The 63,644-nt window shown below is 36.0% G+C and overlaps 2 protein-coding genes and 1 long non-coding RNA gene across 3 annotated transcripts; 1 reads left to right on the top strand and 2 right to left on the bottom strand.

Moving 5' to 3' along the window:
* Window positions 1–8,482: 8,482 nt before the first annotated feature.
* On the bottom strand, window positions 8,483–10,167 carry PGK2 (phosphoglycerate kinase 2). The gene has a single exon (XM_017881110.1). The coding sequence runs from the start codon at window positions 10,017–10,019 to the stop codon at window positions 8,766–8,768; it is 1,254 nt and encodes a 417-aa protein (XP_017736599.1). The 5' UTR covers window positions 10,020–10,167; the 3' UTR covers window positions 8,483–8,765.
* An 11,539-nt stretch (window positions 10,168–21,706) lies between these two features.
* LOC108535213 (uncharacterized) lies at window positions 21,707–32,053 on the top strand. Its single transcript, XR_001887163.1, has 3 exons — window positions 21,707–21,758; window positions 29,487–29,644; window positions 31,977–32,053. It is a non-coding gene; the product is annotated as an uncharacterized LOC108535213 (long non-coding RNA).
* An 18,540-nt stretch (window positions 32,054–50,593) lies between these two features.
* On the bottom strand, window positions 50,594–62,120 carry CRISP1 (cysteine rich secretory protein 1). Its single transcript, XM_017881098.1, has 4 exons — window positions 61,975–62,120; window positions 56,354–56,451; window positions 53,906–53,994; window positions 50,594–51,178 (listed from the first exon to the last, which is right to left on the bottom strand). The coding sequence occupies exons 1-4, from the start codon at window positions 62,101–62,103 to the stop codon at window positions 51,051–51,053; spliced, it is 444 nt and encodes a 147-aa protein (XP_017736587.1). The 5' UTR covers window positions 62,104–62,120; the 3' UTR covers window positions 50,594–51,050.
* Window positions 62,121–63,644: the final 1,524 nt, after the last annotated feature.

Consider the following 63,644-nt stretch of genomic DNA (forward strand, 5'->3'; position numbering starts at 1 on the left):
GTACCCTAGAACTTAAAGTATAATAAAAAAAAAAGAAGAAGAAGAAAAAAAAAAAAAGACAAAGAGTAGTTGAATCCATTTCACTGTTTTATATTTCTTTAAGTTCTTAGACACTGTAGTTTGGGGGAAGTAGCCTTCATATATAGAAAGTAAATGTCAGGTTGCAAAAGGAATGTATAGTTGGAGAGCCAAGGTTCTGATTTTTTTTTTCTTCATCTACAATTTAGACCTCCATGTACAATGTCCTTTAGCTTCTAGGTCATTCTTTTCTTTTGTAAAGAGTCTTAGTAGATAAAATTACAGCCAACAGTCTCAAGTATACCAACCAGGGTTTCAGAGCCGTATAATTTAAAAACTAGAAGGAACTTCAGATAATATATAAATAAATATATGCTTTTTCAGCTAAAGAAGCTCAGAGAAGTGAAATGATTTGCCTCAGTTAAAACAAGTAGGTAGTGGTATGATTGTCACTAGAACTAATTCCTGTTTCCTTTTAAACTGGTCTTTACCCTAATACAATAGCTGAAATAGAAACACTGGAGAGCTCATTACAGTACATATTACTGGATCTCATCACCAGAGGTTGTAATTCGTTAGGTAGAATGGAGGCCCAGTAATCTGCATTTCTAACAAGTTGCTGGCTGCTGCTGCTGCCTTAGTAAGAATACATTGAGAAACCTACTCTACAGCATGCATCTTGAGGCCTTATGTAAGTATTCTTAAACCCAAGCCTGTAAAAACTTAGTAGAAAGAAGTTCTGACTCTAAAGTGAATATTTTCTTTCCCCTCCTAAGAAGACACTTCATGTCTCTGTAGTACACTTAACGGTTTGATCTATAACCTGAAGATTTTCTCTTAGTAATTATTTATTTAATTTAAAGCCAGTTAATTAAAGCATACTTCTTAAAATATGAAATAACATTTTTATTGTATGACTTACACATTTTTCATTAATCGAAAGTACCTTCATCAACATTCATGATTATTGATTTACACGTCGTGAATTTACCTATCCAATATTTACCCATCTTGTCAAATTAGTCAACAATGACTGTAAATTATTCTGTCACAGACTTGCAATCCCCTGCTAACCCTTTACCTCTCTGCCTCCATCTTCCTTTCCCTCCCCATTCACTACCTGAGCTCATGTGGTCATGTCAGAAATATATCATTAAACTGCAATGATTATACTTTTGCTTTTCTTTGCTCCACAGACACAAACTGACAAAAATCATTCTTCTTTCAAAGAAATCACAGTGTCTAAATAATTCTAAGATTTTATAAATATATTAAGAAAACAAATGCATTGAGCAAATATAACTGCCATATTAAAAGATATTTTTAATATCACCAGACTATGTTTGCTTTTCTAAAAGTATAATTTTCTACTAAGTCAGCTATACACGTTTAATTTGTATGCTCATTGCCTTCTATTAAAGCAATTGTGAATATTTTCTGGAAAAAAAATCCTAACTTTTAATAGACAGAATTTAACTAGGGTTTTGGACAGAGATATTCTCAATCTTCTCACTTTGGATAGTCATGAAGGCAGTCATAGAAAATGAAGGTTTATAATGAGACACTATAGTACCCTACCATGGGGACAATGATTGACATCATGTTCTCATTAATCTCTCCTTTCTTCTTCTTTTTTCGGTAAAAAATAAAAAAGCCATATGAGCATATGAACATTTTTCAGGGCAAGCATGGAGCCATTATGAAAGCTAAAATTAATTTTTTTCTTGAACATTTAAACACACACATGTAGAGGGCATATTTGGGTAGTGATTGTTTCTCAATGACATTCTTTTGGAGAAGGATGGGAGGTTGTATCTTTTGAAGAACTTTATGAGCCTTAATTTTTCAGAGAGTCTTAGGGCTTCTTTATGATTCTAAAGAATTAGAGAAACCTGTGGTAATCCAAAGAGTGAAACTAAAGACCCGTGTTAGTCTCCTTGACTCTGGGCTTAGTTGAGAAGGCTTCAGCAGGATTAGCTACATAATTGTAGGGGGAGGATGTCCAGTACAAAGCATGGTTTGGCTTCATGTTAAAAATTCTTAACAATTTCAAGATGGCAACTGTAGAGCATTAAACCAAACGTAGGGCTCTTCTGAGAGCAGGGCCTTGTGTGCCTGCGCAGGCCACAAGCTCACGAAGCTGACTCTGCCTCCAATGTCTCCATAGATCTATTTGTGTATTGTGAAATTTTCATAGTATTTTTTTTTAATGTTGTCTTAAATTCACCCTTTGTTATTCTTCCTTTTAGCAGCAGTTTTAATGGGGCCCATGATGACACAGTCAAAGAATATTATTGCCCAGGTTCCCTGTCACCTAGATGTGATCATATTACTAAGTTCAGACTGAGGGAATGTAAACAAAATTGACGTGTGTGACTTCCAGTGCTCCTCCTTAAAGCTGACTCTACCTTCATGTTTCCTTCCAGGATGCAAAGCTCAATTCATTTGCAGAGAAAGAAGCTGGGGATTCAGAACAGAAACTATTAAAAAAAAAAAAAAAAAAAAAAAAAAAGAGTTGCATGTATTTGTACCTTTTGGTAAATGAAACATGTTAAATGATACGAATGAGAAGTACCCTACTAAAAAGGTCCCCAGGTGAAAGAGAAGGCAGGAGAACCTGAGATACAGTCTGTTGGGCTCTGAGGTGAAGAGATGCCAACTAAAACATTGCTTTTTTAATATGTAAGTTCATATGCCCTCTGATTTGTCATTTTCCAAATTTTCTCTCTTACTTTTATGAGATCTCCTCCTCTTTCTAGGTTTATTATTAATACACTTTGCTTTAGAGAATGATAACTGAGTCACAACATCTAGGAGACTTCTAATAAATAAATAAGATTTGAAATTAAGGTAAAGTTTAAAGCATAAGGACATAAAAATGGCACCTATCTTTTATTTCTAATTTAGTTTATCACGCTTTACTAACTAATGTTTCCTGAAATGAGTATATCAATTTCAGTATTATAAATGCACAGAAATAAATGGAATATAATATCAAGCATGTGATAAATAACTCAATTGCAACCTTGGCAATACCATCTTTATGGTAACATTTTAAGGTTTTTTAAAATTTGATATTAATACATAGAAAGTATTATGTATACAATTATAATATATAACTACAAAATTCTTATAACTATACCAAATATTATATTAAATATATACATATATCATATACACACATATATGATAGATGTATGTGTATGTATTTATATACAGTCATACACACATTGTTTAACAACTGGGATATGTGTATACACAAATCTAAATGATATAGCCTACTACACACCTGAGCTGTATGGAGTAGCCTATTGCTCCTAGGTTACAAACTCATATGGCATGTTACTGTACTGAATAATGTAGGCAGTTGCAATGCAATGGCAAGTATTTGTATATTTAAATATATATAAACATAGAAAAGGTACAGTAAAAACACTGTATAAAAGGCAAAAATGGTAAACCTATGTAGGGCACTTATCATGAATGGAGCTTGTAGGACTGAGAATTACTCTGGATGAGTGAGTAGAGGGTGAATATGAAGGCCTGGAACATTACTGTGTACTACTGCAGACTTTATGATTTATTTATTTATTTATTTATTTATTTATTTATTTATTTCTTGAGACAGAGTCTCGCTCTGTTGCCCAGGCTGGAGTGCCGTGGCGCAATCTCAGCTCACTGCATTCACCGCCTCCTGAGTTCAAGCAATTCTCCTGCCTCAGCCTCCTAAGTAGCTGGGATTACAGGCGTGCGCCACCATGCCCAGCTGATTTTTGTATTTTCAGTAGAGACGGGGTTTCACCATGTTGGACAGGCTGGTCTCAAACTCCTGACCTCATGATCCACCCGCCTTGGCCTCCCAAAGTGTTAGGATTACAGATGTGAGCCACCACGCCCGGCCTACTACTGCAGACTTTAGAAACACTGTACATGTAGGCCACACTAAATTTATTACGAATATTTTTAAAATAATTTTTAACTTTTTTAACTTTTTTGTTAAAAACTAAGACACATGCACACACCTTAGCCTAGGCCTACAAAGGGTCAGGATCATAGAGGCATCACTAGGTAACAGAAATTTTCCAACTCAAATATGATCATATGGGTCCACTGTTGCACACACAGCCTGTTGTTGAGTGAAACGTTGTTACTAGTCACATGACTGTATGTAGTTCCACAAACATCTCTTTCTAAAACTTCATTATATTGTTATTTTTCCAATATGCTAATTCACTGATTTTTTCCCCCTGCACTTTCAAGTCTTTTATTTCTACACCATTTAATATACTGGCAGTACTCGAATTTGCCATGTATTTTTATAATTCTTGTCAGTTTATTTTCTATCTCATGTGATTATCTTCTATATTCATTTTTCTTCTTTCATAATTTTTTTAAACGAAGTGTGCTTGTTCTCTGAATGGTCTCCTTTCTCTTAGGGTAAAACATGTATGCAAGCATTTTCTCCATGGGTCTTACTGGTGTCTTGTGAAATTTTCGTAGGTTCTTCTTTTTGATGTTGTCTTAAATTCACCCTTTGTTATTCTTCCTTTTAGTAACAGTTTTAATGGGGCCCATGATGACTCAGTTAAAGAACATTATTGTCCAGGTTCCCTATCACCTAGATGAGATCATATTATGAAGTGCAGGCTGAGGGGATGTAAACAAAATTGATGTGTGTGACTTCCAGTGCTTTTCCCTAAGAATAGGATGTTTTCTCTGAATTCCCTTTCCCTGCACAGTAGGTTGGAAAATGTCAACAACTGAATTAACCATCTTGCTCCTAGAGACGAAAATCAAGTACAGATAATGACAGAGACTTTATTAGGTTCTTGGATGAGCTCAAGAAGTGGCTACTTAGCTGTAATCCCTTGGAAAGTTACCTTCAGAAAGTAAAATTGCTATGTTGTTTGAGAAGTTATATTTTTAAGTATTGTTATTATGGTAGTTTCTAGATCAAGATTTCTCAACTTAATATGATTGACATTTGGGGCTGAATGTGTTTTTGTACTAAAAGCTGTCCTGTGTATTTTAGGGTGTTTAGTACCATCCTTAGCCACTACCACTAGACGCCTACGGCATTCTTCTGGTCGTGACTAGCAAAAATGTCTCTGAACTTTGGCAAATGTCCCCTGTGGAACAAATGTGTTTCTGCTTGAGAACCACTAGTCTATAGATTAACAAATGTAGACATTGTTCCCTATAGTAATGCTGCCTTAATGAAACTTATAAAATATTGCTTTCACTTAGGAGTCGGTGAGAAGTGATAAGACATTGAAGCCTGGAAGGTGGTGATAATTCCTCTGCTGCAGCATTGTATAAAACTGTTAACTGTGGAAAGTACTAGGCAGAACATATTCCTGTGGAGATTAAAGCTGCTAGAGAAGTGCTTAGAAAGGCAGAATGTCAGTATATTTTGATTGCTATATGCAGTTTTTAGTAAAATATTGTAACAAAAAATGAGCACAGCTAGGAAAAAATGAACAGTTGAAATTAGAAATAGAGGTGACAGAACTTTTTAAGGGAGATAACCTAAAATTGGCTAATAAACTAGAAAAGTGAGATTTCTCAGAGTTGAAAAAACTAACTGCCTCCGTACTTTAAACAATGGGAAAAAGAGTGTCACTCATGGCTTTTTTTAGAGTCCCCCCATTTGGACTTTCAGCCAAAAGTATGAAAAAGCCACACGCAAAGATTAGATTATAAATATTGCCTTCATACCACTATGAACTTTTTCATATGACCACGTTAGTCATCTTTAAAATAAAGAAAAGCGGTCCCAGTGCCGGGTTTACGCCTTTAATCCCAACACTTTGGGAGGCCGAGAGGGTGGATAACCTGAGGTCAGTAGTTGGAGATCAGCCTGGCCAACACAGTGAAACCCTGTCTCTACTAAAAGTACAAAATTTAGCCGAGTGTGGTGGAATGTGTCTATAGTTCCAGCTACTTGGGGGGCTGAGGCAGGGGAATTGCTTGAACCTGGGAGGCGGAGGTTGTAGTGAGCCAAGATCGCACCACTGCACTCCAGCCTGGGCGACAAAGTGAGACTCCGTCTCAAAAAAAATAAAATAAAGTAAAATAAAAATTAAAAAAGGCCCAGCAAAGAAGCCAATTAATTAAAAACAAGAATCAGAAGGTAAAGAAGTATAACTAGAAGAGATTTTTGGTGAAGTTCTTCCAAATCAAACTAAATAGACCAGAAACCTTAATTCTTGAGAAAGTTGAAAAACCACTAGCTCAGCATTGAAAAGCTTTTAATTGTGTGATACAAAAAGATATCCTTGGTTTATTAAACCTGAACCAGCTGCTTGTCATGGTGGCTCACACCTGTAATCCCAGTACTTTGGGAGGCTAAGGCGCGAAGATCATTTGAAGCCAGGAGTTCAAGACCAGCCTGGTCAACATGGTGAAACCCCATCTCCACTAAAACTACAAAAATTAACCAGATGTGGTGGTACACGCCTTAATCCCAGCTACTTGGGAGGCTGAGTCATGAGAATCTCTTGAACCCGGGAGGTAGAGGCTGCAGTGAGCCAAGATCGTGCCACCTTACCCCAGCCTGAGTGACAGAGAGAGATTCTGTCTCGGAAAAATCAAACAAACAAAACTGTACCAGCAGAAAGAGGCTAGGAAATCTGTGCAGTGGCCTGATATGGCCTGATGAAGCACACCAGCTGCTTCAGAATATGCCATGGAAGTTAAGGAAATAAAGAAAATTTCCCAGTTGGTCAAATGACCGGCCTGAAAAGGACAATGGATAAGTTCCTCCCAGAGAACAGAACCAGTCTAACCAAGGAAATTCTGCTGCTGCCAGGTCAGGGAGTTCTCGAAATTCTGATCCAGAGTGATTTATTTCATAATTGTAATGAGCCAGTGACTTTTTCTAGGTAAGCATTTTGTTGCAGTTGTCCTATTTCTTTTCACCATTGTATATTGGCTAGGTATGGAGTGGGGGGCTGGGAGGTATGAGAAAAATGACTGTGTTTCTGAGTTCATCACTGTTGGGCCCCCACTGGATCACACAGAAAGAATTGTGTGTAATTCAGAGATACCCAATTTTGAGTAGAATGCAGTAACTGGACAAGTCATTTGATTGTATAGTATCTCTTGGAGAACAGATGTTTTCTTTTTGGAAAGTGAAACAGAACAAAACAAAACACGAATACTTGTACAGGGATACTTGGGAGGCCAGTATGGCAGTCTGTCAGAAACCATTAATTTTCCTCAGTGATTTTCCCCTCCTTACTTCCTTTCAACAATAGAATCTATTGACTTTTAGCTGGGCACAAGGTATGCAGCTAGAGAGAATACATCCCCAATCCTCCCTTGCAAAATAGGCCTTATCTCACAACTAATGCCAACAGGATAAGTGAAAACAAATTTCTAAACTTTTTGAATCATGTATTGAAAAGAAAACTAATTGCCTTTCAAGAACTTCCCCTTCAGGTTGGCAATCAAGTAGCAAAAACTTGAACAGTGGCATCATACCATACACAGACTGAACCCCCTCACTGGGAGTAACAGATCTGTTTCACCAGTTTGATTCCCTAGATGACCTCATAAAGGAAAGCCCATGTTATTTGCCCTGGGTTCTCATGTGAGAGAGTGATATGTTTTAATCTTGTTTCCACTACAACTACTGAAGTTTTGATTCCATTAATCCTAACTCCTACATCTTTCCTGGGATTATTATGATATTAACATTCTGCTTAAAATATGTTGAAGTTTCAGCTGTATTAAGATTTATATTTGAAGCTCAATTACTCAGGATATTGAATATACACAATTGATCTGGGGTTACGGGACATAAGACATTATAGCTGGGAAAGGTTAATCTGCAATTTTACTTTTAATTACTATTGTTATTAATAGGATTGAACTACCTCTTTGTCTACAGAATAAAGCAAAATATTTTCCAATAAGTGTTTTTTTTTTTGTTTTTTCTACATTTCTTATTTTCTGTTTTCTAATAGAGGATTATCTCTATTTTCCCATTATTAAACTATGTATATATATTTTATTTATCTCAAAAACCAAGTTTTATAACTTACCAGTTATGTTATCTATTTATTAAAGAATGCCTGCCTTAAAAATAAAACGATTACTTATTTACAACTTGGGTTTAACTTGTAGCTCTTTTTCTAGCTGGCATTTGTGTGTACTCTTGTGCATTGATATGCACACAAACATAATTCTTACCTAGAGTTTAATTTCTTTTCTTTTTAAAAATTCCTTGGGTTTAATAAGGATCTTTCATTTCTCTTTCTTTTTCCTATTTAGTATAACGTTTCCTCTTAGCAGAACTTTAATGGTACCCATGAGTTCTTATAGGTAATTATTTTTCTCAGTTTGAGTATATTTATTGTTTGTTTGTCAACTTTCATTCCACCATTTCCCAACAACTTAAGTTTTGACTTTTGGGTTTCAAATTGTGAAACAATAGCAAAGTTGGACTAAAATAAAAAGATTCAGCTTCTTCAGCTCACCTTTTTTAATAGGCAACTTAAGAATATGTCCTCCCTACAATGCACAATGGTGAAGTTCAAATGAGAGCTTGAATAGGCAAATACACGACCAAACTAAAATGAATTGCTGTGCTGATATTAAGAGTTCCTGGTGGCCTGTTGCTTGTCCATTACATAGGTCTTGATCTAGGAGTAGATTTTAACAAAAGTCACATCGAAATGTAAAAGCACTAAGCTGACTTAAAGGCTGTGGACAGAAAACAGAAGGAAGTAACACTATGTTAACTACATGTTGCTGAGGGCCTCTACGCCAGGAAGGATTTTACCTTCCAGAAGCTCTAGACTGGCACCGCCTCCAGTGCTGACATGGCTGACTTTATCCTCAGTGTTCCATTTGGCACAGCAAGTAGCAGTGTCTCCACCCCCTATAATAGTGATGCAGCCCTTGGAAGTGGCTTTCACAATTTCATCCATGAGGGCTTTGGTTCCCTTAGCAAAGGCATCCCATTCAAATACTCCTAATGGCCCATTCCAAACAATTAGCCTTGCTTGAGCCACAACTTGAGCATGATTCTTGTTGCTCTCAGGACCACAGTCCAAACCCATCCAGCCGGGAGGTATGCCAGATGCTACAGTGGCTTTTCCAACCTGAGCATTCTCATCAAACTTGTCAGCAGTAACAAAGTCAACAGGAAAAGTAATCCTTACACCATTCTTTTGTGCTTTGGTCATGATATCTTTGACAATCTTGGCTCCCTCTTCATCAAACAGAGAAGCACCAATCTCCATGTTGTTGAGTACCTTAAGGAAGGTATAAGCCATTCCACCACCAATAATCATCTCATTGACTTTGTCCAGCATATTTTTGATAAGTTGGATCTTGTCTGCCACTTTGGCTCCACCAAGTATAGCCAGAAAGGGTCTCACTGGGTTTTCCAAGGCTTTAGCAAAGTAATCTAGTTCCTTCTTCATCAAGAATCCAGATGCTTTATGGGGCAGATTCACTCCCACCATGGAACTATGAGCCCGGTGTGCAGTGCCAAAAGCATCATTGACATAGACGTCCCCTAGCTTGGAAAGCGATGCTCGGAAGCCTTCTATTTTATCTGGCTCAGCTTTAATCTTCTTTCCAGAAGGATCTTGGCCCTTCCCTTCTTCCTCCACATGAAAGCGCAGGTTCTCCAGCAGGATGACTGAACCAGGAGCTGGGTTGGCACAGGCATTCTCCACTTCTGCGCCTACACAGTCCTTCAGGAACAGAACATCCTTGCCCAGCAAAGATTTGAGTTCAGCAGCTACAGGCTCTAAGGAATATTTGTCAGGCATGGGAACACCATCAGGCCGACCTAGATGACTCATAAGAACTACTGCCTTGGCTCCATTGTCTAGGCAGTACTTGATGCTTGGGATGGAAGCCTTGATCCTCTGGTTGTTTGTAATCTGGTTCTTCTTCATGGGAACATTGAAGTCTACTCTCATGATGACTCGCTTCCCTCTAACATCCAGTTTGTCTAAAGTCAACTTCTTAGAAAGAGACATCTTGACAATATAAAGACATAGGCTGACACTTGGATCTTAATGCTGAAGAACCAACTTGCTGTTGGGAGGCTGAGTCGGTGGTGATTTTTAACGTCCTTGCCCCTTGCCCCACCCCTTTCTTTTCCACACTGTCTCCAGCACAACAGCCACTGTTAGACTGGAAAGGAAATCTAGCTTTGTGATTGGCTCATGGTCCTGTCAATCTGGATCTGTAATGTGTTGCTAGGTGAAGATTCCAACTGCCTGGACAGAGGGCCAGGTAGGGGATTAGAGGTACCTGGCTTTGGGCGAGACTTGGGTAGGTGAAGAAATCCCAGAATAAGAATGGTTCTAAAAAACAACAAGAATGGTCCTGAGGTCTGCGACTCCTTCTGGCTCTTTTTGTCCCCACCCCACAGCTCGGTTAACAGTTGCTCTTATTATTAAAAACAAAACAAAAGAACTCCACCCCACACCCGCAAACCTACATACACCTCATTCACGTTAAATCTTAACATTTTGATATATAAAAACCTCTGTAGTGCCAAATAAAAGAAATATTTGAAATAATGATTTTCATATGAAACCTTGCTTATTCAAGTCAGCATAGTATAGTTCTGTTTTTTCCTTGTCTTGATAAATATTTCTGTTGAGGATGCGGCTTGTTGTTAGCCTTCATCTTTAGATATATTCTAGGATGGAATGGGAATGCTGTCATATTTTCACTACTTTGCTTCTTCCATTTTACTACCATGGAAGAATTTCAGACTACCATGAAAGAATGGTCACTTCTGCAGGAGAATCCCATAAGATCATAGCCAAAAGTATCAGTAACAAGTGCTGAAAGTAATGGTGACATTTCTTTCAGACTACAATGTTATGATGAGGTTCCTTATTTTTTCTCTCCTCTCTGTTTGCTTTACTACCTATACAACTTAGAAAATGAGCTGAGAAAAGTGCATGCTTTTCATAAGGATGAAAACATCTATTAGAATTCAAAGTGAGTGAGATATTCTATTTTTGGAGAAAGCAAATATATGTGGCTAGTTGGTTTAGTAATGAAAATTGACTTTACAATTTTTTTCATTCAACTCCATAAGCTGAGTGAACTAAGTATGTAAAATGAAGTATTTGACAGAAATATATTTGAGGCATCACCTACTGAGATAGCTAAAATAAAAAATAAAAACAAGTGTTGAGAAAGACGTGGACAAACTGGAATCCTCATTTATTGCTGATAGGAATGTGTAATGGTGCAGCCACTTCAGAAGACAGTTTATCAGTTCCTCAATGTTGAAAATTAAGTCAACAGTATTTAAAGGCAACCTTAAATGGTGTTAAAAATATACAGTAACAGAAGCTCTCATTTATTGCTTCCAGGAATGAAATATGCTACAGCCATTTTGGGAAACAGCTTGGCAGTTTCTTACAAATATGCATAGACTTACCATACAAGTCATCAATCCTATTTCTAGATACTCATCCAAGGACATCAAAAACGTGTATTCTCTCAAAATTCTGTAAGCAAATGTTTAGAGTAGTTTTATTAATAGTTACCAAAAATTGTATATTCTTCAAGTAATAAATAAATAAACTGTGATATATCCATGCAATGGAATATTATTTTTAAAAAAGAAAAGAAACAAGCTATTTACTTACACAAAAGCCCTGGATAAAACTTAAATGTGTCTTACTAGCTGAAAGAAGCCAGGCAAAATAATTATGTAGATATTGTACAATTCCATTTGTATGACATTTGAAAAAAGGCAAAACTATAGGGATGGAAAACATATCAGTGGTTGCTACATGTTAGGAGAAGACAGGGTGGTCAACTATAATGGGGATACACAGAAGGATTTTTAGTGCAGTAAACTTTTCTGTGAGGTACTGGAGTGGTGGATACAACATTCTATGCACTTGTCAAAATTCATAGAATTGTACATTGTAGAGAGTGAACTTTAATGAATGCAAATAAAAAAATATGATCTAGAGTGTTAGGGAATCTTATTATGGAATGTAGCCTCTGACAAATAAGCCTAACTGTATTGTAATATATAGGAAATTTTACTACAGGTCATGTGGAAAAAAAAGGAGATGACTTAAGTAACTTTGCAAAAGAGGTTTTCAGTTTGTAAAATTAAAGATGAAAACAACTGTCCGTAAATATAATACTCTAGTTGGTAAGTTTGAATATCACACGCTTATAGGTGAATAATTCTTAAACTGTGTGTTATTAGAGATAAGCAAATAATGGAAGATAATAAAAAGTTTCTCACTGTCAGGAAAATAAGTTACAAATAAGCAAGAGCAGAATGGACTCTGTGGTGCTAGATTAAGAGTCTGAGATATCAGTATGAACTCATATTAAGTTCAATATACACATAGGTTGATATGGAAATAGTTACAGATATGTGTATAATATGTGGTTCATTTTCTATTGCTACTGTAGCAACTTGTCACAAATTTAGCTACTTGAAATAACACAATTTTGTGTTCAAAAACAATCCTGTACGTCAGAAATTCAGGTTGGTTCTCCTGGTTTCTTGCTCTGGATTTTATAAAGTTTTTTTGACTGGGTTTTCATTACAAGGCTCTAGGAAGAATTTACTTCTAATCTCGTTTAGGCTTTTGGCAGGATTCAGTTCCTTGCAATTATAGGACTGAGCTACCTGCTTTTGGCTAGCTGTTAATAAACCCCTGAAGGTCCTCTCAGGTTTGTAGGTTCCTATATCTGAGAGCCAGCAATGGTGCATTGAATTCTTAGAATTGGAATCTCTCTGATTTTCATTTCTACTCCATCTGTTTTCCACTTTCAGCCAGAGAAAATTCTCTGCTGTTAAGGACTCATTTGATTAAGTTGGGCCAAACTAGATAATACAAATTAAATACTGTGATATAATTATATCTGCAAAGTCTCTTTTGTCATGTAGCACCAGTATTTACAAGTTCTGGGGAATAGGAGGACATGGACATCTTTGGTGGGCCATTATTCTGCCTACTCAAACAGGATTTGGATACACACAAATATTTTCAAGCTCTGTTCATAAGAGGGCAGAGAAGCAGTGACTTATAAATAAATAAGTGGGAGTTGGGGGAAGGACAAAATTTATAGAGGAATTCCAAATAATGTGTGTAGATACATTCCTCTACTAGAGGTGGAGCTTAATTGACTGCTTGAATGTAGTGATAAATAGATTCTGAGTATTCAAATTATTATTCACCATGATTTACAAATATTAGATTTGAAAGACCCAAAAGGAAAATATGCTCTTCTGTTTTGACACCTTTCTGTAAAGAAGATTTGCAGTGTGTTCTGCACTGACCTAAACCACAAGCGCATTTTGTCACCACTTCCCCAAGATCTGTCTTCATGTAACAGCATCAAGCTCTGAGGACCTTGTCTTTCAAAATTAAAATCCTGATACCACGTATCACCCCACATAGAGGCTGAAATGTCTTCTTGACTAAATCAAGTTTTCATCTATGTTCACAGTATCAGTGTCTCTACGTCCTGCTGTTCTTGGACAGGTTTTCCAGGTTTTGTTTATGCAAATGTCCTCTGTTTCTCTCCAGGACTTTTAAGACCTGCTTACTTAGCTACTAGTGTTTGCTCATGGTGGTGACTGATTAAAATCTACGGTGGAAAGATTTCATTACAGGTTTTCAATTTTCTTTGAAAATTGGAACATGTTATGGTTATACTCTATTATTCCTTCTAGTAGGAAGCCTTTGAAATATTTGGAGCAGTTTAACTTCAATTCACCTTTCTGTTGACAATGATTGTAAAATATGCAAATACGTATTCCCTATATTATGCAGAGTTCTGGGTGCTGAAATGACCAATAATCTATAGTTACATATATTCTCATGTACATATCGTGTCATTTTAGTCACTAATTTTTAATATTTCAAAATACACCAATCCTTCTTTTAACAATTTAAAAATAATTTTTAAATTGCTTATGAATTTGTAAATGTCCCTACTAATAACAGCAGCAAATTACAATTTATGCATTTGAAAATACTTCCATGAGTTCTTGGGATCATTGTAAAAGGCAGGCTAAGGTCTGTATGGTGCTATTTCCCACTTTCAATGGTGAAAACTGCTACTCTTGTATCAACCTAACAGATAACTTTTTACATAGTGCAGAATTAGTTTGAAAACAACAGAGTAATTCACACGATAACATTATGTATGAATTAGCTGATGCACTTGTTTTAAAGCATACCTTTTTTGCATTTATTCCTCCATCCACTTATCTATTCTTCTAAAATAGTTCTGTTACATAAATTTTAAGTAAATTTTACTCTTTTTATATTTTGTTTCTATAATCTAATTTTTTAGAAGATAAAAGGACATACGGAGATATGGCCAAAATTAAATAGCTAAGTTACCCAATCACAAATAGGTAAATTTTAGGACTTTTGTGTATTAAATTCCTACAGATCTCTATTATTGATTATTAATTGATGTAGGCACTGAATAGGACAAACTCAATGTGAAGACTAAGATAAGAATTTTAATGTTATTGCAATAAAGTTAGTGCGACATAAGTTCTATAAATATTATAGTATATAATACAAATTATTACCAGCTGAAGCTAATCCTAGGAGGATTGATGTATTGCTTATTGCTGAGATTAGGTGTACTTTGCCTTAAGGAGGTCAAATTAGCACTCAGCTCGATGGTAAACACACAAACAACAAAACTCAACTTTAAAGTTAAAATCTTAAAAGGGTGTTTTTCAAGCAGGGAACATTTTTTTAATTTAAAAAGTTTTAATAAAGAGATTCAGAAGGTAACATAGTTCTAATTCACAGTAATAAAGTTATGTTTAGGGTTAGACTTTAAACTAATAATGAAGTAGCCCTGGAATTATTTGCAAAAGATGTTCCAAAAACTGTTTTCAATTTAAGCTTTAAAATATATTTTAATTATTCTATCAATAAAATAATGAATTAAATTCATTAAAACATTAACAATTGTAAGTACAGCTTGTCTGCTATACTGAACCTCAGGACATTCCCTACATATGAAATTTTCTATTACCCCAAGCTAAAAGTTTCAATAGAAAATATAAGTATGGGATACCTCCTGAGAAACAAATGGTCCACTGAATTTTAATAAAATATATATTATTAAATATATATTTATATAAGGCTACTACTTAATCATCATTATGATGTATCTAATTGTGGCTTGCATTATGCAAAACATATTTATAATTTAAACAATTATATTAGTTGATTAACTTTTGATACAGTCAAAATATTTGCCTGATACTATTTCTTGAAGTTTCATCTATTATAGCATGTTGAGGATAACACTGCAATAGAGAAAGGGCATAGATGGGAAAGGAGACAGCTGTAGTTTGCATAAGCTCTAAGCTAAAAGAAACACAGATTATGAAAATGTATCTTTGTATCTCCAATATTAACTAGGGGAATTGGGACAGTTATTGGATAAATTCACTGCAGGTGACAAGAATAATTGATGAACTAGTTTAATCGAAATATATGGAAGACTATATACATTCCAAAAATATGACCCAACATCACCGATTTCTGTATAAGATGAAGACCTTAAAAACAGATTCTAGTTCTCAGTCTCTTATCTAGTTTTGGAAATTCCAATGTGAGACAGGGAATGATATGGACCTCATTTTAGTAACAACCAAAACCTATGGGAGGCCCTAAGGTGTTTGAATTCTTGTATTTCCTGGGAGGCAGAAAGTGGCCTTCAGTGGAAGTCCAAAAACCAAGAGAGATTGAGTTGCTGTAGAGGATATTTGTTGCACTGTTTCTCCCTCCATTGTATGTAGTTGAAATCAAGCCTATTCATGAGTGTGATCAGGATAGACTTAACTGGAGCAGCAGTTGGAAAAGGTATGCCTTGTAAACTTTGATGGGCTAAGTCCTGGGCAGTATTGAAATGTTGATATTATAATTCAGTAAAATAAAGTGTCAAGAAAAAAGGAAAAAAGAAAAAAGTGAAAAGACAGAAGAAAGAAAAACTAAAAAAGTGAAAAGACAGATAAAATAAGAGAGGAAAGAGAAAGAAACTTGAAATGTCATTTCGATCTCTCTTTCTTTGTCACTTCAAAATCTGTTTCTTTTATTATTCTAATTGTAGAGTTCTATAGAGGTAATACTGGAGCCAGGCTGGAGTGAAGCCCCAAGAACAATAATTTTGCTTAGGTCTGGTAGGCTCTAACTCTCAGCTGATAATCTAGGAAATAAGCTATTGAAGTAGATGTACTACAATGTTCCCTAGAGGACAGACAATATCTATGCTGGAAATGGGAATAGGGAGCAGGAAATCATGCACTGTATTGTAGGAGGCTCTTTCAATGTATACTTCCTCCAATTTCAACACACACACATAAATGAAGTTAGTACTTGAGGCTTGGCTCACCCCACAGATTGGTAATAATGACAATAAAGATATTTATAAGGAGAAAAATTCAACATGTCTGAGGAGCTTCAGCATTATGAGTGAAAGCTAACAGATAGCAAAATATATCTAGGGAAGCCAAATTCACAGCTTAACACAAGATTTAAACAAATGGAAAAAGTCTTACAGAAATAATTACAATGGAAATATGAAGGACAATGAAGCCATTATAAAGCATAACCACTTCAATATGTTGGATACAAAAAATGTTGAAATATGTAACTCAAAGGGATAGATTGCATCATAAAATAAAAGCTTTAAAATAATGAATGAGTGATCAGATAATTTGTGGAGGAATTCTTGCATAACACACCAGAACAGGGCCAAGAGGAAATGAGTGAGCACAAAGTTAAGGTGTGAGGAAATTAAAATTTGTAACAATATTAATATCTATCACAGAGAAGTCATAAAAGGAGAAAAAATATAAAATGAAGATGATTAAGGTTTTAACAAATTACATCCTATAACAGAATAAAAAATCAGATCTCAGGTTCAAAGTGTTCATAACATGATATGCAGAATAGCCAATATTTGAAACAAATTCACACTCTAGAAACACTACAGTGAATTTTAGGAACATTAACATCAAGAACATATATTTTTCTTAAGTTTCCAGGGTAGAAAAGCAGATCACTGCAAGGGAAAAGATTCAGATTGAGATCCCACAACAGGGTGACTATAGTCAATAACTTAATTTTACATTTTAGAATAACCATTATAAAAGACTGTGATTGTATTGTTCGTAACACAAATGATAAATGCTTGAGAGTATGACACTCTATTCCCCATGATGTGATTATTTCACATTGCATGCTTGTATCAAAACATTCAAAACATCTCATGTACCCCACAAATATACACACTTACTATGTACTCACAAAAATTAAAATTAAAAAAATTAAATTAAATACAAAATTTCCACAATTAGCAAAACAATTTTAACCTAAACTTTTATATCTAGATAATGTATAATTTAAATGGGAGAGTTAATTAAAAGTATTTCCAATCATAAAGAATATCAGAATTTTGTCTCACTGAGAGATAAAAGAAGTTTCTTAAAAAAATAAATAAAACAAAAGACCAACTCTGGGTGACTTTATTCAAATAGGAGGAAATTGAAGTGCAGAACAAATCAATAAGTTTGGAAAATGAAGCATGACTAAAAATTCTAGTAGAATTAATTGTCCAAATAAGTAATCATCACAGTTTTTAGGGTATTCATTGTTGTTTTAAATCATAATTTGATTTTATAATATTGTCTTATAGTTTTGCCAATATATAAAAGCACTGTTTATGTTGATAGGTTGATCTTAAATATGTCTTCCTTGCTGAGGTTTCCTACGAATTTAAGAAAAATCTTGAAATAATGAATGTACAAATGACTTAAATAATTTGCTTAATGTCAAAATAATTAGATTTCTCTTTCCTTCTTATCTTTATACTTATTGTCATATATCTTAATTTGAATTGTTTTGGACAAGGAATCGACAATATTTCAAACACTTGAAGTGATATTAGGCATTGATATGGTTCGGCTCTCCCAAATTCTGGGAATTGTATCTCCCAGAATTCCCATGTGTTATGGGAGGGACCCAGGGGGAGGTAATTGAATCATGGGCGCCAGTCTTTTCTGTGCTATTCTCATGATAGTGAATAAGTCTCATGAGATCTGATGGGTTTATCGGGGGTTTCCGCTTTTGCTTCTTCTTCATTTTCTGTTGCTGCCACGATGTAAGAAGCACTTTTCACCTCCCACCATAATTCTGAGGCCTCCCCAGCCATGTGGAACTTTATGTCCAATTAAACCTCTTTTTATTCCCAGTCTTGGGCACGTTCTTTATCAGCAGGGTAAAAATGGACTAATACAATAAATTGGTACCAGAAGTGGGGCATTGCAGGAAAGATACCTGAAAATGTGGAAGCAGCTTTGAAACTGGGTAACAGGCAAAGGTTGGAACAGTTTGGAGGGTTCAGGAGAAGACAGGAAAATGTGGGAAAGTTTGGGGCTTCTTAGAGACTTGTTGAATGGCTTTGACCGAAATGCTGATAGCAATATGGACAATAAGGTCCAGTCTGAGATGGTCTCAGATGGAGATGAGGAACTAGTTTGGAACTGGAGTGAAGGTGACTCTTGTTATGTTTTAGCAAAGAAACTAGTGGCATTTTGCCCCTGCTCTAGAGATCTGTGGAACTTTGAACTTGAGAGAGATGATTTAGGATATCTGGTAGAAGAAATTTCTAAGCAGTAAAGCGTTCAAGATGTGACTTGGGTACTGCTAAAGGAATTCAGTTTTAAAAGGGAAATGAACCAGAAAAGTTCAGAAATTTCCATCCTGACAATGCAATAGAAAAGAAAAAAACATTTTCTGGGAAGAAATGCAAGTCAGCTGCAAAAATTTGTGTAAGTAGCAAGGAGACTAATGTTAATCCCCAAGACCATGGGGAAAATGTCAATAGGCCATGTCAGAGAGCTTCATGGCAGCACTCCCCATCACAGGCCCAGAGACCCAGGAGGAAAAAGTGGTTTCATGGTCCAGGCCCAGGGTCCCCATGCTGTGTGCAGCTTAGGGACTTGGCGCCCTGTGTCCCAGCTGCTCCAGGTTTGGCTGAAAGGGGCCAACATACAGTTCAGGCTGTGGCTTCAGAGGGTGGAAGCCCCAAGCCTTGGCAGCTTCCATATGGTGTTGAGACTGTGGGTGCACAGAAATCAAGAATTGAGGTTTGGGAACCTCCGCCAAGATTTCAGAAGATGTATGAAAACGCCTGGATGACTAGACGAAAGTTTGCTGCAGGGGCAGGGCCCTCATGAAGAACCTCTGCTAGCACAGTGCAGAAGGGAAATGTGGGGTCGGATCCCCCACACAGTGTTCCCAGTGGCGTGCTGCCTAGTGGAACTGTGAGAAGAGGGCTACCATCCTCCAGACCCCAGAATGGTAGATCCACCAACAGCATGAACCATGTGCTTAGAAAAGTCACAGACACTCAATGCCAGCCTGTGAAAGCAGCCAGGTGGGTGGCTGTACCCTGCAAAACCACAGGGCAGAGCTGCCCAAGACCATGGGAACCCACCTCTTGCATCAGAGTAACCTAGATATGAGACCTGGAGTAAAAGGCGATCATTTTGGAGCTTTAAAGTTTGACTGCCCCGCTGGATTTCGGACTTGCATGGGCCCTGTAACCCGTTTGTTTTGGTCAGTTCCTTCCATTTGGAATGGCTGTATTTACCCAATACCTGGTAATTCCTGGTATCTAGGAAAGAGCTAGCTTGCTTTTGATTTTACAGGCTCTTAGGCAGAAGGGACTTGCCTTGTCTCAGTTGAGACTTTGGACTGTGGACTTTTGGGTTAACGCTAAAATGAGTTAAGACTGTGGGCTGGGTGCAGTGGCTCACGCCTGTAATCCCAGCACTTTGGGAGGCCTAGGCGAGTGGATTTCCTGAGCTCAGGAGTTCAAGACCAGCCTGGGCAACAGGGTGAAACTCCATCTCTGCTAAAATACAAAAAAATAGCCAGGTATGGCAGCATGCTCCTGTAGTTCCAGTTTCTCGAGAGGCTGAGGCAGGAGAATTGCTTGAACACAGGAGGCAGAGTTGCAGTGAGCCAAGATCATGGCACTGCACTCCAGCATGGGCAACGGAGCAAGACTCTGTCTCCAAAAAAAGAAGAAGAAAAAAAAAAGACTTTGGGGGACTATTGGGAAGGCATGGTTGGTTTTGAAATGTGAGGACATGAGATTTGGAGGGTCCAGGGGTGGAGTGATATGGTTTGGCTGTCTCCACCAAATCTCAACTTGAATTGTATTTCCCAGAATTCCTACCTGTTGTCGGGGGACCCACGGGGAGGTAGTTGAATCATGGGGGCTGTTCTTTCCCGTGCTATTCCCACAATAGTAAATAAGTCTTACAGGATCTGATGGATTTATCAAGGGTTTCCACTTTGGCTTCTTCCTCATTTTCTCTTGCTGCTGACACATAAGATGTGCCTTTCGCCTCCCACCATGATTCTGAGGCCTCCCCAGCCATGTGGAACTGTAAGTCCAATTAAACCTCTTTTTCTTCCCAGTCTTGGGTATGTCTTTATCAGCAGCATGAAAATGTACTAATACAGGCTTATTTCAGACGCACTTTGTTTTTTCCAAGTTTTAAGTTCTCTGAAATCAGGATGCTCCTGGCATTGAAGTGAGTTACAGATATGAATAGAATCTACTATTCATTCTAGTAGAAGACAGAAAATTTTGTTCAATTTGTCTTGGTTTCATTTTTCTGTTGGCAATATATGTAAAATCTATCTTTCATTAGCCTATGTACAGAATTCTGGGTGCTGAAATGACCAATAATATATATTAATATAAACAAATTTCATCAATTATTTTAGGAACAAAACAGACTAATACTTTAGTAAATACGAATACTTACTTTTTATGAAACAATTAATATCTCATTTAAAGCTATTAATGTAAAGGTCTAAAAAACTTTTGCATTCTAAAAATTTTCTTTTTTTTAAAATTAGCACCTTAGAATTTATTTTAGATTGCCATTGATAGCTCATTAGTCTTTTTAAAGCATCATTTCTTCCTTGGTTCTGTCTTTTTTTAAGCTTTTATTTTAGGTTCAGGGGTGCATGTGCAGGTTTGTCATATAGGTAAATTGCATGTCATGGGGTTTTGCTGTACAGATTATTTTATCAACCAGGTAATAAGTATAATGCCCAATAGGTGGTTTTTCATTCCTCACCCTCTTCCCACCCTCCACCCTTAAGTAGGCCCCAGTGTTTGTTGTTCCCTTCTTTGTTCCATAAGTACTCAATGTTTAGATCCCACTTTTAAGTGAGAGCCTGCAGTATTCGTTTTTCTGTTCCTGCATTAGTTTGCTTAGGATAATGGCCTCCAGCTCCATCCATGTTGCTATAAAGGCAGCTAGAAAGAAGGGGCAGGTCACCTACACAGGGACTTTATACTAACAGCAGAACCTTCAGCAGAAACCCTACAAGCCAGAAGAGATTGGATGCCTAGTCAGCATTCTTAAAAAAAAGAAGTTCCAAGCAAGAATTTCACATCCAGACAAACTAAGCTTCTTAAGCAAAGGAGAAATAAGATCCTTTTCAGGCAAGCAAATGTTAAGAAAACTTGTTACTACCATATTTGCCTTACAAGAGGTCCTTAAAAATTGAAAAATAACTTTCTATATGCCTGCATAATTGTCTTGCAATAGACAGGAGTCTTATTTTCCTGTTTGACTTTTTATTTTTACAGAGCTCAAAACTTTCAGTAGGACAGCAGGGAGCAGTGGCTCACACCTGTAATCCCAGGTGGGTGGATCACGAGGTCAGGAGATCGAGACCATCCTGCTGACATGGTGAAACTCCGTCTCTACTAAAAATACAAAAAAGTAGCTTGGCGTGGTGGCGGGCACCTGTAGTCCCAGCTACTCGGGAGGCTGAGGCAGGAGAATGGCGTGAACCTGGGAGGCAGGGCTTGCAGTGAGCCAAGATCTTGCCACTGCACTCCAGCCTGGGTGATGGAGCGAGACTCTGTCTCAAACAAACAAACAAAACAAAACAAAACAAAACAAAACAAAAGTCAGTAGGACATAAAAGATTATGACTAGGGCAACCAATTACTGAGTTTTCATTAAACAAATCTTTTCATTAGTCTAGGGATAATGTCTAATTACAGTTGTTATATATCCAATAGTGGTCTCCCTAATAAAACCATGTTTTATAATTTTAATAATTTTATAATGTTTACATGCATAAACATTTTATGTTTTATAATTAAATAATTATATTTAATTGATTATTTTCAATGTCTTTAACGTTTTGCAGTGTAATCTACCATGTGATTTAATCTATAATAATATGTTGAAAATAACACTGCCACAGAGAAGGGGTAGACGCTGGAGATGAGAGGGTTGTAGTCTGTTTCTTCCCCCTGACAGTGATTCTGGCATATGCCATGAGATTCCTGTGCTGCTGAAACACTCCATGATTGAAAGGCTGTAGTTAGTCATAAGGAGGGGAGTGGGAAGTATTAGTTTGTCTCACATTTCTGAGATATGTGGGGCTGTGTCCCCATCCAAATCATATCTTGAATTATAGCTCTCATAATTCCCATATGTCATGGCAGGGACCCAGTGGGAGGTAACTGAATCATGGGGATGGTTCTTTCCTGTGTTGTTCTCATGACAGTGAATAAGTCTCACGATACCTGATGGTTTCATAAAGGGGAGTTCCCCTGCACAGGCTCTTTTTGCCTGCTGCCATGCAAGAGGTGACTTTGCTCCTCCTTTGCCTTCCACCATGATTGCGAGGTGTCCCTGGCCATGTGGAACTTTGAGCCATTTAAGCCTCTTTCCTTTATAAGTTACCCAGTCTCAGGTATGTTTTTCTTAGCAGTGTGAGAACACACTAATACACGTTCTCACAAATTATCTTAATTTTTGAAGCAACTTGAATCTCTTTCTTATAAGGGATATAATTTGTACCCAGATCGATCAAAGAAATCACTGTCTGTGGCAGCTATAGCTTTACAAAATGTATTTCTTAAATAATAAGACTTGAAAATTAAAATTACTCCTTGATCCATGGGTTGCAGGATTGATGTTGTGTTAGCAGGCATGAAAATAGTATTAATCTCCTTGTACAACTACATTACAGCTCTTGGGTGACCAGTTGCATTGTCAATGACCAGTAACATTTTGAAAGCAATATTATTTTGTCAGCATTTAATCTCAACAGAGGGCATAAAATATTCAGAAAAACATGCTGTAAAAAAATGTTCCGGGCTGGGTGCGATGGTTCATGCCTGTAATCTCAGCACTTTGGGAGGCCAAGGCAGGTGAATCATGAGGTCAGGAGTTCCAGACCAGCCTGGCCAACATGGTGAAATGCTGTCTCTACTAAAAACATAAAAACTAGACAGGCATGGTGACGTGTGCCTGTAATCCCAGCTACTCAGAAGGCTGAGGCAGGAGAATCGTTGGAACCCAGGAGGTGGAAGTTGCAGTGAGCTGAGATCATACCACTGCACTCCAGCCTGGGCGACAGAGCAAGACTGTGTCTCAAAAAAAAAATGTTCGGGAAGATGGCTGATTAGAAGCAGCTGTGGTCTGCAGCTCTCATGGAGAAGAATGAAAATGGCGAGTGAATTCTATACCTTCAACTGAGGTAACCAGGTTAACCAGGTTCTCACTTTGGGACTGACTAGGTGGTCAGCATGACCCACAGAGAGTGAGGAAAGGCAGGTGGGGTGATGGCCCACCCAGGAGTGTCGTGGAATCAGGGGAACCCCTACCCCCAGCTAAGGGAGGCGGTGAGTGATTGTGTGACCTGGGCCAGGAAACCACATGTTTCTCATGGATCTTGCAGCCTGCAGATGAAGAGATCCCCTTGTGAGCCAATACCACCAGGGCATTAGGTTCAAAGCACAGAGCTGTGCAGACTCCTGGAGGTCACTCAGGCACACACAGAGACCCAGGAATTTTTGCATACTGGGGCCCTGGGAATTCTGGTGAGGCAGATCTGTCCATTCTCCTAGGAAAGGGGCTGAAGTCTAGGAGCCAAGTGGCATTGTTCAGCAGGCCTTGCTCCCAAGTTAAGACCCACTGGCTTGGAATTCCAGCTGGCCAGAAGCAGCAGGCTGGATACTCTATGAGATGTTCGAGTTCCCTGGAGGAGGGTCGGCTGCTATCTCTGCAACCTGAGTTTGCTGTTTTGGTCTGCCGGCTCCAGGGAGTTCGGGTGGTCCAGACCAGGAGCAATTCCCCAGAGCAGAGGACAGCTGCTGTGGCAGATCATGGCCAGACTGCTTTTTTTTTTTTTTTTTTTTTTTTTAATGGAGTCTCACTCTGTTGCCCAGGCTGGAGTGCAGTGGCAGTATCTTGGCTAACTGCAACTTCTGCCTCCCGAGTTCAAGTGATTCTTCTGCTTCAGCCTCCTGAGTAGCTGGGACTAAAGGTGTCCTCCACCACACCCAGCTAATTTTTGTATTTTTAATAGAGATGGGGTTTCACCATATTGGCCAGGCTGGTCTTGAACTCCTGACCTCGTGATCCGCCCACCTCGGGCTCCCAAAGCGCTGGGATTACAGGTGTGAGCCACAGTGCCTGGCCCAGACTGCTTCTTTAAGTGAGACCCCAGTCTATCCCTCCTCAATGCGCAGGGCCTCCCTTCAAGAATTTTAGTGACTCTCGCCAAGGTTTCATGGACAGAACTCTGGTCTTTCTGGGTGGAGTCCCTCAAGGGAGGGGTGGCCATCATCTTTGCAGTTCAGTGACTTACGCTTTCCTGCCTGCTGGATCTGGAGAGTTCAGGTGGTCTGGAGGAGAGGGCTTTCCCCTCAGTGCAGCATACCTACTCCACCAACGGGCAGCCAGACTGCTTCTTTAAGCGGGTCCCTGATCCCATTCCTCCTGACTGAGTGAGACCTCCCAATAGGGATCTCCAGGCACTTGCTGTAATAGCATTTGGGGGTGGCATCAGGTCGGTGCCCTTCTGAGATGGAGCTCTAAGAGGAAGGAGTAGGCTGCCATCTCTACTGCTTTGCAGCTTCACTGGTAATACCTCCAAGTGCAGGGGGTACCCAGGTGATTAAAGTCTGGAGCGGACCCCCAGCCAACCACAGCAGCCCTACAGAAGAGGGGTCTGACTGTTGAAAGAAAAACAAACAAATAGAAATCAACAACAATAGCAGCATCAACAAAAAAGATCCCACACAAACACCATTCAAAGGTCAGCAACCTTAAAGATCAAAGACAGATAAGACCACAAAGATGAGAAAGAATCAATATAAAAATGTTGAAAATTGAAAAAGCCAGAGCCCCTCTTCTCCTCCAAATGATCACACCACCTCTTTATCATGGGCACAAAATTAGGCTGAGACTGAGATGGCTGAATTGACAGGAGTAGGCTTCAGAAGGTGGGTAGTAATGAACTTCACTGAGCTAAAGGAGCATGTCCTAACCCAATGGAAAGAAGCTAATAATCATGATAAAACATTACAGGAGATGATAACCAAAATAACCAGTTTAGAGAGGAATATAAATGACCTGATGGAGCTGAAAAACACAAGAAAACTTCACAGTGCAATCACAAGTATCAACAGCCAAATAGGCCAGGCGGAGGAAAGAATCTCAGAGCTTGAAAACTATCTTTCTGAAATAAGACAAGCAGAAAAGAATAGAGAAAAAAGAATGAAAAGACATGAACAAAACCTCTGAGAAATATGCGATTATGTGAAAAACAAATGAACAAACAAACAAACAAACCTATGACTGACTGGGGTAACTGAAAGAGACAGGAGAGCAGAACCAAGTTGGAAAACATACTTCAGGATGTCATCCGGGAGGACTTCAACCTAGCATGACAGGCTAACATTCAAATTCAGGAAATCCAGAGAAGTCCATTAAGATACTCCACGAGATCAACCCCAAGACATCTAATTCTCGGATTCTCCAAGGTTGAAATGAAAGAAAAAATGTTAAGGCCGACAAAGAGAAAGGCTAGGTCACCTACAAATGGAAACCCATCAGACTCACAGCGGACCTCTCAGCAGAAACTCTGTAAGCCAGAAGAGATTCAACATTCTTAAATAAAAGAATGTCCAACCCGGAATTTCGTATCTGGCCAAACCAAGCTTCATAGGTGAAGGAGAAATAAGATCGTCTTCAGACAAGCAAATGCTGAGGAAATTCATCACCACCAGGCCTGCCTTTTAAGAGCTCCTGAAGGAAGCACTAAATATGGAAAGGAAAAACTGTTACCATCCACCACAAAAACACACTGAAGTACAAGCAGTTCTCGGTTCTCAGCCTCCCAAGAAGCTGAGATTACAAGAGTGTACCACCATACCTGGATAATTTTTGTATTTTCAATAGAAATGGGGTTTCACCATGGTGTCCAGGCTGGTCTTGAACTCCTTGCCTCAAGCAATCTGCCCACTCCAGCCTCCAAAAGTACTGGGATTATAGGTGTGAGCCACCACGGCCTGCCAGCATTAATTATCTTAGTTAGATCTGGATAACTTGCTGTAGCTTCTCCATCAACATTTGCTCTTTCACTTCGTACTTTTGCTTTACGAAGATGGCTTCTTTCCTTAAACCTCCTGTAGCAACTTCTGCTAGCTTCAAACTTTTCTTCTGCAACTTCCTCCCCTCTCTCAGTCTTCATAAAATCGAAGAGGGTTAGGGCCTTGCTCTGTATTAGGCTTTGCTTAAGGAAATGTGGCTGGTTTGATCTGTCCAGACTACTAAAACTTTTTCCATATCAGCTATAAGGCTGTTTTGCTTTTATATTATTCGTGTGCTCATTAGAGTAGCACTTTTAATTTCCTTCAATAACTTTTATTTGCGTTCACAACTTGCTAACCGGCACAAGAGGTTTAACTTTTGACCTGTCTCAGCTGTCAACCTGCCTTCCTCGCTAAGCTTACTCAGTTTAGCCTTTTGATATAAAGTGAGAGACTTGCAACTCTTCCTTGCATTTGAATACTTAGAGAACATTGGAGGGTTATGACTTGGCCTAATTTTAATATTGTTCTGTGGAAATAGGGGGGTCCAAGGAGAGGACAACATATAGCAACTGCCTATTGTTGAAGCAGTCAGAACACACACAATATATATTAATTAAATTTACCATCTTATATGGGTGTGGTCCATGGCACCCCAAAACTATTACAATAGTGACATCAGGGATCACTGGTCACTGTAGCAAGTATAATAATAATGAAAAAGTTGGAAATATTTTGAGAATTACAGTATTGTGAGAATGTGGCACAGAGATGTGAAGGGAGCACATACCATTGGGAAATGGTCCTTAGAGACTTATTTGATGCGGAGCTGCCAAAATCTTTAATTTGTAAAAAAAAAAAAAAAAAAAAAAAAATGCAGTATCTGTACAACACAATAAAGTGAAGTGCAGTAAAACAAGGTATGCTTGTATTTGTACACTTATGCTCATAGCAGCATAATTTGCAATAGCCAAACGTGAAAACAACCCAAATGTTCATTGACAGCCGAATGTATAAACCAAACGTGCTATATACACACAGTGGAATATCATTCATCCTTCAAAATAAAAGACGTTCCAACACATTACAACATGGATGAACACGGATTGAAGATATTATGTTGAGGGAAATAAGCCCGTTACAAAAGGACAAACACTATATGAGTACACTTATATGAGGTACCTAGAGTATCAAATTGATAGAAACAAAAAGCGAAATGTGGTCTCCAGGAGCTGAGGAAAGGGAAAATGAGCAGTTATTGTTTAATTTGCACATTTTCAGTTGACAAAGATGAAAAAGCTCTGTAGACAGTGAGATGGTTGCAAAATAATATCAATGTACTTTATGTTCCTGATCACTAATGCTACATAATTTAAAAATGATAAATGGTAAATTTTACAGGAATTCCACTATTGGAAAAGAGGCAGAAGCTGTTGTTTTTATTATTTACATACATTACAAATGTAACTTAAAAATGAGATTGATTTTGTGGCTTCTTGAGAAACCAAATGAAGGAAAATGGAACTAAGGGATGTCAATGAGAAACACAGCCAAACATTAGTTAAATTGTTGAGAAAATACTTGAGTCGGTAATGACTATTGCAGTACGGAAAAGAATCCAGTGTGAACTCAAGTCAACTTAGATTCATACAGAGTGACTGGCATTATAAAGGGAGGGTGAGGAAATAGGGAGCGGGTGAGTGGAAGCTCAATAGTGCCAGAGAAATGAGAAAGAAAACAAATTTAAAAGTGGGGAGTTTGTCCATGGAAAACACACCTGGGTTTGCTAACTGGCACTAACTGGCACTTGTGGGAATTAGGCTACACTTTTCCCACAGACACTGTGACACAGGGACCCTAATCTTCAGGTGTTGGCTGAAACAAACTTTTGATGATCTTGAGTTTTTTCAGGAATGCACTTTAAGAAAGGCTAATATCATCCTACGGATGCAGCCTTAAACTGTTTGAAATGATCGAAGTGTGTTTTCAAGTCTTTATAGGCCAAAATTGGCAGGTATATTCAAGAAATAGGCTCCTTTGAGCCAGGCTAGAGTTTGGTAAAAGAGAATCTTTTTTAGAGGTTAAGCATCTTCTATAAGTCACATATTAAGGGAATTACACTTCAGTGGGATCTGAATTATAAGAGGAACTCAGTAGGTCAAGTGTAAGTTTGTAATAAGCCAGTCACTTAAAAATACATGTATTTGCTAACACACAGGCTTAGCTTTTTATAAAGGTTACCTGCTATATCTTTATGTCCATTCCTCACGCTGAAAATTTTTAGACTCATTGTACCAACCTTCAAATACATTTGATCATGAGACAGGATAAGATGACAATTGTATATTTCCTCGACAGACGTTTACTCTCTGAAAAAGGGAAACAGGGCTGGGCCACACTCTACAAGAATATTTTCTCATTTTATTTTACAAATGCTTCTCTGATCATCTAAGCAACATCTAGAGAGGGTAAACTCTGTTATATCCCTGTTGGCAATCTTCTTTCTTTCTCATTGATAAATGAGTATGTGGTGCTCAGGTTCAGTGATAAGTTGATAGCAGGAGATGATAAGCAAGCTTTGAAATCAGAACAACTAACCTTTCAGTCTCTGCCTCTTTCAAGCTAATGGACATAAGTGAAACCAAATCAGAGAAGCTTAAGAATTGTAACAGGGTCCCTGGCTACTCTGAAGCCATTGTATTCATTATGTAAGGACCATGAGATAAGCATCTGTTCTGTTTAACCATCCACCACCTGTGGTGTGAGCTTTTCATCCAGCATGGTATTCAGGAATGATCCTCCTTTCTCTGGGCCAGGGAAGATTCAAATTGTCAACTTATTGAACCCAGTCCCACACTGTTTCCCAGGGCCACAGTTTTTCAGTCCAATACTCACCCACCACTCCACCTCCTCCCACATCTCAAGTACTTTTTGGTACAGTGGCCATGTCTTCCAGTTCAGAGTGTCCCAAGGTATGTGAAAACTAAATCCAGGAAGTCTACCTAATGATGGACTTGCCTTTCTCTACACAGTATTTGAGTTTCTTCTCTGAAAAACACCCTGCTACCTACACCAAGGAAATCAATGCGGCTAAGGAAAACACATGACGGTGTATTCATCTCCTGTCTTTACAACCACCACCAACAGTAGCCAACTCAGCTTACAGTGTTGCTTCTCTGTGATAGGCAATGTAAGTCTTCAAAAGGCCATTCAGATTTCTGTCCCATTTTAGGAGAATATGAATTTAAGTAATTCAAAAGCCTAACATTCTATCACAAGGGATTGTGAAGAGAAGACAAGGAAGAGAAAGAAAGTTAAAAAAAAAGAACTTTAATTTCCTGCCCTACCTGTTCATCCTCTATCTCTGGTAGTTCCCATCCTCAATGGGGTAGTGAGCTTTAGAAATATTTACATAGGTATGGGAGCAGCTAGAAAATTGGGAGTACTTGTATACTTTCCTCAGAGAATAAGGAGTAAGCAAACTTTGAGGGAAGACTTGAGTTAATGGTTTTACAATGTGTCGTTGGTAAATAAATCAAACTGCTAGAGCCCATGTCCTTTAATATGGCTTGGGTTAATAACTTTTCAGTTACCATAGAAACGGCACACAAAATTGCTAAGGGTGCTCAAGAGTTAACAAGAGGTAGAGAAAATCCAAGAGAACAGTATTTTACTTTAATTTGCAAAGACAAATTTTAAAAAGTATTGTACTGCATTAGACCAAATTTGCTACACTGAATTCAAATTTATTTTTTTTTTCAAAATGTTTTTTCTTCACTATTTAGCAATAAGACTAGTGAGGAAAGTTAGCTCAATTCACAGAAAATAAACAAATCAATATTTTCCCTACACTTTTCAGTGTAATGGTAGCCATTTGGTGATCTGCAGAGTCAGGTTGGTAGGGCTGTGTTGAGCTGTGTCCACAGTGGAAAGCCACCACCACCTATTACTGATGAAAAATACCAGCCAGTCCTCTTAGTTCCTGCACCCAATGTTGCTTTCTAAAGTCCTTTAAGAGCTACTTTTACTTGCTGTGTATTTTTAAGGTGGATGTGTGATGAAATAAGGTCATATATTTGTCTATATACAAGTAGTACACTTGAAAAATAAAAAAAATATTGATGAGTTACAAATGCTAAAGCATACAGTATGGTGAAATCGTTTTGTCATATGAGTTTTGGAGAACAGCTAAAAGAGCTTAGTTTTATTCAGTTATGCTACTGAAAATTAATTTGTCAATGATATTGCTCAAAAATTACCAATAATCTGTAGATATAGTTCCATTAGTACTTATTATTATTTTATAATGAAATATTCTTGTAGATACTTTTAATATCTAATAATAAAGTACTAATGGCTTTTCTGAAAACTAGCAGTGAACCTAATTTACATGGTTGTCATGTTGCCATGAGATGGGCTCACCTTTGAGCCCTTAAAAATGTTCTTATGGGTAGATCAGAAGAATTGCATATGGACAATTCCTAAAGCTAAAGAAATCCTAGTGGTAATACACTGTGGGTAGCTGAGATAACTGCATTGAGTGGAAACCATCTAAGCATCTAGCTACCTGTCCAGTCATTATTGCATTGCTCAAATATTCTATAATTTTTAGAGCTTTGATTCCCTTATCCTTGGTGACCTGAATTTGGAACCTATAAATGTGAATATTCAAATTAAATAATAATGATAATTTTAAAAACCTTGTGTATTAGGCCACATTTCACTGTCAAGTATGGGTACAAATGCAAATACAGACTGCATGATGTTACTTACTCTTGCTGGGAAATTAACAACCCCTGGAGAGTTTTGAGCCCAAAGATGGGCCATATATGAACCCACTGCATATCCCTACTTGCAATTTTCCACTCCTGTTTTTTGATCTGTATTAGTTTACACTACTTTGACATCATTCTGGCCTTTGTGCAGCATCTTTACTCCAGTTCTATAGAGGAAGAGTAAATATCAAACACATGATCCTATTAAAATTTCCATGATGAGTCTAGATTATTTTTTACAATCACATCTAGCAATATCCTCAACTTATAAACTAAAAATTTAAATAATGAAATTACTCTTAAATATTACGGCAGAAGAAATAAAACCTAGTTCCTTAAATTCACAAATTCAAAAGTTGATAACATTCAGATTAGCCTCTCTTTCTGATGTAGTAAAGACTTAAGGAAATGTTTTCAGTAGATCTACCAAGATAGAAATCCATCACATCATTTATTTGTAGTTTTACCTCTGATATGTTATTTTATCTCTTGATATCTCAGTTTTTGACTCATAATTCATATTTAAACATTCGTTCAAAAGGTTTAATGTGATAATCAATGCCATAAAATTATTATAAGACAAATCCTGTACTATGTGCTGAATTAATAAATGGTAACTATAATTGGAAAGAAGTATAGTATTGGGTATCTATATTTAAAATTGTGAATAATAAAAATTGATAAGTAACACAACACACTAGAATCTGTTTCTAATTCTGCAAATATTTTTTCTTACTTTTTCCTCAGAGCAACTCCAAAATGGAGGTACTATTGTTATCTCCACTTACAAATTAGGAAACTGAGGTACAGATATGCTCTCAGGTACTTGTCAGCAGTAGTTGTTCTATAAGTAAGGTGAAAAGTAGAACCTCTTTATCATTAGATATTGGATAATTAATCTCCCTAAGACTGTTTCATCCTCTCATTCTCTACATCAATTTAAAGGACTGCCACTATATTCACATGCAAAACATTACCAAAAAAAAGTGTGAACATTGTTTTTTCAATAGGATTTTATGTAAGTTATTTAGCTACACATTAGAATAATTTTAGAATGACAACCTAACTTAGAATTTCAGTATTTTCTCTTTTAGTGGAAGAAGTCTTCACTATATGTGTGTGCTGCCATCTGATGATAACTTTCTAGGACTACATTTCATGTTAATGAATTTACTAAACTACAAGATGAGTGAAATAATTCATTAGCCTAACACTGTGTAAAAACATGGTTGTCAGCTTTTATTTTTTTCATGCAAGAAAAGACACACTTGTTACAGCCTGTGTCTAAGGAACACAGATACAACATCACATTCAGTTCTCCCAGCAGAGGGAATATTATCACACTTGCTAATAAACATAACTTGCCTATTATTGAATACATATACTTAGAACAGGAACTTACCTAGTTAAATCCCAACTGACTGCTTGTTGTGGATGCTGTGCATTATCATTCTGAAGGGCATATTCGCCCAGCAGCTGGGAGTCCTGCCCCGAAGCAGCTCTACTGTCTGCCCTTTCTGAAAATTGCCATAATCCCTTTGCTGGGCAAGCCCACTTCGAGAGCTGGTAGACATACATTTCAGGCTACCTTTCTCCAGTTCAGGACAACTCAGAAGAGCTTTCCTAGTTTTATAGCTTCCCATGGGATTAGCTAAGGCTTGTGTTGTGACTGTATCACAGACCAGTTTCTTCTTGTGCTTAACCTTGCTCCTTGACAGGTACATTGTAAAAATAAATCTGTAGATTGCCCCCTAATAAACATTCTGCATGCTAATCTCCATCTCAGAGTATGCTGATTACATCCAGGGTAACCTCCCTGTAACACGAATTGTATCCAGTTTGTACTTCAGACCACTTTGAGAAAACTATCTAGGATATTACCTCTGATTACTGTTGGTAAAATACTTCTGTTTTATGATACATCCAGGAATAAAGTCACAAATGGGTACTCATGGTTGCTGCACCAAAGCTATGAATTCCAGCTTTAACAAGTGATTTTATTTGATCAGGTTATCACTTTAGGTGATGACTTCTTTTTCTGTTTTCGAAAATCTCTGCAAGCAGTTATGTCTGGCCCTTCACTCTAACTGTAATTCTTTCAGGTTCACCCCACACATCCCATGCATTGCTTATAAAACAGCTTATTCTATATTCTCTTATTTTCTTTGAAATGTCACTCAGTTTTAGTGATAAACTTAATTTATAATCTTGTTACTATTTCATAATTTTGTACCTTGGTACTTGAATACATGCATTCTTATAATATTTTCTAATGTCTCCTTTGTACTCATCTTAACTCCCCAGTAATAAGGTTTCTAAAATCTTATTATTATCATTATTTTTTGAGATGGAGTCTTGCTCTGTTGCCCAGGCTGGGGTGCAGTGGCCGGATCTCAGCTCACTGCAAGCTCCACCTCCCAGGCTTACGCCATTCTCCTGCCTCAGCCTCCCCAGTAGCTGGGACTACAGGCGCCCGCCAACTCTCCCGGCTAGTTTTTTGTATTTTTTAGTAGAGATGGGGTTTCACTGTGTTAGCCAGGATGGTCTCGATCTCCTGACCTCGTGATCCGCCCATCTCGGCCTCCCAAAGTGCTGGGATTACAGGCTTGAGCCACCGCGCCCGGCCTAAAATCTTATTTTTAAACAAAAAAGAGAAACCTTACTTTTAAATGAGCTCATGTAAGGTTACGTTTTTTTTTTATTCTTCAATCATTTTAATACTAACCAGGAACATTCATTTGCTCTTCTGGCAACCAAGGAGTTTGGACCCTTTTTGTCCTAAGGAAGAAAAGTGGCTAAGAGCAGAATACCTGGAGCTGGCCCACTTCCACTGGAATATGGACTTCAGTGCTTATAACTTTGGATAAGGTGCTTGATTTTTCTGAATGTCAGTGTCATTATCTGTAAAATGGAGATGGTGGTATTATCTACCTCACAGGATTATTGGAAGAATTGAATGAGTCAATGTAAGAAGGTACTAGAAAATCGTCTGTCAACAAGCACCATATGCATGTTAGCTAAAATCCTTCCAACAGGAGAATGCTTATGATAGCTATTGATTTAAATTGTTTTGTTCAAATGACTTTTTGAATTCTAAGATGACCAAGATTAAAATTTTGTCTTTATGTAATTTGCATGAAGAAGTTGTTCATGAGAATCACCCTGCAGGACCTGCACTATTTTCTAACCCTTGTTGCTCTAGGCCAGACCGGGGTTCAAGAAGCAGGTTGAGGGTGCTCATAAACCTGAGTGATGCTGCTGCTGGCCAATGAATGTGAGACTAATTACCTCATGTGCCTGACTTTCCTAAATTGGTCTTGTGGAAGAACGTAGGTTTAGAGGGGAAAGACAGTTTCTCTCAGCTTTTATGGAATGCAATGAAACTAGAGAGTAAATTTACCAACATTTATTTATCTGACAACATCAACAGGCGAAATATCTGGATATCTTAAATCTCAGATGAGTGTCTTAGCCTCTGGATTACTGCCCAATGAGGAAAGCTATGAAATGCATGGATAACTTGTTAATCAATATTTGCCACATGTGCTGGCAGCATCAGTATCAGTTGGGAGCTTACGGTGACCTCTATGTCAGACCTCCTGAATCAGAATATCGGAGAAGGGGGCCCAGGCAAGTGTGCTTTACTAAGTTCTTCAGAAGATTCTTGAAGACACTGAAGTTTGAGAAGCACTGTCTTAGGGTACATAAGCATGAAGCTAGACTGGCAGAAACTCTGTCATTGACTAACTGTGTGATGGTGAGAAAGTTGCTTACCTCTTCTGAGCTTCTATTTCTTCTTCTGTATCGTGTTTGTTGTGAAGATCAAACATTTAGTACATTGCAAGTGCATGGAACTTAACAAAAACTCAATAGACATTATTATTATTATTGCCAATATTGATTTTGCTGATTTTTAGGTCTTACCATCTACAGCATGTTGCTGGCTGGTGAAATGACTCCTCTCCTGAGGGTGTAATATGCATTAACAATTTCTTCTTGTACATTTGGTGATTCAATGTTTGTTATTTAAGTGGTAAAATTGTTCACTACATTTATTAAATATTTAAATGGTAAATAATATAACTGCAGAGAAACAATGGATAAAAACTAAAAATACTACATATCAAGGCACCAGTTGAGATTGCTTTTAACAATTTTAGAATCCATGGTAGTAAATATATTGTAAATATATGTGCAGGTATATAGTTTTCCATAGCTGCACCTTATCTAAGTTATAAACATATACATTTTGCATAAATTCCTTATGTATGGTTTTTAAAAGCAAATTAATGAGAGGGCAGAGAGTTGGTGCTCATTACGTCTAACCTCAGAAGCAGGAGACAAATTAATTTACTTAGTCTGTTCCATTTTTAGAAGCAATGAATTTTTTTGAAAAAGTTTAAATAATCAAACTTCAGATAAATTTTTAGAGTCATCCAGATAAAGGGAGACAAAGGAGGATGAAGACTCATGCAATCAGCTGACATTTCTCTTAGGCTAATTTATTTAAATGTAGTTCACCTCTACAGTATTCTATTTCTTTCAAGTTGATTTACAGAATAATTGTGTGTTTTAAAATTAATGGCATCTTCTATTAGATGAAATACTTTAATATATTGATATTCATTCCTAGGTTACCATGCTTCATCTGCCAATGCATTGAAAACTTTGAATATAAATTAATTCAACCATTGTAGAAGATGGTGTGGTGATTCCTCAAATACCTAGAGGTAGAAATACCATTTGATCCAGCAATCCCATTACTGTGTATACACCCAAAGAAATATAAGCCATTCTATTACAAAGATACTTGTGTGCATGTGTTCATTGCAGCACTATTCACAATAGCAAAGACATGGAGTCAACCCAAATGCCTATCAATGATAAAGAGTATGTGGTACATATATACCACGGAATACCACACACCCATAAAAAGGAACAAGACCATGTTTTTTTGCAGGGACATGGATGGAGCTGGAAGGCATTATCCTAAGCAAAATAACAAAGGAATGGAAAACCAAACACCCCATGTCCTCACTTCTAAGTGGGAGCTAGACAATGAGAACACATGGACACAGGGAGAGGAACAACACACACTGGGGCCTGTTGGGGGGTAGAGGGAGAGAGAGCATTAGGAAAATGCTAATGCATGCTGGGCTTAAAGCATAGGTGATGGGTTGATCAGTGCAGCAAACCACCATGGCACATGTTTACCTATGTAACAAACCTGCACATCTTGCACATGTACCCCAGAACTTAAAATAAAAATGAAAATGTAAAAAACCTCAAGAAAAAAAGAAAATGTGATTTCTCACTGTAATATTGGAAATATAAGTTAATAGATGGTAAATTACAGGATGTTTACATCATTAGAAGCAAGTTTTATGACTGATAGATGTTTGTATGGGACAAAATTCTAGCCAGTCTATGGAGGTTGAGGAGACTTCCCTGCTACTTTCACCAATTTTACCCAGCTTGGCTTTCACAGGTATGAATCTTGATGACATCATATGACCCCACATCTAGGTCAGCCTAAAATGTGTGTTTTATTGAAGCAAATTTTTGCCTATGTTTACTGTAGAGATAATTTTATAGCCTCCTATATCCTGCTGTTGCTCTTGGGCAGGTTTCCCAGGTTTTGCTGGTGAACATGTCCTCTGATTGATTCTCTAGCAATCCTTTGATGGCTGCTAGCTTAGGCCAATTTTCCTAGCGTGATGATTAAACTACAGGTAAAAAGATATCAGTACAGACTGTTAAATTCAGGAGAGTGCAGTTTGAAATCAACTTTGAAATATGACACAAGCAATAATCTATTATTTATTCTATTAATAAAATGTTGAGAATTTAATGAAATTCAATTCACCTTTCTCTTGACAATATATGTAAAATATACATTTTATTAGGCTTGTGCAAAGACAAGATGCAAAGATATGCAATCATTTATATTTCTCTAAGCAAATTTAATCACCTGTTTCACGAACAAAATTATGAATTATTCACTCATTTGATATTAATACATACATTTTATGAAGCAATGGTCTTCATTTTGAAACTACCCATGAACTACCAAGTTTGTATTGTAAAAAATTTTTGTGAACTTTTGGATTGTTCTTAAAGGTTAAAAAGTGTCAGTGCAATTCTATTTACTTAAGAGATTCTTATTCTACCACATTGTGGAAAGATAAGTAATGCATACATTTTAACATACCTTCTTTATCTATTATTCTATTGGTTTCTATATCTATTTAGCTACTGTTTAACATATTACTATTACATAAATATTAAGATAATTTCATTTTGTTTAATTCTCATTTCTCCGATATGGACATTTGTTGTTTCCTAACTGAATGCAAAGTGCATTAGATAATCATGGGGACAAAGTAAAATGGCTAAATCACTCAAATCACAAGGACTTACTTTCTGTAGGTACTATGCATACGGAATACCTCCTCATCTCTGTTATTAGTTATTATTTCAGGTAATCACAGAATAGGAAAAAACCATAATGTGAGGTCCTACATGGAAATTTTAATTTTATTAAATTGAAGTAAATAAGAATCGTTACAAAGTAAACAAGGCAAATCATCTTTATCTCAAACTAATCCTAGAAGAGGACTGATATGTTGCTGAGATTCAATTGTGTTTCATATTTGCTTAGAATCCAAATTGTAGCTGCAATCACCTTGTGTAACAAAAAATGATGTTCTAGGATTTTTTATTTTCATAAATCTTCAAATGATTTAAAATGATTTTAAATGAATTTTCGAAATGATCAATTTTGAAAATGGTATTCAAAATGATCCTTTAATAGAATTTTAAAACAGCAATTAGGAGATAGAGATTTCAAATCCACGATAACAAAGTTAATTTTCTAATGATACTTCATTACTAAGATTTTCTTAATTTTAGTCTTAGGGAGTTTTTTTTTAAATCATTAAATTAAGTAATGAATTTGTTAATAAAAACTGGAATACAACTTCTACATGCCTGCATAATTATCTTCTCATACACACATGCAGCAGTCTCATTTTCCTTTATGAATTTTGATCACTGCAGAGTTTATACTTTCCAAAAGGAAATAGAAGAATGTGACTAAAACAGATGGAGTTTTCATAAAACACACCTTTCTTTATTAATGACAGTTGTGCTATATCCTCTGCAGGTCTGTATAATGTAAAATAGATTTTCTCATTAAATAATCGCACATGATTGAACGATTTTTAATGTCTTTAAAATGTATGCTCTGTAATACATCATGTGATATCTTCCACTGCCATACAGGATACAGGCAGCGGAGGAGAGACTCGTAGTCTGTATAGGGTCTAGCTCCAGCAAAGAAAAGGAAATATAATGTGTGTTTTTAGTTCCAGCATTAAGTAGGGAAACTGAGGAGAGTTAGTTAGAACTAAGGAATATAGAACTGATGAGAATTAGATAGAGATTAGATGAACTATGTAAGCTGACACAGATCATTGATTCTCATAACCTTAATAGAAATATCCCTTAAGAATATACACATTCCAGAAAATGGCCAGACATCACTAATTTCCTTATAAGGTGGAACTTTAAGTAAGACATATTAATTTTCTGAACTTCCTCTACTCCTAGAGACGACAGAAATTAGACCTGAATTTTAATACAGCCTTTTTTTCAATTATAAAAATTGATGTACCCAAGGATGGTTAATTCTTTTGTTTTCTTGAGGGGCACAAAGAAATAGCCTCATTAGGAGATGTCCAAAGTTCATGGGGAAAAGACAGGTTACTGTACAGGATTTTTGTTGAACTATGTATCTTGCCCTCATCCCTGTTGAGATCAAGCCAGTGATTGAGATTAGGATGGATGTAACTGGGGTAGCAGTGGGGAGGGGAATGAACTTTGATGAAAGAAGTGCTGGCCACGTCTGGAATTTGGGTCTAAGAAGTTCAAAAAATACAATGTCAAACAAAAGGAAACATCAAAAAAATGAAAGGAAGCAAAAGAAACTTGTATCTTGATCATGAGACAGGTGTCGTGGAAATAGATTTACAGCATCTGCTGCTCTTACTTTGGCCATTGTAATTTTAGAACACTGCTGGAGGCAGGCTGAAATGGGAAGCCAAAAACCTACAACGACAAATACATTTCAGTCTGGCAGCCTCTATCTCTTGACGATTAGAACAGATGTAGCAGAGAAGGAAGAAATTATGAGTACAGCAGCAGAGAGGTTACCCTGTGAGAAGGAACTGTCCATTTGTGGGAAAAGAGGATAGGGAGGAAGAGACCATTAACTGCAACACAAAGCATCTCACGTCTTGTGACTTTCTTCAACTCAACCTAACATGGAAAAAATAAATAAATAAAGTGAGAAGTCTTTTCTGATGTCTTCAGATATACCAACAAAAGCCAACAAATATATTGATTCAAAAAATTTAATCTTACGAGAGGAAGATAACAGTGGAACATCATATACTAAAAGAAACTGAACTATTTTAAAAAAATCAATACAAATTGTAAAAAAAGCACGAAAGTTGCAAAGAAATAAACATAATGGAAATCTAAATGGTGATCAAGCTATTATAAAATATAACCGCTTAGAGATATTGGAAATGAAATAAAAAATAGCTAAAATAAAAACTCAAAAGGATAGGTTGCATAGTTCATCAGTTATATAAATAGGTAAAGAAAGAATGAGTGAGCTGAAGCAGCGGGGTGCAGTGCTTTCAGAATGTATTGAAAAGGGTCAAAGAGAATGATAATAAAGTCAAGATATGTAAAAACTTAAAGAAATTATCAAGATCCACCAGCGATAGCCATAAAAGGAGAGAAAGTATAAATAAACGTGACAAAATATTTGAGAAAATGATTATGTATCATGAAAAATAACATAAGATCTCAAATAAAAAGAGAATTATGCCAAGAATGGTGGCGCACTCCTGTAGTCCCAGCTACTCAGGAGGCTGAGGCAGGAGAAATACTGGAGCCCAGGAGTTCAAGGCTCTAGTGCGCTATGATTGTGTCTGTAAGTAGTCACTGCACTCTGGCTTGGGTAACATAGCAAGACCCTCACCTCTGAAAAATAGAGAGGGGGAGAGAGAGAGGATCATGTGTTATGCAAAACAGTTAAGATTTAAGACACGTACCTAGAAATAACACAATGAATTTAAACAACACAGCAAGAAGGAGGGATAGCATTTCAAGAGATATACCTAATGTAAACGACAAGTTAACGGGTGCAGCACACCAACATGGCACATGTATACATATGTAACAAACCTGAAAGTTGCGCACATGTTCTAGAACTTAAAGTATAATAATAAAAAAAGAAAATAAATAAATAAAAGAAAAAAAAGAAAATTGTTTAAAGTTTTCAGAAAGGAAAAATAAATCACATATAAGAGATGTCTAGTTTTCAAAATACTCCTGGGTATTTTAAACAACTTTGTCAAGTAATTACAGCTATATTTTATATTTTGAACAATTGCAGTCATGACAGACATATTATAACGGCTTCTTTATACATAATATATTTTACTTTCCATATTAGTTTAGCAGCTCTTTTTATCAGGTTTAATAATTTCACTTCCATTCTTAATGTATTCTGAAATATCAAGAGATTAATCAAATTTAATTTATTAGCCACTATGAGTGAAGAACACGTTAAAACTCTTTTAAACGTATTTTTTTTAAATATGGAAAAATAACTAACACACATGTTCATGGGTGAGATGATTTGGCAATGAAAGAAGCAAATTTTTCTCAAACAATCTATAAATTCATACAAAGACAATCATAATCCATAGGATTTTTTAGAGGGTGGACAGATGAACATATCATAAGTTTTAAATGGGAAAATAAGAATTTTTAATAGGAAAATTTAAGAAAGATAATAATAGAGCCCCTCACCCTGTCAGATATTAAGACAAATATGAAGCTTAAATATTGAAATCACAGAGAAAAAGGCATAGAATGATTTAAATAGATCAATAGGATAAAAGAGAATTTAGGAATAGACCCTGTACATTCAGACACTAGGTTCCATAGATGATTGGATAAAGAAAATGTGGTACATACATACAATGGAGAGCTATTCAGTCATAAAAAAGAATGAGATTCAGTCATTTGCAAAAACATGAATGGAACTAGAGATTATTATGTTAAGTGAAATAACCCAGGCACAGAAAGACAAACATCACATGTTCTCACATTTGTGGGATCTAAAAATCATAATTGAACCCATGGACATAGAGAATAGAAGGATGGTTATCAGAGGCTGCATAGGGTAGTGGGGCGTTGGGGAGGAGGTGGAGGTGGTTAATGGGTACAAAAATATTTAGAAAGAATGAATAAGTCCTACTATTTGATAGCACAATAGAGTGACTATAGTCAATAATAACTGTACATTTTAAAATACTTAAAAGAGTGTAATTGGATTGTTTGTTACTCAAAGGATAAATGCTTGAGGAGATGGATACCCCATTCTCTATGATGTGCTTATTTCACATGGCATGCCTGTATCAAAACATCTTATGTACCACATAAATATAGACACCTACTATGTATACACAAAACATAAAAATCAAATAAATAAATAAATGAAAAGAGAAAATAGTTTATATGGTAAATAATATTTGATAAATTGGCTTACTGACAGGGGAAAAATAGAAAAATAGATCCTCAGCTAAACTAAATTGTTTTTTAAAATATTATAATACATGAAATACGTTGTGGGAAAGAATTCAGGAACAACAAAACTGCAGGTCCAGGAATTTCTGTGAGTACATACTCATGTAAAGGGGTTTATGGAAGAAAAGTTAAGACATTTTTCACAAACGGATGAAAACTACTAAAGGAGGTGAAAACCTGAAAGACGAATATTAATATATAGTTAACAGCAAATGGATAACTTATGACCATATTTTTTTTAAAGCCAAATTACTTTATTTGTTCAAAACAATATGGTTTGTGCATTAAACAGATGTTATTAGATATTGCTTGTTGAAAATATTACCATGGTTCAGATTATACTGGAGAAATCCTTTGTTGTTTCTTTGTGTCATCCTTTCATCTTGTAAGTTATCTTTTCCAATAGACTGTGTCCATATTTATATTAGTGGTACCATCAATAATTGCACTACCTTGAGTGTTTTAGAATTTTCTGAAGGCAATTGAAAAGCAGGAGATTGACTTGCCAATGATCACATACTGTAGGAACTTCTTTTTCATATATTTGCAATTTTTAAACAGTATCTATGATGAGCTGTAACATTCCATATAAGTAGTTTGCAAATGTGCTTGACAGAATAACAATTTTTTAAAGAAAATAACAAAGATTCATAATAAATAGAAATAGATAATACTAATAAAAGGATCCCTCAGACATTTAGCTGTTTATCGTTCAGTTGAGAGCAACTTCTTGCCAGAAATTTTTCTGTTGAGAGAGTTTACACGTACCATATGCCATAATGATTTGTCACTTTACAAATATGTTTCATGGTCCTGAACCACAGTGGAGAACTTCTTACTCAGATTTTAAAGCCTCACCAATTAGAAGAATTGCTTACTATATATATAGCAGGTCAGGAAACCTCTGTTTTCTTGCATCTGTAGATAATTGACCTGCTACACAGCGAACTTAGGAAAAATCTTCATTCATGCAAAAAAAATGTAGGTTCACTTAGTGGTAGGGTATTGGCCAAGTTAGAGGAGCCACATTCTCTCAGATCCTCATTCTTAAAACTGAGAAACTTGAGCATACACAACAAACAAGCCTAGGAAGACTCTAGAAGTGAAACTAAGAAAGCAAATTGCATGAGGACCTTGGACTTGAGTATCATCATGAAAATGACTTCTCTGAGTTTCCTTTTTGCTTCCCATGTATACTAGACAGAGCACTGCAGAAGTCTCAACCCCAGAACTACTAACAGGATCCGGCAAAAATTAAAACAAACAAACCAAAACAGAACAAGGAAAGCCTGCTCAACTCAGCCAAAGGATTAAGAAGGGTGAAATAATAAAGAAGAAAAAGAAATTGGCAATAACTGTCTGACTCCAGAGAGAAAATGAAAAAACTGTCCACAAAATGCTTGGAATGGCTTCAGTAGAACTGAGCACAGAGGCTATAACACCTTACAAACTTCTGAAAAATTAGAGCTAATGAAAAAATTTAATAGGCAAAGAGAAACAATATATACCTATTGAAGAATAACAATTTTAGTGAGAGTAGATTTCTCATTTGAAACCACAAAGTTCAGAAGACAGTGGCATGCTTTACAAGTGCTTGAAAAATAATGATTAACCCTGGATCCTATATCCAGTGAAGGTATACTTCAGGAATAAAGGGAACATAAAGGCATTCTCACATAAAGAAGGGTCAGATAATTGATTTGCAAGCCTACCCTTAAAGAATGGCTAAAGGATGTTTTCTAGAGAAAATAAAAGAAATGATGAGAAGTTTTAAAAATTCAGCAAAGAAAGAACGTCAGAATGGATAAAAATAAGGGTTAAATGCAAGAGAATTTTCTCTTCATGATTTTCTTAAAATATTTGTTGGTTGAAGCAAAAATTGTTACACCACACATGGAGATGTTTCGTATATGTAAAGTTAGTACTTAGCTTAAATATATTATTAAAGTGGGAAGGAAAAGTACCTAAATAAAAGTGAGGTTTCTACCCTTCACTCTAAGTGACAAAATATCAATACAAGTAGACTGTGATAATTTAAGTAGATATATATATTTTATATGAAGAGTAACCACTAGAAGAAAGTATACAAAGTGGTACACTCAAAAACAGTATAAATTTAAGATGGAAATATTAAAAATGTTCAAATAACTCACAGGAAGGCAAGCAAAGAGAAACAGAGGAATAACAAACAGAGAAACAAATGAAAATAAATAATATAAGGCCAACTTAAGCCTAAATATACTAATAATTTTAAAAAGCACAAAGAGAGAAAATGGTGGAGAGAGTACCAAGGGGGATCATGACATAGTTCAGTAAACAATTGAATTCAAAGCTTGGCCAAAGTGAGAGTTCTGCTATGACAACATCATTTAATACATTATATTTAGATATGTACGTGGATACATTTTCAGTGATAGTCATCACAAGACCATTGGTCAAGGGAAATTTCAATGGTATTTGAGTCTTCCTGGATACCTCTGAAGGCATGATGGAGTGGTGGGAATGGTATTAGACTTAGTCCAAAGGAATGGTTAAAATGAGGTAAGAACCCCATCGAAGCTCTCACATAGTTTCAGACACAAAGAGAGGTATCAGGGCTCCATACCAGGTCTGTTCTCTAAATTGAAACAAGTCTCACTTAGAAGCTAATTCTCTATCATGGTTCTAACATTCCAATTATTATTTGACAGCTCTATACAATGCTTAGTTTAACAAGTATTTAAACATCCTGTTCATAAAGTGGTTGGAATGGATGAGAAAGAAAAGAATTTCAAAACCTACATTTCATGTGTATACTTTCCACATTAGAGTCTTCTAATAACTTCCTCTATACTATTTTATGGCATCTAAATTTTGGAAGGAGCTATTTTTGTGTAGGATCTCTCTATTACTTTCAAGCTATTTAATAATGAAGTCATGTAAAATTTTGGAGCCTTAGTGTTTACATACATAAAATTGTAATAGTAAATCCCACCACAAAAGACTCTATGTAGTTGAAGTGACACTGTATAACTGACACAGTGTAGTAATAACATTCAGCATAATTCTAAACACCTGAATATAGTTACTATTTGAAAAAATGATTTGACATTTACAACCTCAATTCAGAAACCTAAATGCAGTTGAGATTTGCAGAAGGGAAATAATTATCATGCCTCTTCAGAGATAATTTATAGCTTTATTTTAAGAACATACACATTTGATATGTCTTTTACTAAATAATATTCTCAAGTTTTTGTAATATGATTCATTTATATGCCTAAAGCAGCTCCAATATTCACAAAATTTTACCAACAAACGTGAAGTTTTTCATACACTGGAGATATTTACATAAATAATTCATCAAAAGTGTTATAGGGTGTTGTACAGATTAAGTAAAAGACCAGACATGGTATTTATGGTCTTTTTGTGCCCAAATGTTCCCTTCCAAAAGGGTTGCTAAATGCAGTGTATATTGTTGTGAATGCCATAAATACCACCTCATGGTCTTGTTTTGGAAGTACTTTTCTAGAAGGTTTTTGCATTTAAGTGGTAGTGAATTCTGAACTTTACGTTCCGTGAAGCCGGATAAAACATTTCTATTCCATTTTACATGAGGCCATTGGTTTCACAATATGAAATTTTCTATATTGCTTCATGATTTTTTCTTCCCATAAAAACATATAGTAACTACATGCTAATATAAGTATAAGGAACATACCACATCCCTACTATGATACAATGGTTTGCTGTATATAATCCCAGAGCTATTCTGGTATCACCATTCCTTTAGCAGTGAGGGAATAGCAGTGCCCTTCCTTGTTAAGGAAAACATAGTGTTTACCATGATGTCCCAACTATTTAGGCTTTGAGCACATTTCAAAAGGCCACTATTACCTTGCATGGTAATTATCAGTCTGGACACTTTGAAATATTTTATTTTTGTCTCCATACACATTTATACAGAATATAGTATATATTATAGTATTCTTATAATGAAGAGTCAAGAATGTGCTATCTTTGTTTGAGGCATCATTTAGGCTTTCTTTTCTAGTTATCCAGTAATCTAAATCTATTTTGTGCCACCCTACCCTCCACTGCTACCTGACAACCTAATCAGATTTTTATTCAGAATGTTGATCTTTTCTACCTTTGCTTCACAGATCATCTTGACTTTCATTCATACATGTAAACACACACACACACCCAGAGAGAGAGACAGAGAGAGAGAGAGAGAGAGAGAGAGAGAGAGAGAGAGAGAAACACATACCTGTTTTGGGCTCCTGAGTCTGTGACACTCCCCCCCGACAGTGACCTTGAAATATATAATGAGTTTTCATACTATGAGTAAATGTGCTACTCTGTCCATAGACCCTGTTGATAAGCTATGGGCATGAGGGTGATGTTGAAGACCATTCTGAAAAATTACACCGTTGTTTGCCACACATTTTCTTGGAGATAGCCTATGAAGCTATTTAAATCACTTAGCCAATATTCTTCTTTGAAGTAAGCATGGTTTCTACTCCCTCTTCCAAGTGATGTGACACATGGTGGATACCCAGGGAACTTTCTTTTGTATCAACTTTCAGGAGAAAACAGCAGATTTTGGGGAAAATAAAACACACTGAAACTAAAAACAAATACCGGGTATTGGGCTTTGCTTGTAGCTACACTATTGGCCATATTTCTTTAGTGTTCAAATTTACTAATGTTTATGTCCTCATTTGAAACAGGCAAAGATTTGTGCTTCTTGATCACTGAATATATTAATATTTTACGACACTAAGGACTCATTGTTTAATATTTTGTTTTCACTTTCATTCCTCTACTTACTTAAAACGTGTGTCTAAAAAGGTTATCTGCATTTTTTCAAATTATATAATTTAATAAAATGAAATAAAAGGATTAGATATTTCAAATAACTCACAGCGGTATAAAGTGTTTCCAGTCATGATGTTAGAAATGTAAAAAATCAGAAAATGTTTGAGTGAAAGGAGGAATGAGAGCAACAGAAGAAGTGGATGGGGGAGGGAAAGACTAGATCATGTCATATGTATATAGATTCTATAATTTTGACTTTTAGAAAACTGCATCTCTCATCATAAGAATATAAAACTTTAATCGTTTTCTAACCACCTGCCTAGTATTTCGTATCATGGATCATTCCTAATTTACTTAGCTTTTATTTCTGCACTTAGGTGTATTTTATAGCATTTAGTTTTCCTTTATTATAAATAATGCTTAAGTAAAATCTTTTATAGAGACATATTTTGCATGTGAGCATTTCAGTATAACACATTCCTTCATGAGAAACTGACACAAAAAAAGCATGTTTTTTTAATTCACTTGGTATCTTTAAATAGGGGTCTTTCTGCAAACTTAGTTCCTACTAATAATGTATAGAAATGGTTGCCTCTTCCACTTCTCTGATGGGTAGATTTTAGCATATAATTAATTATTCTTATCTGGACAGAAAGATAATCCTAACTATATTTGAAATACATTTTTGTATTATGAAAGAGATAACTTTTCTGTTTAATGGCATGTGTATTTCTGTATCTATTTAGTGGTTTTCTCTCCTCTTTTTTTCTAAGGTAACATTTTCATTATTACCAATCTATAGATTCATTTTTTATATTTATGTAAACATACATAAGCCACACAGATCAACTATGTATTGACCTTTTAAACTATAAAAGATTTAAAAAATAATCTTAACCTTTCACTTGCTCATTTTTTAAAAAGTTTTCCAGTGAAATTACTGTCTTCAAATAAACACTTTCAAGATTTCATGTCATGATTTTGTTCAAATTTCCTGCCCTAGTATTTTAATACTGTTTTCCAAATGTTATCTTTCTCATATATAAATATCTTTATCAAAACATACATCTTTTAATTTAATTTTAATTTTGGTGGTCTCTATTGAATAATTATTTTCTGAATGAATTTGCGATAAACTCTATAAAAGCTCTTCTTGCTATTTCCATTATGATTGCACTGTATTACTAAATAATGTGGTGAAATCAGATATTTCTGCTAAATTGGATGTTTTGTNTTTCACTTGCTCATTTTTTAAAAGTTTTCCAGTGAAATTACTGTCTTCAAATAAACACTTTCAAGATTTCATGTCATGATTTTGTTCAAATTTCCTGCCCTAGTATTTTAATACTGTTTTCCAAATGTTATCTTTCTCATATATAAATATCTTTATCAAAACATACATCTTTTAATTTAATTTTAATTTTGGTGGTCTCTATTGAATAATTATTTTCTGAATGAATTTGCGATAAACTCTATAAAAGCTCTTCTTGCTATTTCCATTATGATTGCACTGTATTACTAAATAATGTGGTGAAATCAGATATTTCTGCTAAATTGGATGTTTTGTTTAATCAAAGGTAGTTTTATACTATAGATTTCTTGAAAACCCCTTTGTTGTATTAATAAATTACTCCATACTTGTTATGTTATTTGGGTTGGGGAAGAGATTGTTCATTTATTACCATAACACGTATTCACTGCTGAGTTCACAAAAGGAAGAGTCCAGAGAGTGCCGCTCAACTATGTCTGAAGGGCAGAGCTCAGGGACTGGAGTTTGAAGAGAATGAATACTAATGCTGGCTAATAGTTATCGAGCACACTTTAAGCACCAAATACCTTTCTAAGGGTTTTACATACGAACTCATTCAATCCTTAAAACAAACTTATGAAGTAGATTCCGTCTCTTATTATAACTTATGGATGAGGACAAAGAAAATAATATTTTCAAAGTCACAGAGCAAGCACATGTTGTGCCCTGAATTCAAACCAGCTGGATGGCATCTCTGCTCATGCTCTTAATCTTTGTATTATACACCTAGACCTTTTTTTTTTTTTTTTTTTTTTTTTTTTTACTACTGTGAAAGTACAGACTGCCACTGGATATTGTTTCTGTTTCAAAATTATTTGTTAATATTTATTCTATATTCAGTAACATTTGGAAAGAGGCATAAGACTTTCTGTTTCTTAGAAAGGTGTTGCATGGTAAATAAGAATTCTTTCCACTGTCATCCAAAAATAGCTTTTAAAAATGATTTTCCAAACAATATGTGTGATTCTGAAAGCTTCTGAGATAATAGAAGAATGGTGTACATGAGGTCATCCCCCACCCCCAATCTTCTTCATTACGAGGTACTTTTCACATAGTCAATGTGCTCTGAGATATTTTGGGGGGAAATAGTTTTTATATTTAACAAATATAATTTATTGTGAAATAAGCCAGCATATTATTTAAACTTGGGTAATGTAGACAAAGTCAAAGTTTTGTTACTTGCTTACTTGATTTTCCTAAGACATAGACTTACCCTTCCTCCTCCTTCCCCAAACCTTAAGAAATATTTGAATATGCTTACTCTTATGCAAAGTGGGAAGAGATGTATTGGAATGCAAATTTTGAGAAGTATCATGTTAATTTCTAGAGAGAGCATATTGTAGTGTAAGAACATGGTAACACTGCCTACAGTAGACTGCAGGATTAGTTGGTTATCTAGCATGCAAAATTCAGAACTCAGGGCTCTAATTTAATCACTCTAAAATCTAATGCTACCTTGATGAGGTAAGAGAAATCATAATACCTGGTAATGCAAAAATGAGTAAAGATTTTCTACAACACATGCATTTAATTTTCTTAAGTAAATTATTATTACTTTGATTTTTGTGATGAGTTCCATTTATTAAGTATTTCAGCTATAAAGTACCATCCTACTTACAGTGTCCCAGGATAAGTTACTGTTCTCCTGATGTTAATATGTCCATGATTATGCTAATGACAATTACTCAAAAGATAGATACAATCAAGTGGATAGATCTAACGAATGTAGTTTAAATAAAAAGTGAGAAAGGGTCTGAAGGATTTACATGGGAGAAATGCCCATGGATCTAGATGGAAAGACATGGGTCATGTCAAGAGGGGATCATTCTCAAATTGTCCTCTTTTCTTGGAGCCACACAGAATTTTTGTATCTGTGACAAGAACCTCTGTATGATGCAGAATGTGTTTGAGGCATGGCTTTTTTACTTTTGGAAAGTGGGTGATGTCTTTTTTTTTTCCAAACACTTTATTAAAATGAGTAAAGAAATATACAAGTAGGTAGAGCTACTTTTTATTAAAATGAGTAAAGAAATATACAAGTGGGGTATAACTTTGGTATAATGTTAAAATTTGACCAAATATTTCTAGCCTTCCCTTTCCTCATGTCAAGCCCTTCAATATTCCCTAATGCTTCAGTGCATTTTACGTTTGTTGGCCTTAACTGTGCTGTTCCATTGTGTTGAAATAACCATAACCTTTGCAATCCTGTTTACTCAGAAGATGTGTCATTCCACCCTTAAGGCTTTCCTGAATCTCCAAACAAAAGCTATTTATGCTCATCTGGCAATAATAATATGTGACCCATATGTCTTTAGGGACTTATTTATTTCTCACATTATGCTATTTTTATATTTCTTTTATACTGCCTTTGAAATGAAATGAAACTGTATTCTTTCTGTATATATAAACATGCATCTTGTATGCAATCAGTACTGAATACATATTTTGTTAAATTAATGGCACACGAAGCTTTTTTTATTGTTTCTTGCTTCACAAATGTATACATAGATGTGACAATAAAACAATGAGACATTTAAACTACTTCCAGTTAAGTGATATTTACCTTGCAAGATGAGACTGAACTCTGTTTGCTTTGTGGATTCCTTTAATGATTGATTTAAAGTAGAAGTAAAATTTTAAAAGTGAAGAATTATTACTGGATGTTAGTTACACAGGGAAGATAATCAGAGTGGCTGAAAATATGGGGAAAGCGGGGGTGGGAGTTCAACCACATAAGACCTACTTTAGCCCAGGTTACTGTTGAGAGACTCAGTTATACCGTAAGTTGAATTATGCCAACTTAAGAACTATAAATTGCATGATTTAAATTTAAGGCAGGTGTTGGACTTGGCCTTTTACTCCAGCACTAAGAAAATTTAGAACAGTGTTACTTCAGGATGTATCAGGACAGGAGTTAACATCTCCAGCATGATTAAAATCAAATGAAATTGAGCAGAAACTACTGAACTATAGCAAAAGACAAGATCCAACCAGACATCTTCTCCTCATCGTCACAGCACAGAACTGATGAAAATAACAAAGACCTATTTTATCTCAGTGTCACACAGACAAGTGGCTTTACAGAACAAGTTAGTTGTCGAGTGGTTGCATCCAAGATAATGGACTTGTAAGTCACAGTCGGAGTATTCATCATAGTAGATACAGGGGTTAGCTGAAAGAAAATAGTATGGTTTTACAACACAACATTTTGAAAATCACATTTGCTGAGGAAAGAGACCATCTTATTAAAGACACAAAGAAATTTTTATTAACAATAGCTAACTCAATTTCATTAGCATAAGCTAACTAAATCTGAATGCAAAACAAGTGATAAGATCATATTTGAAAGAAAAGGTAAAATTTTGTCTTTGTATAAAACAGGTTTTTTATCACAATTTTTCAAATCCAATATAAACAGATTGGAGAGGAATCATTTTTTAAATTACATTGTCATTTTGAAAGTATTAACTATGCCATTGCAATATAAAATATTCACACTATTTTGTCTAATTATCTAATGCTGCATTATTTATTGGTTAAAGGTTTGCTTTGGATTATCAAAAGTGATGTATAGCCAATGGAAAATGGAATTAAAAACCACATATAGGATGGCACCCACCCACCCAGAAGTTATCTCGATTAACATTCTACTGATTTTTCTCACCTTGCTCTATCCCATGGATGTGCACGCACCTATATTCTGGTACATACAGAGGCAGAAATGCACACAAAATTCTCCAATCACAATGAAGATACCCAACATTTTAAATTTGGGGCAATAGCACCAAAAAGTTTACTAAAATAGTTTTTAACCTGAATTCTCTATCACAAATAACAAATGGATCTATTTGTCTCTCTACAAAGGCAAGAATAACAATAATTTAATTCTCTCTCTCTTTTAAGATTTTCTGACCTTATCATGAATTTGAATCTTGATAATTTGGTGGTCAATTTAAATTTTTCCATTATACTTCTTCTCTTTCAATTATAAAGTTTGACCTTTGCATGAAATTTATAACAATCTTATAAATTTTAAATTTACATTTATGTCTTACTGTTTATTATTTTAGTCAATATCTTTCTACGCTATATACATTTTCCCTTTCTAAATTATTAAACTTATTCACCTTTCAGGAACTTGGAGAATAACTACAGTAGATTTATCAAGGTGCAACAAGGAAATGAAATGTGGATGTTATATTACTCCTGAGCAATTGTATATTTGATAGTGTATCTCTGCTTCTTTTTCCTATAATCAGCAATTTGCCAAAGTCATTACTCCTTTTTGAAAAAATCAATTACCTATCATTATCCTACTTTATTCTTTTATGTAATATTCTGGTGAAATATGACTATCAATGGATTTGTTTTCTTTAGAGGTAACATTTTTTTCTTTGAATCTGTAAGATTATCAATGGATTTTTTTTCTTTGGAGGCAACATATTTTTTTCTTTGAACCTATAAAGTGTTGTAATCCATTGTTTTCTTTTATCTGTTGTTATTAATTTATATACTTTCCTAATATTATAAGTAAGAATTATTATTTTATAAATTTCATTTGAATTGCATTAAATGATTTATATCTGCATATTTAGGTCTTACATTTTTAGCATTGCTTGTGTCCAATATGTTCAATTCTTAAGTTCATATATTTCTTTAATAGGTCTCACTTCCTCAAACACTTACAGGTAAAGAAAGGGCTTATGATATACATCATCTATGTAATAGAATCAATCTTCTTGAGTAACATTTCTCTTTCCTACTCTTCTTTTACTTCTATTAAATTGTTATACCACTACAGACATTGTTTTTCTCACCTAGATTCTAAAATCTACTAAATTGCCATCCCATCTCCCCTAAGGCATAGATAATTGGTTGATTTTTTTTTTTTTTTTTTTTTTTGGTGGGGAGGAAACTCTCTCCAACTACATTTTTTTTCCAGAAATGGGGTATAAAAAGTGAAGTGGATACAGAGAAAGAGAGAGGGAGACAGACAGAGAAGTAAATAAATTAAGAGTACAAGAGAAGAGAAATGAGAGAAAGGTAAAAGGAGGAAGAAGAATCCATTTTCTTTCTTACTTTAAAAGCAAATAGAGTAACCTGATTAGGTGAAGAAAAATAAGTGACCTTTCAAGTTGGAGGTCACAGGATATTTTTCTTAGGTTTATTTTTTTCTCCACAGACTTATTACTAATATAATTTATCTTAATCAAGATTATTCCTAGGAATTAAGAAATTATGGTTGCAGGTAGGCTTTAAAAAGTGAAATCTGGCTATCTAAGTAAATAAACAGAAATGGCACCCATTTGGCTACAACTTCACCTTAGGTAAGATTTATTCAAGAAATTGAAAAAAAAAAAGAGGCTGTAAGGAATGTAAGGAATAAAGTGAGCATCAGCTAACTTTTTAGGTGGTTCACAGGAACAAAAGAAGAATAAGGATCACTCAGTAAAAATTTCATGCCATAATAAGTGGTCAGGCAACCTGAGTAATCATGGAGTGGCAAGCAATTGGAGAACATCGGTAAACTGAAAGCAACAAGCCTAAATTATGGGCTGCAATAAGAGGGCCCAAGAATTTTTTAGAGAGCAGAGAAAAATCTACACTTACTTCACTATTTTATCTAGATTGACCTTAATTAAGTATTTTATTCTATCGGGTGGGAACTCGAGTTCTCAGACTTAGACTTTGTAATTTCCTTTGCCACAGGTTAAATCAATGGTCTTCAGTCACTCTGGCAATTGGGGAGGGGTAAGCAGAAATAATTTGTGTATTTTCTTTGGTATGAATGAGATGAAAGCTGTACAAAAGTGCAATGTTTTTCAATGCTTAATTTAAAAGATGTATGGTTCCCAGACCAATGGGTTAACTGTAAACAAACAGAATGTAGAAAACTTACTGCAAAGTTTGTCTTCACAGTTATTTGGGCAGGCTTCACATGGGACACCCGTCTTATAAGGTTCATTCTTTGTTTCAGGATTATTTCCCCTTGAATAAAAAAAAGTGATTTCATAAAACTCATCTTTGAAAAATGCATATAAAATTTTACTCACAGTGTACAAGCAATTTTAAAAACAAATTGTGCAAATATTTTGTAAAAAAGAGTGATAATTTTTAAAATGGGTGTAAGATTTCCAGTCTTTTAGCTATAACTTTTTTTTAGCACATAGAACCAATAAATGTGAGTGACATGAAAATATTTTTCAGGCAATGTGCACATCTCGTTGGACAGTCAAGTCCTAACAGTACTTGGGAACTTTGGGTACCCTAGAGTACAAGCAAGAGCATTCACAAGCAAGAGGGCTTTAGAGCCAGTTACAACAGAACACTATTCTTCATTAATACCTGTAAGGACTTGGTAAACCATCATTTAAAAGGGCATGATTCTTACCAATGTTAAGAAGAAAGTCTCAAGTGAGGCAAGTTAGAGAGGTTCTAACTCCGTCTTGCACTATGTTATAAGAAATTTTTCACATGTTAATGTCTTTTGTTGAAACAGATGGTGTATACAAAAGATGAAAGTACATCAGCATGGATAAAACTAAAGTGTTGGGGTGTGGGAAAGAAAGTAGATAAGAAGTTCTAGTTCTGGACTAACTTGAAATTTTTGAAAAGACAGGCAGGGCTCAATGACTTATCCCTGTAATCCCAGCACTTTGGGAGGGCAAGGTGGAAGGATTATTTGAGCCCAAAAGTTCGAGATATGCCGGGGCAAAAAAAAAAAAAAAAAAAAAAAAAAAAAAAAAAATTAGTTAGGCCTGGTGGCGCATGCCTGTAGTTTCAAGTACTTGGAAGACTGAGGTGGAAGGATAGCTGGAGCCCAGAAGGTCAATGCCGCATTGAGCTATGTTGACACCTCTGTATTCCAACCTGGGTGACAGAACAAGGCCCTATCTCAAAAGGAAAAACAAAACAGAAAAGACAATTCTTACCTGTGTATGTGTAAAAGCACAATGTAGATAATATCTGCTTCTAAAGTAATACAACTTAAAAAAGTAAATGTTCTGGTTTTAAAAAACCTTTTTTAATCTGGTATTTGTTTATCTGAGCTACTAAAATTTCACTTTGAAAAGAAGATTATTACTAAATTCTGTAAGAGATTTAGTCAGAGACTTGGACTAATCTTCAACCAAGAAAATTCCCCTATCATAGCTCTCCATGTTTTGTACTTTTGTTTTTTGGAGCAGTTGAAGTTCACTGCAGACCACCAACCCTTGAAAATACATTTTGCAAACCATGTGCTGTAGGAGCAAAGAGATTTTATTGTCTTCAGCGCAATTTATATGTAACTCAGATAGAGTTATTATATGATGATATTAAACTCTACATCAATGGTGATAGTGGAGGCACCACTGCAAATGTGACGTACAGCAGTGTATTTTCAAATCAGTCATGTTCATTGATTTATATTGAACATCTAGTATTGTGCTACATACATGGGAGACAGTGGTTGAGCACAACTCATTGAGCTAACATTATGGAGGAAAGACTTATGTGTTAATCTAAGAAATACATGTAGCTGAAGGAGATGCATAATGGCGTCACTGACGTTTATCAGCAGAAGTGATATTGAACTGGCATTTGTAGTCAAATATCAGGCAGTTCTATCCAACTCTGAACAATCTTCTCTTTTCTGATAATCATCACTGGAGCCACACAGATGGGCCCTGCAGTCACCTTTGTCTTACTTGATCTTGTGTCATAATCACAGTTGATAGGAGAAGAAGGTGCAGCAGACCCTTACTGAAACAATCAGATTAAGTTTTCTAGGAATTGCGACTAGCATCTGTGATAGAATCTGTAACATGTGAATTTCATTTTTAAAGAGAAGACATACATCAACTTTTTTACTAGATAGCTAAGTACAGAGAAAGATACTTGGCTCTTTCCATTTGTTTCCTTGTTAAGACACCACTGCATGCCTGTCCTTTTGGTCTAACAATACTCTTGTTTTGTTGAAGTAAATGTCCTCATTTCTTTGCTTAACCAAATTTGTTTCTCTTGTATAATAATTACCTGAAGAATCAATGACACATAGGAAGACTCCTGGTAAATTGCTCTGAAAATATATTGGAGTTGTTTTTTTTTTTAATAAGAGAAAATACAGTCAAAGGAATAAAATAATATGTAACTAAATATGTGCTTTCACATAAATAGGAAGTAGCCAAGACTCAAACTACAGATTGTATAACCACTCATCTTTGAAGGACATCTAGGTTATTTCCAGCTCTTGTCTATTATGAATACAGTTGCTATAAACATTTGTGCACACACAAAAAACAAAGTTTGAAAAACTAGATTAGGTTACTTTAGGGGGTTATATATTTTAAAAACTAATAATACATACTCATGACAATAGTGACAAACATAGAAATATCGAGGTGATCCTTTGTGGCGGCATGATGCAATGGCACAGCCAATCAGGTAAGACGTGGCCCAAACAATCTGCGATGATAAAGAGTTGTTTTACTGCAGATTAGATATTTTACTAAATGACCATAATATCAATATAGTCATCCATGATTAAAAGTTAACATGTTGCTTTTGGGTTTACTTTGGATATGGCTTAACAAGAAGTCATACAAACAAAAGGACTCCTACATGTCTAGATACCATACATGCATATACACACACATAGCTGCACACAATGCAAACCAGGTGGAGAAAATCAGCTGACAGGGGAGGGTGACTTGATGATTGACATTGTCTCTATTTATTGTCAGTTTTTCTTTCTGAAAATAAGTAGGGCTTCTAGATGTAATTTCTAATTTTAAAAAATCCCAATGTTCATTTTCTCTGAGATAGGAGAGATGGATAGAGAGTGGGTAAAGATACAAAAGGTAGTGTTGATCATTTTGTTATGAACAGGCTGATGTTCAAAGGAAACTTGAGTGTTGCCTTTCTGGACATGGGCTGTACATGGCTGTGCATAGGACTAATTTCTCTGATCGTATCCAGTGTACTCACGGCTGATCAGAACTCTATGTCAACTCTCCATGACTCATTCTTATTGGAACGAAACATGAGAGGCTGTCTTCAATGCTGGTTCATTCTCCCTTTCTCATCAAACTTATGGGGATGAGATAACTTATCAGTTTACATAATGAAGGCTGCTTGGTGATTATATAAAAATGAAAGCTTGGAAGAAACTTTTCTTATCGGTCAGTGAACAGGCATACTGTAGAGTACTGAGTTTGTTTTTGAGGAATAGTGAGCCAGGTTTAAATTCCATCATTTACTTCTTGGGTAGGTTGTACTTAGAAGTTTGTTTTATGCCTTTGAGTTTCATTTTCTCAGCTGTAAAATGGGATACAACAATGTTGTAAAATGGGATACAACAATGTTGTCCTCTACATCATCAGTGAAAGGTAGGATTAAACATTGAAATATTTAAGTGGTTCAAAAGGAGATGTTTTCAGTAAGTGTGATTGTTCCCACTTGCCGCTGCCCCACATGAGCCTGGGTAGCTTTCTTACAGTCCTATAGACTTTCCTCACATTTCTGTTCATGTTCTTGATTACAGAACATGTTTGTTATGACTCTTTTAGATAAAATATTGTTTTCTCTTTACAAAGAGAGTCATGCATGAGTGCCAATCTCTCCACACCATATGGCTTTTAATTTTCTGCTGCTAACCTAGGCTTTTACTAAAACTATTGCTCTACCTGGGCATAAAAATTTTATAATGTAGATTCTTTGTTTGCAGGTTCTTGCTAACATTTTCTACCAATGAGTATTTTCCATAAGAGACCCTGTTGAATTCAGACTCTAATGGAGCACATAACCTGAAACATGATTTTAATAAAAATGCAGCTGAACATCTATTTTGCTATGTTCCCTCTATATGTTAATTGGTAATAAGATTATTGAACTTAATGTATTCATTTATTCCTTTAACTCATAGCAAAGAAAAATTGAAACTGAAACTTTTTTCATTAGATCTTCAGACACAAATGACTTTAGAAAAAGAACTTTTATTTTACAAAATTTTTCATGAACATACTAATGTATTTATACAAGGCTACAGAAAATGTCGGAAAATGTCTGGAAAAGCCTTGTGGTATATTCCCCCACTGGGCCTGCTGTCATGGGCTTACTCACCTTCACATCAACATTCTTGTTGTTCAGTTGATTCTGCTTAGAACCCTATATTCTGCTCCTTGCCCTTCCCTGCCCTCAGCTGCTTCTGATTTTTAGAACACTAGGTGAAATGGAGTTCCCATCTCTCCAGTGCATATGAAAGATTAAGAGCTGTGTAAAGACCACTGGACTAGGATTCAGATCTGGGTTCTAGTCCTCACTCCTCCATTTGCTAGCCATGAAAAGAATCCATAACTGGTGGAATGTAAAATGTTTCTATATTCTATTGCATTAAATTTTAAGCAAATGAAAGCAAATTTCTTTGATTTCATTGTCTTCATTCCTTGGCAACAGGAAATGAGAGAAATCATTTTGATAAAACGTGTTCTATTTTGAAAGTGACAATGATTCACTTTGGAGGAGACAAATCAAGATTATCTGAAGGTGATGGAATTCAGTTAATATACCACAGCAATGAGATAATGCTTTTGCGATAAAATTAGTGTGTTGGTTGACTTAGATAGGAAATAGAAGGTTTGAATCAAGGCCACAAATTTGTTAGATTTTTAGCTTTCTAGATATTCACTGTATTTTTATCCTCTAATCCTTTGATAAGGTAAATTATATGATTAAGTAGTTTAATGTTAAGATATTCCCAGATTCCTGCCACATACCCTTTGTGTCTAAGTGTATCAATCTTAAAAGAAAATGCTATTTACTAGTGTTTTATTTAGGATTTCTGCATTGATTTCTGTGATTATGCTTCTTTTTTAATATGCTTTATCTTCATTGGCTTTTAACATCAAATTTAAGTAGGCTTTATTCCAAGTGGATTTTATTTTATGAAACTTACCAATGGGCACATGTGAGAATATAGTGAAAGGAAGCAATCTTTAAGCCAGAAGGAGAATCCTCTCAAGAAACTAACCATGCTGGCACTCTGATCTTGGACTTTCAGGCTTTGTGAATTCAAGAAAATAAATTTCTGTTGTTTAAGTCATTCAGCAATGTGATATTTTGTTATGGTAGGCTAAGAACACTAAAACAGATTTTGGTATCAAGAACTGAGATGCTGCTTCAACAAATACCTAAAACTGTGGAAGCAGCCTTGGAATTGGGTAATGGGTAGAGACTGGAAGTTTTAAGTGCATGCTATAAAAAGTGTAGATTGCTTGGAAGGGACTGGTAATAGAAATAAGATCATTAAAGTATATTTTGTTGTGGTCTCAGATATAAATAAGGGACATATTCTTGGAAATTGGAAGAAAGGTACTCTTTGTTATAAAGCAGCAAACAAAATGGCTGCTGCCTTGTCTTCTAGTGTTTGTGGAAGGCAAAAGTTGTGAACAACAAACGTGGAAATTTAGCTGAGGAGATTTCAGAGCAAAGGGTTGAAGGAGTGGTTTGGTTTCTCCTCACCACTTACAGTAAACTACAAGAGGAGAGAAAGAAATTGAAGAAATATTTATGCAAGGACGAACCAGAACTTGAAGATTTACACGATCATTAGCCCATCTATATTATAGAAAATGAGAAAGTATTTTCCAAAGAGAACCCTAATGTCACTGAACAACCATTAGATAAAGATACCATGGATATGATTTATGGATTCAATCATACATCTCAGCAGAAATAGACGTGTGATTATACAGTGGTGGTACTGCCAGTTTGAACTAAAGTGGACAGAGAAAACAGACCCAAGTGATGGAAGGCTGTCAGACTTCTTAGACTCTTCAGAAAGAATGATGGAGATATTTCATTGTAAACATGCATTATCCTTCAAGAAAAGGGAAGAATGACTCCCCAAATGTTTCAGAGATCATGATGGCTGCCATTCCCATTACAGGTCCAGGACGCAAGGCTGCTTCCTACTTAGCTTCAAAGAGTATTGTCCCTTCAGGTGATCTCTGAAAGCAGCCATGTTAGCAGGGCCTCTTCAGAGAGTCATTTGATGAGGCTGCCTCACTGAGCTAAAGGGAAAAGGCTGCCCACAGAGCCATGGGTGATGCTACCTCCAAGTTGGCCAAGAGTGCAGAGCATCAAACCAAAGAGAATTATTCTCAAGCCTTACTATCACATGAAATTTCTTTCGCAAAGTTTTGGATTTGCCTGGGACCCATTACTGCTTCCTTTTCTATTTCTTTTTTGAAATGAGAATATCTATCCTATGCCTGTTTGTCTATTGTATTATGGAAGCATATAACTTTTCTTGTTTCATGGGTTCACTGCTGGTGAGAAATTTTACCTCTGGATGAATCACACCTTGAATCTCATGCATTTAGATAATATTCAGATAATATTTAGATGAGACTTTGGGCCTTAGACTTTAGAATTGATGCTGGAATAAATTAAAAATTTGAGGGCTCTTGAGATAGAATGAATCTATTTTGCATGTGAGGAGAAAATAAATTTGTTGGGGAGGGGCAATGGTACAATGTTATGAGCTGAATTGGTCCCCCAAAATTCACATTCTGTACCCCTAACTTCCAACCAGTGTAGCTGTATTTGAAAATAGAGTTTCTAAGGAAATAATTAAGATTAAATAAAGTCATATGACTTGGGCCTTGTTCCAGTAGGATGTGTCCTTATATGAACAGATGCTAGACAGCTTGCTCTTATGGTCTCTCTTGTCTCTGTCTCTATCCTTGATTCTCTCTGGCTCCACTTTTGCACTGGGAAAAAGCCATATTAGGACATTATGAGAAGGTGTCAGGCAGAAAGCTTTCACTAGAAACTGACTATGCTCTATTAAGATCATAGACTTCTAGGATCCAGAATGTGGGAAAATAAATTTCTGTTGTTTAATCCACCCAGCTGTGGTATTTTGTTGTGGCATCCTAAGCAGACTAATAGAGCAAAGATGTGAAGAAATTGCAAATTTTGTAAATTGCTGGTGGGAATATAAAATGGTGCAGCTGCGACAGAAAATATAATAGTACTCCAGTTTTTCAAATAATAAACGTAGTATTCACATATGATCCAGTAATTCCTCTCCTTGGAATTTCAAATGCCCAAAACAATTGAAAGCAAGCACTCAAACAGATATTTTCACACCAATGTTTAAAGCAGTATTATTCACAATAGCTGAAAAAAATGGAAACAACTCAAATGCCCATCAGAACAGACAAGCAAAAGGTGATATGCACATACAGTGAAATACTATTTAGCCTTTAAAAAAGAATACAATTCTGACACATGCTACAACATGGATGAACATAGATTTAATATATTATGCTGAGTGAAATAAAGCAGACACAAAAGGACAAATATCATATAATTCCAAAGTTATGAGGTACTTTGAGTAGTGAAATTGCTCACAGAGACAGAAAGTAGAGTGGTGGTTGCCAGAGGTTTGGGGGAGGAATGGAAGGTATTGTTTAATGAGTACAGAGTTTCGGTTTGGGAAAATGACAATATTCTGGTGATGGGGTTGCACAACCATTTGAGTGGACTTATTAGCACTGAACATTCATGCCACATTAATGCTGAACATGAAACCATTTAAAACGGTTAAAATGGTTATTTTTAAAATGTATCTTTTACCACAATAAAACTAAAGTTAGAAATCAGGGTTTTCCCTGTATTTTAAGGTGCCATTATTTTCACTTTTACAAATACTACCAATATCAAATTAGATTGACATCTTATGATTTTGTGAGTTCCTGGAAAATCTAGTGAGTAAAGAAGGAAACTGAGAAGTTAGGCATCTTCTCTAAGCCATATTTTGAACAGAACAACTCCTTCTATTCCAAATTATAAGAGGAACTCAGTAAATTCAGTAAAGATTGCCATAAGAAGGTAGAATGATTTTCGGTTGTTTCTGACTTACGTTTCCACACACATGCTTATCTCTTAAACAATGTGCATGTTTGCCAGCACACAGGTTACCTGAGTGTACTGGTCAGTACTTATGTCATCATCCGTTGTTGTCCATTGTCCATGTTTGAAATCTTTAGACTCACTGTACCAGACTCCAATTACACTGGACCATGATACAGGATAAGATGTCATATGCATATTTTCTCCACAAAAGGTATCTGAAATGAGAAAACGGGCTGGGTCATACTCTGAACAAATGAGAAATAGTATACAAGGAGACTTTCCTCATTTTTATTTTGTGAATGGTTCACTGATCATCTTGACAACATCTTCTGAGAGGGAGTAAAATCTGTTGTATCCCTGCTGAAAGCCTTCTTTCTCATTGATGAATGAGCATGTGGTACTCAAGTTTGGTGAAAAGTTGATAGTAGGTGATGAACACGTTTTGAAATCAAATCAATCAACATTTCAGTCTCTGCTGCTTCCAAGCTGCTTTAGATAGGTGAAACCAAATCAGAGAAGCCTAAGAGTTTTAACAGGGTCTATGGCTTAAAAGAAGCTACACACAGGTGTTCACAATACAAAGATGTTGAATAATCATTTGTTTATTTAGCCATTCATGTATGGTGTGGGCTTTTGATTGAACATGGTATTCAGGAGTATCTGCCTTTTCTTAAGGCAGGCAGGCACCACTTTGCTATTTCACTGCTCAAAAGCATTGGACTAAGATTCTAAATATTCTGTAGATACAAATGTGAGTTAGCATTTTTAAAACATCTTAATTTTAAAAAGATTCTCATGTTAAAATATAATGTGTATTCCTGAGTGAAGGTGATATAGTTTGGATGTCCCCTCCAAATCTCATGTTGAGATGTAATCCCAGTGTTGAAGGTGGGGCCTGGCTGGAGATGTTTACCTCAAGGTAGTGGATGCCTCAAATAACTCGGTGCTGTCTTCATAATGGTGAGTGGGTTCTCAAGAGATCTGGTTGTTTAAAAGTGCGTGGCACCCCCCAACTCTCTCTCTCTTGCTCCCTCTCTCACCACGTAAGACACTTGCTCCCCCTTCACCTTCTGCCATGATTGTAAGCTTCCTAAGGTCTCACCAAAAGCCAGGTAGATGTGGGTGCCATGCTTCCTGTACAGCCCGCAGAGTTATGAGCTAATTAAATCTCTTTTTAATAAATTACCCAGTTTCAGGCATTTCTTTATAGCAACACAAAAACAGTGTAACACAGAAGTAATAATGTTTTTTTTTTTTTTAAATTTATTTCCTGGAAACTAGCAGTAAGTTACCTAATCTATATGCTTTAAGATGGGCTTGGGAGAGTGGAGCAAGATGGCCAAATAGGAACAGCTCCAGTCTCCAGCTCCCAGCATGAGCGACACAGAAGATGGGTGATTTCTGCATTTTCAACTGAGGTACCAGGTTCATCTCACTGGGGAGTGCCAGACAATCAGTGCTGGTCAGCTGGTGCAGACTGACCAGCAAGAGCTGAAGCAGGGTGAGGCATCGCCTTACCTGGGAAGTGCAAGGGGGAAGGAAATCCCTTTTCCTAGCCAAGGGAAACTGAGACACACAACACCTGGAAAATCGGGTAACTCCCACCCTAATACTGTGCTTTACCAAGGGTCTTAGCAAAGGGCACACCAGGAGATTTTATCCCACATCTGGCCAGAAGGGTCCCATGCCCAGGAGCCTCCCTCATTGCTAGCACAGCAGTCTGCGATCTAACTGCA

The sequence above is a fragment of the Rhinopithecus bieti genome, unplaced genomic scaffold (assembly GCF_001698545.2).
Source record: "Rhinopithecus bieti isolate Rb0 unplaced genomic scaffold, ASM169854v2 scaffold_12605, whole genome shotgun sequence".
Lineage (NCBI taxonomy): Eukaryota > Metazoa > Chordata > Mammalia > Primates > Cercopithecidae > Rhinopithecus > Rhinopithecus bieti.

Bases quoted from the DNA above. Each gene is read 5' to 3' on its own strand.
- PGK2 (XM_017881110.1), bottom strand. From the start codon at position 10,019: ATGTCTCTTTCTAAGAAGTTGACTTTAGACAAACTGGATGTTAGAGGG.
- CRISP1 (XM_017881098.1), bottom strand. From the start codon at position 62,103: ATGCATATGACATCTTATCCTGTATCATGGTCCAGTGTAATTGGAGTC. The intron at 56,452-61,974 runs GTAACCTGTGTG...TTATCATCGCAG, and splicing joins GTACTGACCAGTACACTCAG to ATTGTTTGGGCCACGTCTTA. The intron at 53,995-56,353 runs GTATGTATTATT...TTTTTATTCAAG, and splicing joins GTTTGTCACTATTGTCATGA to GGGAAATAATCCTGAAACAA.